At 45.1% G+C, this 72,089-nt stretch overlaps 1 long non-coding RNA gene and 3 pseudogenes across 1 annotated transcript, besides 5 other annotated features; 1 reads left to right on the top strand and 3 right to left on the bottom strand.

Annotated features, from left to right (window-relative positions):
- ARSDP1 (arylsulfatase D pseudogene 1) lies at positions 11,789-37,526 on the bottom strand (annotated as a pseudogene).
- LOC107987343 (uncharacterized) lies at positions 27,851-36,785 on the top strand. Its single transcript, XR_001756060.1, has 3 exons — positions 27,851-29,746; positions 32,704-32,830; positions 35,393-36,785. It is a non-coding gene; the product is annotated as an uncharacterized LOC107987343 (long non-coding RNA).
- On the bottom strand, positions 43,871-59,492 carry ARSLP1 (arylsulfatase L pseudogene 1; annotated as a pseudogene).
- On the bottom strand, positions 68,306-69,986 carry FAM8A4P (family with sequence similarity 8 member A4, pseudogene; annotated as a pseudogene).
- Positions 70,092-71,799: a meiotic recombination region, noted in NCBI's record as "meiotic double-strand break mapped by DNA meiotic recombinase 1 chromatin immunoprecipitation followed by single-stranded DNA enrichment and sequencing in the germ cells of some male individuals with PRDM9 A/A and PRDM9 A/B genotypes". NCBI's record gives the evidence for it as "EXISTENCE:chromatin immunoprecipitation-seq evidence [ECO:0000229][PMID:25395542]".
- Positions 70,092-72,089: part of a biological region, named in NCBI's record as "AZFa HERV15yq1 recombination region", that runs on past the window's edge. NCBI's record gives its function as "recombination_partner: LOC108004538".
- Positions 70,118-70,594: a mobile genetic element, noted in NCBI's record as "direction; forward".
- Positions 70,281-71,970: a non allelic homologous recombination region, noted in NCBI's record as "sub-region ID2 (identical sequence 2), recombines with sub-region ID2' (identical sequence 2') within the AZFa HERV15yq2 recombination region". NCBI's record gives the evidence for it as "EXISTENCE:DNA dot blot assay evidence [ECO:0005522][PMID:1634226]" and "EXISTENCE:nucleotide sequencing assay evidence [ECO:0000219][PMID:11030762, PMID:11001932]".
- Positions 70,595-72,089: part of a mobile genetic element, noted in NCBI's record as "direction; forward", that runs on past the window's edge.

Raw genomic sequence — 72,089 nt, 5'->3', positions numbered from 1 at the left:
ACTGCAATTACCAACCTAATATCACTGAATAGTTTTTTTCTTTAACAAAGGTTTTGCTGCTGGACGAACGAACGAGGGCTGACTGCTTGTTCTTGGGGTTCAATAATGAGGTGCAGACAGATTGGGGAGAAGGGAATTTATTTCTCCAACGGGTTACAGGGAGAAGGTCAGATTAACTCACGAGGTCAACTCAAAGTGACAAGTTTTTTCCAGGGTTTCTATGCATTTTTAAGCTCTATGCCTACGTGTAGGATTGCACCTACAAGCGGGAGTATTTCATTCAGTCCCTATATAATCTTTAACTAGGGTCTGGGGTCTACGAAGCTTTCTCTAGACCCTTGGAAAGTTTCTTAATCCTCTGTAAGCCCTGGTATGAGGTGTATGTGTAAGAATGCTTTTATTATTTGATCCGACTTTAGGGTCTGAGGAAACTCACGCAGGGCCTTCATAGGTTTGTTTTGGCATTTTGGCCCTCCTTCCCCAGCACCACTTTCTCCAGTTCTTTAATGTTTAATTTACGCATTCATCAGAATTATAATAAAGCATTAGGGGAAAAACTGGTTGCTCTGCCTGCTAATGGAAACCTGGCCTGCCACAGTTAGACTCAAAGGGAACCTAACTCTCAAGGAGCCATAATCCCAGCACTTTGGGAGGCCGAAGTGGAGGATTGCTTGTGCCAAGAGTTCGAGACCAGCCTGGGAAACATAGGGAAACCCTATCTCTATACATAAAAAAAAAATTAGTTGGGCATGGTGGCATGTGCCTGTTGCCTCAGCTACTCTGGAGGTTAAGTCTGGAGGATCGCTTAAGCCTGGGAGTTGGAGGCTGCAGTGAGCTGTGATTGTACCACAGCACTCCAGCCTGGGCAACAGAGCGAAACCCTGTCTCCAAAAACAAAACAAAACAAAATAAAAAACAAAAACAAAAACAAAGAGCCATACAAGAAAGTTTTAAAGAATGTATTTTTTTAAAGCCCCAGTGAGGTTTTCTGCAGAAATCCTGGGTGCTTATAAGCCAGCCAGAACCTCTACCTTTAAAGCATATCTGTTCATGTCATAGGTCTTAACAGGTGTGGAGGAAAGTTGAGATTTTTAAATTTAAAAAAAAAGTAAAAAAGAAGATGAACACTTCTGAATCTTCTTTTTTTTCTTTTGAGCATGTTCTCCGGGTGGGGAATGTGCTGTGGTTTCTGAAAACAAAGAAGAAAACATGTCATTCTTGTATTCCAGGTTTTCACGATGGCCTGGGGGAGTGTGATGTTTCTTTTTTTTTTATGTTAATGGATAGCATGAAGGTAATATTTGCCCAAATAATGGGATGGGGTGACGTGGAGGCCAAGGACAGAGGGTGAGGTATTCAACCTGGAGATGACCTTTAACCTCAAGGCTTTCTTCCCTTTAAGACATTTGACTGTTTGTTTTTGTTTTTGTCTTTTTTTGAGACGAAGTCTCTTTATTGTCGCCCAGGCGGAAGTGGCACGATCTTGGCTCACTGCAACCTCCGCCTCCCAGTTCAAGCGAGTCTCCTGTCTCTGCCTCCCAAGTAGCTGGGATTACAGGTGCGCACCACCACACCCAGGTAATTTTTGTATTTTTAGTAGAGATGGGGTTTCACCATGTTGGCTAGGCTGGTCTTGAACTCCTGGCCTCAAGCAATCCACCCGCTTTGGCCTCCCAAAGTGCTGGGATTACAGGCCTGAGCCACTGTGGCTGGCCAAACATTTGCTTTTTTAACAATAATTTATTGTTTTTATTTTTTTTAGATGGAGTCTTGCTCTGTCACCCAGGCTGGAGTGCAGTGGTGCCATCTCAGCTTACTGCAACCTCCATCTCTCAGGTTCAAGCAATTCTCCCACTTCAGCCTCCTGAGTAGCTAGGATTACAGGCACCCACCATCACGTTCAGCTAATTTTTGTACTTTTAGCAGAGATGGGGTTTCACCATGTTGGTCACTGTGGAATTCCTGACCTCAAGTGATCCACCCACCTCAGTCTCCCAAAGTGCTGGGATTACAGGTGTGAGCCACTGTGCCCAGCCAATTGTATATTTCAAAACAACTAGAGGAGTATATTTAGAAATGTTCCCAACACAAAGAAATGATAAATATTTGAGGTAATGGATAGCCCAGTTACCCAGATTTGATGACTACATATTGTATGTTTGTATCAAAAATATCACACCAATCCCATAGATATGTGCAACTCTGATGTATCCATAAAAGTTAAAAGTTTTAAAAATTGCAAGGCACAGTGGCTCAAACCTGTAATCCCAGCACTTTAGGAGGCCAAGTGGGAGGACTGCTTGAAGCCAGGAGTTTAAGGCCAGCCTGGGCAACGTAGTGAGACCCTATCTCTACGAAAAATACAAAAATTAGCTGGGATGTGGGGGCAGGGGGTCCCAGCTGTGCAGTAGGTTCGGACTATACTTCCATCATCAAAGTGACACAGGGTAAGAGGTGAGGATGAAACACACGAGAATTGACTTAGAAAACATATTGGTCAAATCTTAGCTATTCGAGGAATGTAGGAAGAAAAGCTGCCTTCTCTCTGCATGTCTGAAGGTTCCCAACACTGTCTCTTTGCCCAAGGGGCAAACTTTCCATCTGGGCATCTTCTGTGCATCTGAGGATCATTTGCCAATTATAGGCAATGATAGTACGTGTTTCACTGCAGAGTGAGATAAAGTCATTTAATATGACAATAAAGCAATGCATCAAAAACCTCAGTCAACTCAGTAAGCATTTTCTTTTCCTGCTAACCAACCTAATTCTGGTTTCATACAGGGCAGCCAGGTCCCCACCTAAAAGACTGCACTTCTCAACCTCCAGTTGTTTCTATGGATAATGGTTGCAAGCAGAAATTGGGTTGGGGCTTTCAGATAATCCCCCGTCGTAGGGACTGCTTCAAGAGAAAGGGATGCCCTTTGGTTCTTTCTCCTTCCTGCTGCCTGGAGTGTCTGGCACTGTGGCAGCCATGCTGACATAATGAGGCCAACTCTCTGCCATGCTAAGAGTGGCAGAGCTGGGAATTGAAAAGAGCCTGCTAGCCTTGGGTTGTTTACCCTTGATTGGTTCACTACTTGGAAGAGAACACACCCTTCTCTTGTTCTTAATTCTTTAAGTAATTTTTTTTTAAGGCAGGGTCTTACTCTGCCCCCCAGCCTGGAGTGCAGTAGTGCAATCATAGTTCACTGCAGTTTCAACCTCCCAGGCTCAAATAATCCTCCCACTTCGGCCTCCTAAGTAGCTGAGACTACAGCTGTGCACCACGACATCTAGCTAATTATTTGTTTTTTTGTAGAGATGAGATCTCACTGTGTTGCTCAGGCTGGGTAGGTGTCTAACTCCTAGGTTCAAGTGGTCCTCCCACCTTGGCCTCCCAAAGTGCTGGGATTACAGGTGTAAGTCACCGTGCCTGGCTTTGTTTAAGGCATTTGTTTCCCCCAGCATCTGTTACCAGCAGCCTGAAGCCATTTCTATAACAATATCAGGAAGACACATGGACAGAGACCCTAATGTATGAAAAACGCATCAATTCTTTGAGATCAATGAGTCCTCATAAACAGAGACTGAGAGGCTCTAACTTTCCTCTGCTATGTGAGAGTAGGAACAGACACTCCTCCCTGTCCTTTTGTAAGGCTGTTATGTCATCTAGGTGATGAAATTGCAACAATGCTTTAAGACGGAGGGGTGAAAACATCCGGCATTGGCACAATGACGAACCCTGAGATTTAGAAGAGGAAGAAGAGGCATCAGTGGGTGCCTACTGGGACAGTCTTATTTCACAAATCAGGAAAGGGAAACCCTACATGGGCGCAGTGGCTTGTGCCTGTAATCCCAGCACTTTGGGAGGCTGAGGCAGGTGGATGACTTGAGGTCAGGAGTGCGAGACCAGCCTGGGCAACATGGTGAAACCCTGTATCTACTAAAACTACAAAAATTCACTAGGTATGGTGGGGGGTGCCTGGTACCTGTAATCCTGGGTACTCAGGAAGCTGAGACAGGAAAATCGCTTGAACTTGGTTGGCAGAGATTGCAGTGAGCAGAGATTGCACCATTGCATTCCAGCCTGGGGGACAGAGTGACACTCTGTCTCAAAAAAAAAGAAAATGGGGACTCACTGTCAGTCCAGGGCATGTTCCTTGCAAAAAGGGAAGCTGAAGATAGAACCAAGCTTGGAGAATTTTGTTTGCAACGCAGTCAGGCTCTCCTGGATCCTCTCTCACAGTCTTGGCATTCGGGGTGCCATCCCCATCCTTGGGCATGAGCAGAACGGGAAATGTCTGCAGCACGGCTGCAGCCACAGCTTCCACAAGATGTTGCTTGTGGAAAACTGCTGGGGCACAGGACTCAGGGTCTGCCAATGCTTCGACACTGCGGCACCTACCCTTGCTATCATGGCGTGGTACAGGTGCTTGGAGTCAGGGGTCAGGGGCTGTGCCTCAGAGTGGTCCGTGGAGAGGTCAAAGAGCAAAGGGGGTCTGTGATGGGTCATGCCCTCCCTGGAGCATGGGCAGATGCCTCAGCTGTAGCAGGCCCCTGCTCCCATGGGGTGGAACTGTGGGATCACGTAATGAACCTTCCAGATGCTTCCACCTGGCTGCAGACAAGAAGGGAGTCAGGGTGGCAGAAATCCATGCAGGTGTGAACACAGGATGCAGATGTCAGCACTGTGAAATCAGCATGAACCTCCCTGTTCAATGAAAAGGAGGGCGGGCACGAGGCAGTTCACACAATCACAGCCTTCAGCTTGTCAAGTCAGAGCGTGTGTGTGTGCGTGCGTGCACCCGTGTGTGTCCGTTTGTGTCTCTGCATCGCATGCCCCAGGCAAAGGGACTCATTGCAGAGTGCTCACTGTGGCTGCTTTCAGAAATCAGAATCATAGAGGTTCCTTAATTCTTCCCCTTTCCTCCGTGTTGAAACTGTTCAGCGTTGATCTACTACCTTTCTATACAGAAACAACCAAGATATTTTAAACGGCACAATTGGGTACTTACCTATCTATCACTAGCTATTTATCTATCAATCCATCCATTTATCTTACCTATCGATCTCATCTATCGATCATCTATTTATCTATGAATGATCTCTTTACCTATCAATCATCTGTCTCTTGTTTACCTATCCATCACCTATCTACTGTTTATCTCTACTTATTTATCAATCAATGTATCTTATCCATCATCCATCCATTCATCTATCATCTACTTACCTATCTAGCTATCTATTTATCAATTATCTATCTATGCTGTGTCTCCCTATTATCTGTCTAGCCTCTATGGTCTATCTCTGACTACCTATTTATCCATCAATTTATCTTATCTATCATCTATCTCTATCATCTGTCTACCCACCTGTCTATCTGTCAATCTATCGTCTATCTTCTATTTATCCTCTATCATCTATCTGTATCTGTCCATCAATTTATCTTATCTATATCTCTATCATCTATCTACCTACTTGTCTATTTATCATCTATCTCCTCTCTTCTATCATCTATATGTATCTAACTATTTATCTATGTATCCATCAGCTTACACATGTACCTATCTAATCATCTGTCTACCTCTATCTGTCTGCTAATCATGTGTGCTCAGGGTCTTCAGTTGGATTAATTATGGATAATAAAGGCAATAAGAAGAGGGCATGGTGTGGACTCAGCACATTTCTTTCCTTAGAAACATGGCCAGGCTGAGCACGGTGGCTCACGCCTGTAATCCCAACACTTTAGGAAGCTGAGGTTGGTGGATGACTTGAGGTCAGGAGTTTGAGACCACCCTGGCCAAAGTGGTGAAACCCATCTTTACTAAAAATACAAAAATTAGCCAGGCGTGGTGGTGGGCACCTGTAATCCCAGCTCCTTGGGAGGCTTAGGTAGGAGAATTGCTTGAACCCAGGAGGCAGAGGTTGCAGTGAGCTGAGACCACTGACTGCACTCCAGCCTTTGCAACACAGCAAGACTCTGTCTCCCCCAACCCCCCCCCCCAAAAAAAAAAGAAACACAGCCAAATACCAGTCGTCACCCTCTCTGAGATAACAGACTGACTCTTCTTAGCTTGAAAGAAAGGGATCTGCTCTGTGATGGTGAATTTTATCTGCCAGCTTAGCTGGGCCACAGTACCCAGATATTTGGTCAAACACTAGATGTTGCTGTAAAGGTATTTTTAGATGAGATTGAGATTTAAGTCAGCAGATTGGAGTGCAGCAGATTGCCCTCCATAATGTGGTGGGCCTCATTTAATCAGTTGACTGTCTTGAGGAAACAAGAATGACCCAAAAGGAAGAAGGAAATCTGGATTCAGATGACAGTGTAGAAATTCTGCATAAGTCCCTCAGCCTTCAGGCTCAACACTGCAACATCAGCTCCTGCCAGAATTTCTACACTGCTGGCCTGCCCTGCAGATTTCAGTGCTGTCAGCCTGAAACCTACGTGAGATGATTCATTAAAATTTGTCTCTGTTTCTTTCTCTCTCTGTGTACCTACTTACCTACCTATCTATAAGTCCATTGATCTACAGACTCTTATCTATTTATCATCCATCTACCTACATACCTGTCATCTATCTACCTATCTACCATCTATTCTATCCATCTATCATCTATTTATCGATCAACTTATCTATCACCTGTCTATCATCTATCTATTATCTAACTATATGGTCATCTGTCTTTTTCAAACAGCCCACCAGATATCTCTATCTACTTTTCATCCATCATCCATGAAAGATCTATCCATCTATTCATCCATCCATGAACTGCTTCTACTTTTCATCTATCTATATTATCTATCTATCCATCATCTGTCTTATCTATCTATCCATCCATCATGTAACTTATCATTTATCTTATCTATATATCTATCCATCCATTGTGTATCTTTATCTATCTCTCTATCATCTATCTATCCATTATTCTCTCTCTATATATATCCATTATCCTCTCTCTCTCTCTTTTTCTCTCTCCCCCTCCTCTCGTCTATCTATAATCTACTCATTGGTTTATCTATCTGTATTTCTATAGCTGTCTGTCCATCCATCCATCCATCCATCCATCCATCCATCCATCCATCCACACATCCACACATCTTATTGGCTGTTTCTCTGGACAACCCTGGCTGTGGACAGTGTGTACTTACTGTCCTTCAGTTGCCAGTGTGCTGTGTGGAGATGCTACCCACAGTAATGAAACAGGAACTCATGTGCTAAGCATGCCTCAGCTCCCTGCAGCAAGGGCACCAAGCTGCGGTTGTCGATCACCCTGATTCCGTGAAGAGAACACAGAGCAGAGTCAGACCACAGGTTCCCAGGCAGCCTTTTGCACCTGGGAACACATGTTCCAGAATGCAAGCCTTCCCAGCAAATGGAGCAGAGATGGGCTGTCTCTCCAGCTACTGTTAAGATTGCAGGTTGCTGAGCAGGATACATGTGGTTATTTCAAGACATGGTGTCTCTTAAGTGTTGGGGTCATTTATTATGCAGCACTGCATAAGCAGAGTGCACATGCACACACACACACACACACACACACACACACACACCCCAACACACAGCACTGTCACTGTGGATGTTAACACAAAGCCTTCAAATTCCAGCTGGACAGCCCACATTTCCAGGTTGAATTTTCTTAATTTTTTTTTTTGAGTCAGAGTCTTGCTATGTTGCCCAGGCTGCAGTGCAGTGGCACAATCTCAGCTCATTGCAACCTCTGCCCCCTGGTCAAGTGATTCTTGTACCTCATCCTCCTGAGTAGTTGGGACTACAGGCACAAGCCATGACACCCAGCTAATTTTTGTATTTTTTGTAGAGATGGGGTTTCACCACATGGCCAGGCTGCTTTCAAACTCCTGACCAAAGGTGATCAGCACATCTCAGCCTCCCAAAGTGCCAGGATTATCGGCATGAGCCATTGCACCTGACCTGTTCTTACTTTTTAATCATAATAGACCCCAGGACACATGGTCACATGGGTAAAGGAGATGGTGGTGCATGCCTGTAATCCCAGCTACTTGGGAGGCTGATACACGAGAATCGCTTGGGAGGCAGAGGTTGCAGTGACCCGATATCGTGCCATTGCACACCAGCCTGGGCAACAGTGTGAGACTCCATCGCAAAAAAACCCCAAAAAAACAACCAAAAAAAAACCTTATTTATGTAACCAAATACCACCTACCTGTTCCCCAAAATCCTACTGAAAATTAAAAAAAAATAAAAACTAAGAACAATTTAAAAAAAATAGGGAACACGCAGCCTTATTGCCACGTACCTGTCCTGGGGCACCTTGCCGCCTGCCAGCTGGACCACAGGAGGGAACACGTCCATCAGGCTCGTGGGCTCTCCAATCACTCAGCCAGCCAGGAGCACCCTGGGCCAGTGGAAAATCCCGGGCACATGGATCCCATCTTCCCATCCTCCTATGCCCTTCCCACCTGTAAGTAAAAGGCATCATTAGGATTTTGCCGGAAACTGCCCAGTCTATACATATACCTGGATGTATTTGTGCATAGGTATATGAATATGCACAGCCATCTGCACACACACATGCACACTGGGGCAGCCTCAGCTTCCCAAAAACAGCCACAGCAACATTTCCAGAATCGTGCTACTACCTGGGCTCTTGAATATCGGTGGGTCACTGTGGCTGATTCAACTGTTCTTGTAAATCTATGCTACCTTTACTTAGAATAAAAGAATGTATTAAAATATTCATTACATTTAATAATTTAAAAATGCTTGTTAAATACCAATAATTTTAAAAATATTTATCAAATATGCATCAATATTGATGCATTTAAAATATTAAAATAGTAATGCATTTATTAAATATTTAAAAATTAAGAATATAATAAATTTTAATTTTATCTGAATTATTTATTTATACCTCTCTCTCTTCTATTAAAGTGTAAACCCTTTAAAGGAAGGGGATGTGACTTTTTATCTGCCTGTCCTGCTCATCTAGGTAGAACTTGTACTACAGTAGCTGTTCAATACATTCTTTTTGAAATGAGCAAAGTCATTTTCAGTTTGACTTGTTCTGGGACCCTCAGTGGTGGGAGCTATTTGGTCAAATGCATATGTGTCCCCAGTGTCCAGAGCTCACCTTTGTAAATTCTGTTCCATCCCCCTAACTCCTGTGTCCATCTCTTGCCTCTAAATGTCCTCCATGGTCAGAGGTGAAATACGTGAATGTTGAGTTTCTTAAATCATTGTCTTCGATGGCATTAAGAATCTTACCTTTACAGAAAATGGAAAGTTTCAGGACCAAGAAAACAAAGCAGCGTCCGCTAGTTCAATACACTTCTTCCTTTCTGCGTGAGACACCTCTTGCTAGGAAGTCATAAGAAGAGACCACAGTTACTCGGAGGCCATGGTTACGATGTGATCCCAAAGGGTAAGACATAGCTAATCACTGTGATACCACAGGACTGTTTACAATGCAAAGCAACAATAAAATTTGAAGCCCCCTAATCAACTGATGGACTCTCACTTCAGCCAAGGCCATTCCAAAGTCAACCTGAAAAACAAGGTCAGGCCAGGCATGGCGGCTCACACCTGTGAGCCAACACTTTGGGAGCCTGAGGTGAGCGGATTACCTGAGGCCAGGAGTTCAAGACCAGCCTGGCCATTATGGTGAAACCTCATCTCTACCAAAAACACAAAAATTAGGTGTGGGGGTGCATGCCTATAATCTCAGCTACTTGGGAGGCTGAGGCAGGAGAATCGCTTGAACCCAGGAGGCAGAGGTTGCATTGAGGTGAGATTGTACCACTTCACTCCAGCCTGGGCAACAGAGTAAGACTGTTTCAGAAAAAAACCCAAAAGAGGGCCAGGTGCAGTGGCTCATGCCTGTAATCCCAGCACTTTGGGAGGCTGAGGCAGGCAGATCACAAGGTCAGGATATCGAGACCATCTTGACTAACACTGTGAAGCCCTGTCTCTACTAAAAACACAAAATATTAGCCAGGCATGGTGGCAGGCAACTGTAGTCCCAGCTACTCAGGAGGCTGAGGCAGGAGAATGGTGTGAATCCAGGAGGCGGAGCTTGCAGTGAGCTGAGATAGCACTGCGCTGCACTCCAGCATGGGTGACAGACCAAGACTCCCTCTAAAAAACAAGCAAAAAGAAGAAGAAAAAAGAAACAAAAAACAAAAACTAGGTCAGGCTGTGATGGAAAGTGGCGGGGGCGGGGGGTGGGGCGGTGGTGGACATGCGTCATGATACCCTCCCTTTGGAATTCAGGTGCAACTGACCAGCATTCACATTAAAACAGAGGCCTTATGACTGAGAGGTCAGGCATGGTGGCTCATGCCTATCATCCCAGCACTTTGGGAGGCCGAGGCAGTAAGATTGATTGAGCTCAGGACTTCAAGAACAGCCTGGGCAACATGGCAAAACATGCAAAACATACAAAATTAGCCAGATGTGGTGGCACATGCTTGTATGTAGTCCCAGCTACTCGGGAGGCTAAAGTGGGAGGATCGCCTGAGACTGGGAGGGCAAGGCTGCAATGAGTCAAGATCGTACCACTGCAATCCAGCCTAGGCAACAGACTGAGACCCTGTTTAAAAAAAAAAAAAAAGAGTGGTAGAACAGACTCTTTAAGTCTGATAAGAAACATTTACCATGTATTCCCTCTGAAGCCTGCTACCTGGAGTCTTCTTTGGCATCATGAAACCTTGGCCTCCACAACCCCTTATCATAACCCAGACATTCCCTTCTATTGATTCTCAGATAATAACTCTTTCAACTACCTGCCAATCAGAAAATCTGTAAATCCGCCTTTGACCTGGAAGTCCCCCTTTCAGTGGTCTTGCCTTTCTGCACTGAACCAAGGTACATCTTACACATATTGATTGATGCCGTATGTCTCCCTAAATGTATAAAGCTGAGCTGCACGCCGACCACCTTGAGTACATGTTCTCAGGACCTCCTGAGGGCTGTGTCATGGGTCACTGGTCACTGATATTTGGCTCAGAATAAATCTCTCCAAATATTTTACGGAGTTTGACTCTTTTGGTCGACCCCAGGATACCACCAATACAAAACAGAATGAACACACAATGCCAAGAGGTTGCCAGCGGGCATGCTTTTGTAAACATAGTGCCGTGTGTGTGTGTGTGTGTGTGTGTGTGTGTGACATAATAAAGATGCTGGGGAGAGGGAAATGGTGAGACTCAGTGATGACAGAATCCTGTCTATGTAGGAGGAAGCAGGGCTCTAAGTAGCATCTATGGGCATTGGCATTTGGAGTTTGATGGCTCAGCAGTGCAGAGGATGCCCTGCAAACCATGCAATTGCTTTATCCCTGGAGGCCACTGGTCATTGAAAGCACTGACATAAAGTCAAAACGATATAAGCCACATGGTCATCTGTAGCTCCGAAAATGCAGACTTTGAAGACTGCTATAAACTGAAAAGTATCTGAGGCAGGTCTCAATCTCAAGGTTTTATCATGCAGATGAAGCCTCCAGGTAACAGGCTTCAGAGAAAACAGATTGTAAATGTTACTTATCAGAGTTAAGGTCTGTGTGGATGTTCGTGCTGGAGGGGTAGAATGAGGCATGCCCAACTCCTCTTCCCATCATGGCATGAGCCAGACTCTCAGGTTAAGTTTTAGGGTGCCCTGGCAAAGGCGGGAATCCATTCAGATGGTTGTGGGGGGCCTTTAAATTTATTTTTGGTTTACACTATGAACCAATCCCACCCTATCACTATGCTTGTCTCAGGAGATATGTTCAGATTCTGCAAGGATTTTAATATCTACACTCTCTTAAGACCTGCAGCCTCGTTGGTCCTCTCCAGGGTTTCTTCAAGGCCATAGACGGAAGGTGACATCTCTGCATTGTCCTGAACTTTATTGCTTTAGTTTCTGTAACTTCTAATGAGGATGTTAAGTCATTGGCTGTGTAGAAGGTTGATAATATGGTTTGGATGTGTTTCCCCGCCCAAATCTCATGTGGAATTGTCATCCTCAGTGTTGGTGGTGGGGCCTGGGGGGGTGACTGAATGATGGGGGCAGAGTTCTCATGAATGGTTGAGCACCATCTCCCCTTGGTGCTGCAGAGTGAGTAGCTTCTCTCGAGATCTGGTTGTTTAAAAGTGTGCGGCTCCTCCCCTCCTCTCTTGGTCCTGCTCCTGCTTGAGACTCCTGCTCCCTTCACCTTCCACCATGAACAAAAGCTCCCCAAGGTCTCCCCAGAAGCAGACACCGCCATGCTTCCTGTGCAGCCTGCAGAACTATGAGCCAATCCAACCTCTTTTCTTTATAAATTACCCAATCTGTTATTTCTTTGCAAGAATGGACTAATACAGTTGATTTTATGCAGAATTAGACTAAGTAATTGGAAATACTGAAGGAGCAAATAAATGATATGAGAGAAGTTTTTCTTCCTATTATTCATTTTTTATTTCTTTTTATTTTGGAGACAGGGTCTTGATATGTTGCCCAGGCTGGAGTTCAATGGTGCAATAATTATAGCTCATTGCAGCCTCAACCTCCTGGGCTCAAATGATCTTCCCACCTCAGCCTCCGGAGTAGCTGGGACCACAGGTGCACACCACCATGCCTGTCCAATTTTTAAAATTTTTTGTAGAGATGCGGGGGCTCTCACTATGTTGCCCAGGCTGGTCTTGAACTCCTGGCCTCAAGCCATCTCCCTACATCAGCCTCCCAAAATGCTGGGATTAAAGCCATGAGCCACTTTGCCCCACCTGAAAATGTAGACTTCTAAGAATGTGAACTAATCCCACTCTAACACTATGCTTGTCTCAGGAGACACATTCAGATTCTGCAAGAATTTTTATGTCTGTGCTCTTTTAAGAATCTGCAGCCTCACCGGTCCTCTCCATGGTTTCCTGAAGGCCATAGAAGGAAGACAGCGTCTCTGCATTGTCCTGAACATTAACTTTATTGCTTCACTTTCGGTAGCTTCTGATGATGACATGAAGTCACTGGCTGTGTAGAAGGTTGATTTTGTGCAGAATTAGACCAAGTAATTGGAAATACTGAAGGAGCAAATAAATATGATATGGGAGTGTGTTCTGCCCCCATTCTTTGTACTATTATATTATTGTTGAAGAGGCAGGGTCTCACTCTGTTGCCCAGCCTGGAGTACAGCAGTGCAATCTCAGTTCACTGCAGCCTTGACTTCCCAGGCTGAAGCGATCCTCCTGCCTCAGCCTCCTGAGTAGCTGCCACTACAGGCATGTGCCACCATAGCTGGCTAAGCATTTATTTTTGTAGAGATGGGGTCTCACTATGTTGTGCAAGCTGGTTTTGAATTCCTGACCTCAAGCGATCTGTCTACCTGGGCCTCCAAAAGTGCTAAGAGTAACTCTTATTATTTTTATTTTAATTTTTTGTTTGTTTTTTTGAGATGGAGTCTTGATCTGTCACCCAGGCTAGAGTGCAGTGGCACAATCTCAGCTCACTGCAACCACTGCCTCCCATATTTGAGCGATTCTCATATGTCAACCTCCCAAGTAGCTGGGAATACAGTTGTGTACCACCACACTGGGTTAATTTTTATGTTTGTAGTAGAGACAGGGTTTCACCATGTTGCCCAGGCTGGTCTTGAACTCCTGACCTCAGGTGATCCACCTGCCTCAGCCTCCCAAAGTGCTGGGATTACAGGCATGAGCCACCACCGTTATTCTTTATTGCAAGCTGGTTCATATTCAGATGGCCAGTCTGTATGTTCAATGCTGAGGCCGAGGGTGGAGTGAGGCTCCGTGGTACCTTGACTTACCTATGAGCTAGTCCATCTCCTCCACATTATCCCCGTATAAGTCATGATGACTTTTCCCCAGGAATGCACTCGTGGTCACAAGGGGAATGTGCACATGCAGCAAAGAAAGGAAGAGGAGAAATGGCCCATGCTTGTGTCTGAAAGAAGAAAACCTCTTTGAGAATACACAGAACACACAGTACATCAAAGGGACCCCTGCACCCATATGTTCACTCCAGCACTATTCACAAGAGCCAAGGCAGGGGATCACCTTCTGAGGCCATCAGTGGGTGAACACAGAAAGAATAGATGGTGGGCCAGACGCGGTGGCTCATGCCTGTAATCCCAACACTTTGGGAGGCTGAGGTGGGAGGATCACCTGAGGCCAGGAATTCAAGACAGGCCTGGGCAACACGGTGAAATGCTGCCTCTACCAAAAATAGAAAAATTAGCTGGGCATGGTGGTTCGAGCCTGTGGTCCCAGCTACTCGGGAGGCTGAGGTGGGAGGATGGCTTGAGCCCAGGAGGTGGAGCTTGCAGTCAGCCCTGATCACTCCACTGCACTCCAGCATGGATGACAGAGCCAGACCCTGCTCAAAAAAAAAAAAATATATATATATATATATATTTTTTTATATATATACACACTACTATATATATTTTATATACACATATTATTTATATATATATGTGTGTATATATATATACTGTGTATGTCCACAGTGGAATACCATTCAGCCATAATAAAGACTGGAGGCTGGGCACGGTGGCTCAAGCCTGTAATCCCAGTACTTTTGGAGGCCAAGCCTTGCAGATCAGTTGAGGTCAGGAGTTCAAGACCAGCCTGGAGAATATGGTGAAATGGGGAAACCCCGTCTCTAGTAAAAATAAAAAAATTAACAGGGTGTGGTGGCAGGCGCCTATAATCCTAGCCACTCAAGAGGCAGAGGCACAAGAATTGCTTGAGCCTGGGAGACAGGTTGCGGGGAGCCGTGATCATGCCACTGCTCTCCAGCATGTGTGACAGAACCAACCCTGTCTCAGAAAAAAAGGGAATATCTGGTGTATGTACATGATGGAATACTATTCAGCCATCAAAAAGAATGAAATCCTGTCATTTGCAGCAATACAGATGAAACAGGAGGTCACTATGTTAACTAAAATAAGCCAGGCACAGAATGACCAATACTGCATGTTGTTACTCACATGTGGGAGCTAAGAAAAACTGATCACATGAAGATAGAGAATAGAATGATAGAGACCAGAGGCTGGGAAGGATGAAGGACAAAGAGAAGTGGTTTAAACAGTACAAACATACAGTAAGCTTAAAGGAATACATTCAATGTCTGGTAGCAGAGTAGAGTGACCAAAGCTAGCAAAATGTATTGTACTCAGGAGATGGACACTGTAAGTATGCTGACTTGCTCGCTATTCAGTGTATACACGTAACAAAATTTCACACATACCCCATACATTTGTACAAATTAAAAAGTAAGGGCCAGGCACGGTGGCTCACACTTACAATCCCAGCACTTTGGAAGGCAGAGGTGGGAAGATGGCTTGAGCCCAAGAATTCAAGACCAGCTTGGGCCATATAGTGAGACCTTGTCTCAAAAAAAAAAAAAAATAAAAATGAGACATTAGAAAAAGGCCAGGCACAGTGGCTCACGTCTGTAATCCTAGCCCTTTGGGAGGCCAAGATGGAAGGATTGTTTGAGCCCAGGAGTTTGAGAGCAGCCTGTGCAACATAGTGAGACCTCATCTCTACAAAGAATGCAAAAAAAAAAAAAAAAGTTTAAAGAAATGTCAATAAAAATGTACAGAATCCAATGGCGTGTATGTCAATGCTATTGAAGCCATCACATGACATCCACTTCGAGACTCTCATATGGGGAACCCAGCCACATGAAAAGGTTGGCTTCTGCAAAGCTGTCTCTTCCGAGGGTTGGTGTCTGAGATCCCAAAGATTATAAGGAGACTCTCAGATGCTCTGAGCAGTTACTGCCTCTTTTTTTTAATTAAACTTTATTTTTATTTTTTTAGGGACAGAGTCTCACTCTGTCACCCACGCTGAAGCACAGTGGTGTGATCATTGCTTACTGCAGCCTCAACATCTGAGGCTGAAGCGAACCTCCCACCTTAGCCTCCTGAGTAGCTGGCATTTCAGGCACACACCACCATGCCCGGCTAATGATTTTATTTATTGTAGAACCAGTCTTCTTACGTTGCCCAAGCTAGTCTAAAGCACCTGGGGTAAAAGATCCTCCCATCTTGACCTCCCAAAGTGCTGGGATTGAGAGGTGACAGTGTGCTGGCAGTCCTCACAGCCCTCGCTCGCTCTCGGCGTCTCCTCTGCCTGGGCTCCCACTTTGGCGGCACTTGAGGAGCCCTTCAGCCCACCGCGGCACTGTGGGAGCCCCTTTCCGGGCTGGCCAAGGCCGGAGCCGGCTCCCTCAGCCTGCAGGGAGGTGTGTCGGGAGAGGCTCAGCGCTTGCGGGCCAGCTAGAGTTATGGGTGGGCATGGGCTTGGCGGGCCCGCACTCGGAGCAGCCGGCCGGCCCTGCCCGCCCGGGCAGTGAGGGGCTTAGCACCCGGGCCAGCGGCTGCGGAGGGTGTACTGGGTCCCCCAGCAGTGCCAGCCAACCGGTGCTGCGCTTGATTTCTCACCGGGCCTTAGCTGCCTTCCCCCGGCGCAGGGCTTGGGACCTGCAGCCCGCCATTCCTGAGCCTTCCACCCCCTCCATGGGCTCCTGTGCCGCCCGAGCCTCCCTGATGAGCGCCGCCCCCTGCTCCACCTAGCCCAGTCCCATCGACCACCCAAGGGCTGAGGAGTGCACGCGGACCGCCTGGCACTGGCAGGCATCTCCACCTGCAGCCCCTGTGCAAGATCCACTGGCTGAAGCCAGCTGGGCTCCTGAGTCTGGTAGGGAGGTGGAGAACCTTTATGCCTAGCTCAGGAATTGTAAATACACCAGTCTGAACTCTGTATCTAGCTCAAGGTTTGTAAATACACCAATCAGCACCCTGTGTCTAGGTTAGGGTTTGTGAATGCACCAATCCACACTCTGTATCTAGCTACTCTGGTGGGGCCTTGGAGAACCTTTGTGTCAACACTCTGTATCTAGCTAATCTGGTGGGGAGGTGGAGAACCTTTGTATCTAGCTCAGGGATTGTAAACGCACCAATCAGCGCCCTGTGAAAACAGACCACTGGACTCTACCCATCAGCAGGATGTGGGTGGGGCCAAATAAGAGAATAAAAGCAGGCTGCCCCAGCCAGCAGTGGCAACCCGCTAGGGTCCGCTTCCATGCTGTGGAAGCTTTGTTCTTTCACTCTTTGCAATAAATCTTGCTACTGCTCAATCTTTGGGTCCACACTGCTTTTATGAGCTATAACACTCACAGCAAAGGTCTGCCGCTTCACTCCTGAGCCCAGCGAGACCACGAGACCACCGGGAGGAACGAACAACTCCAGACGCGCCACCTTAAGAGCTGTAACATTCACCGCGAAGGTCTGCAGCTTCACTCCTGAGCCAGGAAGACCACGGACCCACCAGAAGGAAGAAACTCCAAACACATCCGAACATCAGAAGGGACAGACTCCAGACGCGCTGCCTTAAGAGCTGTAACACTCAGCGTGAGGGTGGGCGGCTTCATTCTTGAAGTCAGTGAGACCAAGAACCCACCAATTCCGGACACAGGATGACAGGCATGAGCCATCGCGTCCGGCCCCATCTCCTCTTTAAGATGTGATGGTTGCTTACCTTTCAATATAGGAAACATCTTCCTTTAGCATAAGACTCGCTGTTTTCTCCAGAACCATGGGTTGCTCCGTGACGTCATGGTTTCTCATCAGGATACAGTTCCAGCGTCGCACAAACCCAAAGGAGGAGTACCAAGAGATAAAACACAAGAAGCCCATGCCGGTGACTGCTCTCGCGGAGACAGAGATGAAACTGCAGGTCTGGCCAGCAGCCAGGGTGAGAATCCCCAGGGCCAGGAACTGGGTGTAACCCCAGAGCTGCGCCCTCAGGGCGGCGTCCACTTCAGGGGGCCTGCCTGGGTCACAGTCGTTTGTGAGCGTGAAGGGCTTGTCGTAGAAATAGTCAAATCCGTGGTTCTGGGGGTGGTGGCAGTGATCCCCGCGGAATGCACAATTCACACCCTGGTGCCATTTTCCTAAAAGAAACGCAGACGTTCAACGGAGACCCGCTTTGAAGCAGCCCTTTCTGCTGCAAAGAACCTCCGAATCATTCCGCCTCGGCAGGAAAAGAAAAGTCTGCGAAGAGCAAAACTGGAAATGGAAAGGCAATGAATGGATTGGATACCGGTGTTTAAATGAACACATTCTTTTTTATTTTTATTTTTGAGACGGAGTGTCGCTCTGTCGCCCAGGCTGGAGTGCAGTGGCGCCGATCTGGGTTCACTGCAAACTCCGCCTCCCGGGTTCGTGCCATTCTCCTGCCTCGGCGTCCAGGGTAGCTGGGACTGCAGGCGCCTGCCACCACGCCTGGCTAATTTTTTGTATTTTTAGTAGAAACGGGGTGTTAGTCAGGATGGTCTCGATCTCCTGACTTTATGATCCGCCCGCCTCTGCCTGCCAAAGTGCTGGGATTACAGGCATGAGCCACCGCGCCCGGCCTAAATGAATGCATTCTGATCCGTGAAAGACTAATGAATGTATCCATGTCAGAACCCTTGGCAAGTGATTAAAGGTTTAAGACTTTTGGCGGGGAGCCGTGGCTCACGCCTGTAATCCCAGAACTTTGGGAGGCCGAGATGGGAGGACACGGAGTCAGGAGATCGAGACCATCCTGGCTAACACGGTGAAACCCCGTCTCTTCTTAATACAATAAAATTAGCTGGGCGTGGTGGCGGGCGCCTGTGGTCCCAGCTACTCAGGAGGCTGAAGCAGGAGAACAGCGTGAACCCGGGAGGCGGAGCTTACAGTGAGCCGGAGATCGTGCCACTGCTTTCCAGCCTGGGCGACAGAGAGAGACTCCACAAAAAAAAAAAAAAAAAAAAAAAATAGCAATAATAAATAAATAAATAAATAAAAGTTTTAACACTTTCCAGAATGTTGCTCTTACAGTCTTGCAACCCTAGACCATTCTATTAAATAATTTACAAAATATCATTTACATATATATGTAATACATGTATTTATATTATAGGATATATATTACCGATAATATAGATTTTATATATAACCTATAATATAGATTTTATATATAACCTATAATATAGATTTTATATATAACCTATAATATAGATTTTATATATAACCTATAATATAGGTTATATATATAACCTATAATGTAGGTTTTATATGTAATATATTACCTATAATATAGGTTTTATATGTAATATATAACCTATATAACTATAAATATAATGTGATAAATATAAATATTTAAAATGTTATAGTTACATACCTTTCAATATAGGAGTTGCATACCTTTCAAAATATTTATATTTATATATAATGCAAATATAGGTTATATATCATATACATTACAAATATATAGTTACATATTATATGTTATAGCATATTATATATTATACTGAAAAAAGAAAACCTTTATAATGTAAGAATACACAATACATCAAAGGGACCCTATATATAAATTTATATATATAAATAAATACAAATATATATTCTATATAACCTATATGAATACAGGTTATATATAATATATATAACCTATGTATATAAAAATATTAATATTTATATATACAAATATATTAATATAAATAAAATGTATTAATTTTTAAATATACATTCATAACATATAGATATATATATCTGTATAAATATTAATATTTATATATACATAGGTAATCTATAAATATATATAACCTATATATACAGGTAAATAGTTTTTTTTTTTTTTGAGATGGAGTCATGCTGTGTCACTCAGGCTGGAGTTCAGTGGCACAATCTTGGCTCACTGCAACCTCTGCCTCCCAGTTAAGGCAATTCTCCTACCTCAGCCTCCTGAGTAACTGGGATTACAGGCATGCACCACCGTCTCCGGCTAATTTTTTGTATTTTTAGTAGAGATGAGGTTTCTCCATGTTGGTCAGGCTGGTCTTGAACTCCTGACCTCAGGTGATCTGCCTGCCTCAGCCTCCCAAAATGCTGGGATTACAGGTGTGAGCCACCACGCCTCACCACAGGTAAATATCTTTAAGTAACAGATATATTACCTAAAATTTGTAAGTATACATTACCTATATATTTTATATGTCATATATAATATATACTTACATATTTTATAAGGTAATATATATTATATGTTATATATGAGTAATACATAATAGTTGTATATAAGTAAATATAAGTATTATAAGTTATATATAAGTATTAAAGTAAAAATAAAGTATATAAATATATATTTAAGTGTATAAAAAATAAAGTATATATTATATATTATATTTTATATGTATATAAATATATATGTTACTTAAAAGGTAACCAGTTACTAATGATAGTTGACTCCTGAATAATTCTGAAATGTAGTAGCAGAAACTGGCTCTCTCCACCAACTTGTAATCAAAATGCCCTTATACAATTTTTCCTAAGGCAATAACTGTTAGAACAATATCGTAGAGCTAGAATGTGGGGAAGCCCACACCTCAAATTTCAGGAGAATGTCTGAGAACTGGGGTGTCCATGCAACCCTTCTGTCCATCTCACATCCAGACCACCTGCCAACTCAAATTCAGGTACAGAAATAGATGGGAAAGGTTTCAGGGCCTTATTTGCCCCACTTGAAACTAGAGGAGATAAGGCCAGGCATGGTGGCTCTTGCCTGTAATCCTAGCACTTTTGGAGGCCAAGGTGGGAGGATGGCGTGAGTCCAGGAGTTTGAGTCCAGCCTGGGCAAGATGGCAAAACCCTGTCTCTACTAAAAATACAAGAATTAGCCAGGCATGATGGCAGGCACCTGTGGTCCCAGCTACTCAGGAGGCTGAGGTGGGAGGATTGCTTGAGCCTGGGAGGTAGAGGTTTCAGTGAGCCAAGACTGTGACACTGCACTCCAACTCCAGCCTGGGACACCCAGTAAGTAAGACCCTGTCTCCAAAAACAAACAAACAAACAAAACAGTGGAGGAGTTCAAGCTGGTTTCTCCCTACTTCCTCCTGACCATTCCTCACAAACTGTCCTCAGAATCCCTAAAAATGTATCTTTTTCTCAAACCCAGACACACTCCTATTCCCCCTTCTTACATTTAGGGGAAAAAATATGCTTGGATATAGTGAGGAGTGTCTCTGGAACATGAAGAACAGGCTTTCACCAAAACAGACTGAGTATGTGTACCACAAAATGAAGACTCTTAGAAGAAATGCAAATGTTTACCAAGATGCATGCAATCTTGGTAAACAAAAGTAAATCCACTAAAATAGTTAACAAAAGAAAGAAAAATTGGCTGAGTGCAGTGGCTGACACCTGTAATCTCATCAGTTTTGGAGGCTAAGGTGGAAGGCTCTCTTGGGGCCAGGAGTTCAAAACTAGCCTGGGCAACATAGCAAGACCCCCACCTCTACAAAAACAAGAAATAAAATTAGCTGGGCATGGTGGCGCATGCCTGTGGTCCCAGCTAGTTAGGAAGCTGAGGTGAGAGGATCGCCTGAGCCCAGAAGTTTGAGGCTGCAGTGAGCTGTGATTTTGCCACTACATTCCTGCCTGGGTGAGAGAGCAAGAACCTGTCTCTAAAAAAAATAAAATAAAGAATAAATCCACCCTCAGAGTAGGAGATACACAGACTTCTACAGTATAAAGCACTGGCCCTGTAACCCCAGCACTTTGGGAGGCCGAGGTGGGTGGATCACTTGAGGTCAGGAGTTCGAGACCAGTCTGGCCAACATGCTGAAACCCTGGCTCTACTAAAAATGCAAAAAAATTAGCTGGGCATGGTGGCACATGTCTGTGGTCCCAGCTACTCAGGAGGCTGAAGCAAGAGAATCGCTTGAACCCAGGAGGTGGAGGCTGCAGTGAGTTGCAATCGTGCCACTGCACTCCAGTGTAGGGGACAGAGCAAGACTCCATCTCAAAAAAATAAAAATAAATAATAAATAAAAGAAGAAAAAACTTTAAAAAAATTCAAAATAAAAATAAAGTGGCAGGAAACTTGAAAAGGAGGAACAATGGTTGTCCTCCTTTAGAAAACCACAGCTTTGGACAAGTTGGGGTGTTGCGGCTCCTGTGAATGGGACAGTGGCTTTGAGTGTGAGAAAAGCACAGAGAGGAACTGGGGACCCTGCACAGAAATCCCACCACCAGGTTGGGGCGGGTGGCCTCACCACTGCGCTCCCACGTTCTCATGTGTATGACGGGGACAGCACCTCTAAACCCACAGGCTGTGTAAGGAATGAAGGAGGTAACCAGCAGACTGCCTGGTGCTTGGCGGCATAAACCAACATCTCCCTCCTTTCCTCTCCGTGCAGAAAGGAGTTTAAGGGGCAGGCCTGAGCTAGTGCCCCTTAGGAAGGCCGGCTTGTAAGATTCCCCATGGCTGGTGTTTGAGATCTGGATTTCCAGTGGAGAATTCACATTATTAAAATAGTAAGCTGACTGCCTAAGCTATATGCAAAAGCAATGTGGTTCATGCTGTCAGGCCTCTGAGCCCAAGCTAAGCCATCATATCCCCTGTGACCTGCATGTATACATCCAGATGGCCTGAAGTAACTGAAGAACCACAAAAGAAGTGAAAATGGCCTGTTCCTGCCTTAACTGATGACATTACCTTGTGAAATTCCTTCTCCTGGCTTATCCTGGCTCAAACGCTCTCCCACTGAGCACCTTGTGACCCTCCCGGCTGCCCCTGCTGCCTGCCAGGAAACAACCTTCTTTGACTGTAATTTTCCACTACCTACTCAAATCTTATAAAATGGCCCCATCCCCATCTCCCTTCGCTGACTCTCTTTTTGGACTCAGCCTGCCTGCACCCAGGTGAAATAAACAGCTTTATTGCTCACACAAAGCCTGTTTGGTGGTCCCTTCACAAGGACATGAGTGAAACATGCTAAACATCTCCTTTGGCTCTGGGAGTCTGGAATTCGGGTTGGTGCCAGGCAGTGAGTGCCTGCAGGACCAGCCCCCAACAGAAACCCCTGGGCGCTGAATCTCCCCGGAGCTTCCCTAATAGACAGCATTCCATGCGTGTTGTTAAAACTCATTTCTGGAGGAATTGGTGCATCCTATGTGATCCCACTGTGGGAGGATTCTTGGGAGCTTGTGTCTGGTCTGTCCTGGGCTTCATCCATGTAATTCCCTTCACTGATTTTGCCTTACCTCCTTTGACTGTCATAAATCACCCATGAGCACAACTGTATGCCAAGTCCTCCTAGCAACTTCCTGAACTTAAGGGTGGTCTCGGAGACCCTTGACATGCTGTCTCTGATACAGGGTGGTCCTGGAAACCCCTGACATGCTCTTATAAAGGGTGGTCTTTGAGACTTTTGACATGCTGTCTCTTTTAAATGGTGCTCTTGGAGACCCCTGACATGGTATCTGTTATAAAGAAGGTGTTGTGCCCCTGCTGGGGCTTGTTGTCTAAAGGAAGGCAGTGTTTGTTAACTCTGGGGGTTTTGAGATGATGAGTGAACATGTAGAGAAAGATAATGTCTGAAGAAGGTCATGATAAATGGGGACAAGCTGAAGACTGATAGGTCTAGAGAAGAAAAGAGGGCAATCTCCTAGGATTTGGAATTTAAAAAGAAAAAAACTCAAAAAAACTGGGAACAATCCAATAGGTATGAGACGGACCAGGCACCAACTTCTTTTTTTTTTTTTTTTGAGACGGAGTCTCGCTTTGTCGCCCAGGCTGGAGTGCAGTGGCACAATCTCGGCTCCCTGCAAGCTCTTCCTCCTGGGTTCATGCCATTCTCCTGCCTCAGCCTCCTGAGTACCTGGGACTACAGGCACCCACCACCGTGGCTGGCTAATTTTTTGCCTTTTTTTTAGTAGAGACGGGGTTTCACTGTGTTAGCCAGGATGGTCTCAATATCCTGCCCTCATGATCTGCCCGCCGCAGCCTTCCACAGTGCTGGGATTACAGGCATGAGCCACCGCACCTGGCCCCCTGGGCACCAACTTCTGATTCAGAGGAGACAGGATTGTTTTCCTTTGAGGGAAAACAGGATTATTTTTATTATTTTATTATTATTATTTTTTTGAGACAGAGTCTTGCTCTGTTGCCTAGACTGGAGTGCAGTGGTGCGATCTCAGCTCCCTGAAACCTCTGTCTCCCGGGTTCAAGTGATTCTTCTGCCTCAGCCTCCTGAGTAGATGGGATTACAGGTGTGCGCCACCACGCACAGCTAATTTTTGTATTTTTAGTAGAGACAGGGTTTCACCATGTTGGTCACGCTGATCTTGAACTCCTGACCTCGTGATCTGCCCACCTCATCTTCCCAAAGTGCTGGGATTACGGGCATGAGCCACTGCACCCAGACTGGGATCTTTTTTATCATGAATCTTCTCAACCACCATATAATATAAGGCTCCCACATATCCACACTTATGAGGCCAGTTGCATAGTCGCGGTGCTGCAAGATTCTTGCAAAAGTGGTTTCGTTCTCAGGGAGCCACCTGAGCCTGCATTCCACTGAAGGGCCCAGTATCCATTGCTGGCGTCCATGCCTGTGGGGCAGGGAAGAGAGTAAGAATTTACTTTCCCTTCTCTAGAGGAGGACTTCTCAACTATGGGGATTTGGTGTCTGAGATCTGGATTTGCGCAGCCGAGCCAAGCTGCTGTTATCTATCATCCATCTATCATGTATGGAGCTATCACTTATCTACCCATCTATCATCTGTCATCTATCTACCTACCTACCTACCTACCTACCTACCTACCTATCATACTATTCTCAAAATAATAAGCATGGCCAATGTCTGAAGATGTTTGTGGTGTCACAACTCAGAAAGAGTGGGGTGTGGTGCTACTCATATCAGGTGTGTGGAGCCCACGTATGCTGTTCAAGACCCTACATACAGTGCACAGAACGGCCTCACCATAGAGAATTTTCTAGCCCCAAATGTCCATCATGCCAAAACAGAGACACCCTACCTTAGGATGACAGACTCTATGTGATCTCTCATATGCTATCTATCTGTTTACCTATCACCTATCTATCCCAATATGTATCCATCATCTATCATCTATATCTATCCATCTATGTATCTCTTATATATCATTATCATTACTCATCTAGCTATCAATCAGCTATCATTATCATCTATCACTTCTCTATCATCTATCATTATAATCACCTGTTATCTAGCTGTCTAGCTATCAATCACCTATCATGTCATTATCAATCATCTATCATTATGTATCATCATCATCTAGATATTTATCTATCAATTATCCATCATCTACCATTATCATCCATCTAGCATGTATCTAGCTATCAATTATCTATCTATCTGTCTGTCTATCTGTCTATCTATCTATCTCACAATGCTTCTCAACTTGGGGAAACTTTGCTCTCTCTAAGACACACTTGGTCTTGTGATCAGTCATACTGGCTCCAGAATAAACCTCTTTAAAATATTCAACAGACCTTGGCTTTTCTGTTCACATCCTAATGATCACAACTTTTATGTGTATGCACACAATACAATATTCCTTACATAAATATAGGGAAGAGGATGAATTGCAGATAATCTTTGTACCATTGCCCCTATATCTTCACCATCAGTACTCAACTGTTACAGATGATAGAATGAGTGCACACAGATGTGCCCATTCTTCCATCATCTCCATGACACCAACCTGACCTGAAAGAATGTCTCCCCATGAGGAATGCAGCTCGGCTTGGGGTGCAGAGCAGGGTGGCCGCCAGGTGCTGAGTGAGCCTCACACCTTCCTCTGCAAGCTGGTCAATATTTGGCATTCTGAGCAAAGCACACAAATGTCATTGCTGGAAGGGAGACATGCATTTGGCTTAAGCAGATCCCTGCTCTGAAAGGCACAGGAATAGACTGTGAAGACTTCACTGGATTTCAGAATTAGTTGCATTATGGCCTCCTGTAGAGGCAGATTGACCGCTATCCTAAGTTTGGTGTTGATGTTGAGATGGGTGACGTCACACACACACACACACACCCACACACACACCAACACACACACACAGAGTACATGAGACAACTTATGACAAACATTATGAGGCTTTCTAGGGAGAGCAGTGCAGACCTTCCAAGCTCATGTGAAATAAGGAAGCAAAGAAAGGAGATTTATGTTTTTAATTGCTGTGAGGGTGTGGGGATTGGATGAGAGTTCCCATGCAAGGGTGGGGGCGTTTATGGTCTGAATCTGCCATCAGCACCAAAGTAGACATTCCCTGTGCTTTCTTATCTGCTTGTCCAGATGGGGAACACAGAGAGAAGAGGCCTAAAAGCTTTCAGCATCAGATATCAAAAAACAGTGAGGGCCGGGCATGGTGACTCATGCCAATAATCTCAACACTCTGGGAGGCCTAGGCGGGCAGATCACTTGAGGTCAGGAGTTCAAGACCAGCCTAGCCAACATGGTAAAACCCCGTCTCTACTAAAAAAAAAATACAAAAATTAGTCAGGCAAGATGGTGCACACCTGTAATCCCAGCTACCCGGAAGGCTGAGACAGGAGAATAGCTTGAGCCCAGGAGGCGGGGGTTGCAGTGAGCCGAGATCGCACCAGTGCTCTCCAGGCTTGGTGAAAGAACAAAGTGAGACCCTGTCTCAAAAAAGAAAAAAAAGGAAGCCAAAAGAGGTATCCACATAGAATGGAATCTGTGGAATTCTCATAGATTCAGCCACTGCAAGGCGTGAGGCACGGTACTGACACTTGCTGCCACAGGGAGGAACCCTGAAAACACTGGTCTGTGAAAGCATCCTGACATAAAAGACCACAGGTTATATAATTGCATTTGTATGAAATGTCCCTAACAGGGGAGTCTATAGAGATGGAAAGTACATTAGTGGCTGCCAGACACGGAGGGTTAGGGTGCTGAGAGGTGGAGGAGTGTTAGCTGGGGCTGCCATAACAAAGTCCTACATACCTGGCCGCTTCAACACCAGATATTGGTCGGGCACAGTGGCTCATGAGTGTCATCCCAGCACTTTGGGGGGCCAAGGCCAAGGTGGGTGGATCACTTGAGGCCAGGAGTTCGAGACCAGCCTTGGCAACATAGTGAAAACCTGCCTCTACAAAAAATACAAGGATGTGGTGGCATGTGTTTGCAGTCTCAGCTACTCATGAGGCTGAGGTGGGAGGATTGCTTGAGACGAGGAGAGGGAGGTTGCAGTGAGCTGTGATCATGCCACTGCATTCCAGCCAACAGAGTGAGACCCTCTCTCAAAAAAACAAAACAAAATAAAACAGAAAAACAAACCCAGTAGACATTTATTCTCTCACATTTCTGGGAGCTGGAAGTCTGAGATCAAGCATGGGCAGGGCTGGTTCCTCCTGAGGCCACCATCCTGGGCTCGTAGACACCATCTTCTCCCTGTGTCCTCAGGTGGTCATTGCTCTATGTGTGTCTGTGTCCTTATCTCCTCTTCTTATGAGGACCCTAGTCCTATTGGATCAGGGCCCACCCTAGTGACCTCATTTTACCTGAATCACGTCTCTAAAGACTCAGTCTCCAAATAGAGTCACAGTCTGAGGTCCTGGGGGTCAGGACTTCGATGTAGGTGTTTAGGGGACACAGATTCGCTCCTCGCTGGAGGTGATGGCTAAGGGGATGCAGAGTTTCTTTGGGGGTATGCAAATGCTCTAACATGGTTTGTGGTGACAGATGCACAGCTCCATGAATAGAATAAAAGTCCCTGAACTGTACACTGTAAACAGATGAACTGCATGTTCTGTGAATTACAACCAGGCTTGCTCAGGGTGTTCGAAAGGGGATCCCTGGACAAGGGGCAGATTGATTGATTGATTGATTTAGAGACAGGGTCTTGCTCTGTGGCCCAGGCTAGAATGCAGTGGCGCAACCTCAGCTCACCATAACCTCCACCTCCCGGGCTCAAGCCATCCTCCACTCTCAGCTTCCTGAGTAGCTGGGACTACAGGCATGCACCACCATGCTTGGCAAATTTTTTGTGTATTTCATAGAGACAGGGTTTTGCCATGTTGCCCAGGCTGGTCTCAAACACCTGGGCTCAAGTGATCCACCTTCCTTGGCCTCCCAAGGTGCTGGGATGACATGCGGGAGCCACCCTCCCAGCCCCCACAGGGCAGACTGCTGCAGGTGCTGCATTGTCCTCTACAAAGAAGGGAGGCCCTGCTCTGCGGCAACTGCTCCTGAGGTTGGCATCTTTTAAAAAGCAGATGCAGCCTGCATTCTGAGGCAGTCCTTCTAAAAGCCCACCAAATGAATAAGGAGGTTTCTCACCTTTTCTCCTGTTGCAGAAAGCATGTGAGCACCACTCAAGCGCTCTGCTGGTAAGGCTGGCATAGAGGCTACTACTCTGTGTTTGCACATGCCACTGCAGTGGGCTGAATGGGGGTCTGCAAACCGATCTGTCCATGTGCTGACTCCACAAACCTGTGCGTGAGACCTTATTAGTTAGGTACCCTGAGATGGGATCATCCTGGTTTAGAGAGGGCCCTAGATGCAATGACCAGTGTCCTTCTGAGAGACAGAGGAGGAGACACAGACACAGGGGAGAAGGCCACGTGGGGACGGAGGCACAAACTGGAGTGATGTGGCCACAAAGCCAGAGATGCCTGGAGCCCCCAGGAGCTGGGAGAGTCAGGAAGGGTCCTCCCCTACAGCCTCTCAGGGAGCTCTGTTGGTGTCTTAATCTCCTCTTTTAGTAATCCATATCAGATTAGGGCTCACCCTAAGGACCTCAGTTTAACTTAATTACCTCTTCAAAGACCCCATCTCTGAATACGGTCACACCCTGAAGTACTGGTGGTTAGGGCTTCAACCTACAAATTTGGAGGAGGCCAGAATTCAGCCCACAACAGACGTTGTTTGCAAATGTAATCAACAGAAGATGAGATCTTTACAGTGGGCAGGCCTTGCTGCAATGGCCGGTGTCCTTATAGGATGAGGAGATTAGGACACAGACACAGAGGAGAAGGCCCCGTGGAGATGGAGGCAGAGACTGTAGTGATGCGGCCACAAGCTCAGGGACACCTGGAGCCCCCAGGAGCTGGGAAAGTCCGGAAGGATCCTCCCATAGGGCCCCCCGAGGGAGCCCGGCCCTGCCCACACCTGGATTTAAGATTTCTGGTCTCCAGACCTGGGAGAACAAATTTCTGTTGTTTTAAGCTACCCATTTTGTGGTAGTAATACATTCACCCCCTCACCGCAGTTCTGCAGCGTTTAAAAGGGCCTTTTTACCTGTTGGTAGTTTTTTGTTGAGTTCTGAGGCCCTAAGGAGTTTCCTAATTTCTCCAGGCAGATTTTAAATGCACTATTCCTTCAAACTCACATCACATCATCACCAATAGCAACAACCAACTGTACCTCAGTGTATTGTTCCCATAGCAACCGAGATCCCCAATGCCTAGATCATCCGCCATGATCAGTAGGATATTTGGTTTAAAGGCATTTGCAGTTTTAGGTTCACACGTCTTCAGAAGCAAGCATAAAAACAGTAGCACCGGCAAAGATTCCCTGGAGAGAAAAGCAAAACACAGAAATGACTATCTACAATTTGGCACAGGAAGTAGGCATTTCAAGGCGGCTTGCTGGGAAGGTGAAGGTCTTCCGACCTTCTTAACTAAATTAAGACATTCATCTTTATGGGAGGTTATTATCTTGGCCTGAATTCCTGCACTTGTGTCCCCAGACCAAACGAGGGTCAGACTGCTATTTCCTGTGACTCAATAGCGAGATGCAGATGTCTGATACCCTAACTTGTATTAACTTTATTGACTCTCTCTTAGCTGAAAAAGCTGGATGGATTCCATTTGGCTCCTTCATTTGCAAGACATTAAGGGCTCGTTACCCACCCCCTTCCTCAAGGACTTAACTTGTGCAAGCTGACACTTAGCACATCAAAGAGTGCAATTAACTGATAAGGTAAGGTGGCAAGCTATGTCCACAGTTCCCAGGAATTCACCTGGGTGATAGTACCCTAAGGCCCCGCTTTTGTGTCTGGCAGATAGCACCCAGAGCCCCCGCACCTATCACCTTGTGATGAGTTTAAAGCCCCTGCACCTGGAACTGTTTGTTTTCCTGTAACCATGTGTCTTTTCAACTTTTTTGCCTGTTTTACTTCTGTAAGATTGCTTCAGCTCAATTCCCCCTCCCCTCTCTAAACCACAGTATAAAAGAAAATCTAGCCCCTTCTTCAGGGCTGAGGGAATTTCGAGCATTAGCCATCTCTCAGTCGCCAGCTAATAAAGGTCTCTTTAATTAGTCTCAAAGTGTGGCGTTTCTCTATAACTCACTTGGTTACAATATTTGGAGACCCCAGCGAGATATTTGCCACCAGGTGAGAGCTGGACTCATTCCAGCCTCCCCCATACGGTGGACTTATAGGGGAGGCACCACCTGAAGATGTCCCAGGGCCCCATAAGACTCCGTCTTCCGGAGGAGAACGGATCGACCACTGGAGTGTGCCCACAAAATTCAACTTCTGAGTCCTCAGTTTCTGGTCTCAGGAATGTAAGTCAGCTCTGACTCTGGTTTGGTGAGAGGGAAGTGGCCCTGATAAGGGTGTCTCTCTCTTTGACTCTGCCCCCATTCCAGGACACTGGAGGACAGAGCCTTGGTTTTCTGTTAGGCACCTTTGGTTCTGGTTTGGTGAGCGGGAACTGTCCCTGATGAGGGCATTTCTCTTTGACTCTGTCCATATTCCAGGATGTTGGAGGACAGAGTCCTGGTTTCTGGCAGGCCGGCCTCTCCATTAAGACTAGTCTCTCAGTCTCTCCCCCTCTTTTTTTTTCTCTCTCCCCCTCCCCCTTTTTCTATCTCTTCTCTTTCTCTCGTTCAGGTCTCCCGGAGACCTCTGTTTAGAACGGGAATAAGAAAAATTGTTATAAACTCTGTGTGAATGTGTGCATGAATGTGGAATTCAAAGGCTTGCCCTTGAATCTCCAGTTTGTAGCTCCACAGCGAAAGCTATGGAGTTCAAGTGGGCCCTCACCTGCAGTTCCGTGGTGACCTCATAAGGCTTAAGGCAGCATCGGGCATAGCTGGATCTGAGCCAGGGGTTTATACCGGCCTGCAAATGCTAAGAGGAGCGTAAGTCCCCTCAGGGGGAGTGGCCAGGCGGGCATCTGACTGATCCCATCACGGGACCCCCTCCCCTTTGTCTGTCTATAAAAACTTCCATAATTGTTTATATACCCTAGGGTCTATTGCCTGATTTGTGTTTATTGCCTGTTTTGTGTCTATTGTTGTGTTTGGTGTTTATTGTCCCGTTTAGTGTTTGTCTAAGTTTCATATGTCAGGTCATCAATATTGCCCAAGACGACTGGGTAAGGACTTCTTCAAAGTCCTGAGTACAGATTTTCTAACACAGGAGGTCTCAGGTGTGTGTCTTCAGGTTGCTGGGCCCAGGGGCCAGGCATGCTTCCACCAGTACACAAAAGAAACAGCCTCCTTCCCCTCTGGCAGGGGCTCCTGACCCACAGGCAAAGAGTAGGAGGTGACAGTGCCGGACCCCCTCCCCAAGGGGACCCCTCAGGTGCCCGGCTCCTACGCCTTCAGGCATCAAAGCCGCCAACTTCCCCGAGCCCCAGTGCTTCCACACCCAGCTCAGAATGCAGGCACCCAGCCTGCTATGGTAGCCTTGGCCCTGGGCCAGGCTTCTAAGCTAGGCTTGCAGCGCCTGATGGGGCCTGGAGGTGGGGCCGGGGACCGCAGAGTCATCCTGGCAAACCAGCACTGCCCAGCATGGCTCCTCTCAGCCTGAAAGGATCTGAGTGGCCCCTTTTCTCCTCATCCCCATCCCTTGCCCTGCACATCTCGTTTTCCTGTGTCACAGCAAGTCCAGCACCTCCAAGACTTAGCTCTGCTCTCCCTCCTCAAACCCTTAAAAGAAAAGGCTGAGTTTGAACTATTTGCCTTTCAGTCGTGGAGACACCAAAGATATTTAGGCTGTAAGTCAAAAGGCAGAGGGAAATCATGTAGGTCCCACCAGCCTCGGACCCACCTCTTGTCTTCTCCCTAAATCTCAAAGCTTAAAAGGACAGAACTCATGTAGCAGGAAGCACTGGCAATAGCTGTTTTCCTGCTTCTTTTAGCCATATTATTTCTGTTCTTCTGATGCTACAACCCCCCAGGTCATGAATTTCTCTGTCAGTGCTGGGTTTATTATCTCTGCTCAAACCTTGTTAAACTGCCCCAGAATAGGATACTCTTCTTCCCGGCCTCATAAAGATTTGAGCCCTCTCCAATGTATGTTACAAAAATTTTCTCTAGGCTTCTCAGAGGATTATGGGGTCTGCCTTAAAAAAGGCAAACTCTGGACACTCTGTGAAGCAGAATGGCCAAATTTTGGAGCTGGGTGGCCCCCAGAAGGGTCACTGAAGCTCGCAGTTGTTCAGGCTGTGTGGCGGGTTGTTGCTGGAACTCCTGGTCACCCAGATCAGTTTCCATACATTGATCAGTGGCTGAGTTTGGTCAGGAGCCCTCCTCCATGGCTCCGCTAATGCATCATTCATAATTCTACCTCTAAGTTCCTTTTGAGCCAGACCTCACTTTTGCCTCAACCCTCAGCTGGCTCGGCTCCTCCTATTCTGCTTCCTTCTGAAGAAGAAGAGAATCTTCTTCACCCAGTTCCACCAGCTTATAACCCTCTTGCTCCTTTAGAATCTTCCCTTGTCTCCTCGAGGATGTCCCCTGTGGGCTGTCCGCCTGTTGCCTCTAGATTGCGGCCATGGCAGGAGGAGGTAGCCCTCCTCCTCCCACTGAGAGAGGCACAAGTCCCTTTGGGTGATGAGCACTTAGCTCCATTCTTAGTTTATGTCCCCTTTTCTACTTCTGAGCTGTATAATGGGAAAGATTATAAACCCCCCTTTTCTGAAAAGCCCCAGGTCTTGACCTCACTGATGGAGTCCATGCTCTGGACCCATTGGCCCACCTGGGATGACTGTCAGCAGCTCCTTTTGACCCTTTTCAACGCTGAAGAGAAGGAACAGATCCAAAGAGAGGCCAGTAAGTATTTCCTCACATCAGCCAATAGGCCAGAAGTGGAAGCTAGAGGCCTCCTTAAGGAAGTTTTTCCTTCTACCCGGCCTAATTAGGACCCAAACTCCTCAGGTGGGAAGAGATCTTTAGACGATTTTCACCGGTATCTCCTTGTGGGTATCAAGTGAGCCGCTTGGAAACCCGTAAACTTGTCTAAGATGACTGAAGTTGTCTAGGGGCCTGATGAGTCACTGTGAACGTTTTAGAATGCCTCCAGGAGGCCTATCAGACTTACACCCTTTCTGACCCGGAGTCTCCTGAAAATAGCTGTGCTCTTAATTTAGCATTTGTGGTTCAGGCAGCCCCTAATATTAAAAGAAACCTACAAAAACTGGAAGGATTTGCTGGGATGAATATCAGTCAACTTTTAGAAATAGCCCAAAAAGTTTTTGACAATCAAGAGTTTAAAAAGCAAAAACAGGCAGCTGAGGCAGCTGACAAGGCTGCTGACAAAGCATCAGAAAGACAAGCGAAAATCTTAGTGGCGGCCATCCAGGAAGCCAGAAAGGAAAGGCCCCCATCACAGAACACTAGCCAGGGGGCCCTGGGTCCATGCTAGAAAAGCCAGAAAAGTGACCAGGGTTCCCTTCAAAGAAAAACCAATGTGCTTATTGCAAGCAGATAGGAAACTGGAAAAAGGAATGCCCATTAAGACCAGAGGAAAAACCAGAAGACAAAAAAGTCCTCACCCTCCCTGCTGCGGAGGACTCTGATGATTGATGGGACCAGGGCTCCTTTACACTTGGCCCTCGGGAGCCCATGGTGACCGCCATAGTAGGGCGCCAGCCTGTACACTTCCTAATTGACACCAGGGCGGAACACTCAGTACTGCAGATGCCCCTAGGCAGTGTCTGTAATAGGAAAGTGGTTGTACAGGGAGCTACTGGAGTTATTCAGGAATATCCTGTCACCCAGTCATAAGAGGTGAGTTTGGGACAGAAAAGAGCAACTCACTCATTCCTCTTGGTCCCAGAGTGTCCTTTTCCCCTCCTAGGATGAGACCTGTTCCACAAGCTGTAGGCATCTATTTCCTTCTCGGCCCAACAAGCTCACCTCATGTTAGGGGACACAATGCCCCCTATTGCTCAGCTCCTGTTAACCACCCCTCTGTCAGAAGAATATCTGTTAGTTTCACCTCCAAAACCACCAGAAAATAAAACTAATCCTCTCCTACTGGAATTACAGACTCTCTTTCCTTGAGTCTGGGCTGAGCCAATCCCCCCAGGACGGGCTAAGCACCATCCACCAGTGGTAGTAGAACTCCTGGCCACCACCTTGCCAGTCCAGGTGAAGCAATAGTCTGTGAGTCAGCAGGCTAGGGAGAGAATCAACCCCCATATTCAGCAACTGTTACAAACTGGCATACTCACACCATTGCCAGTCCATCTGGAATACTCCATTTTTTCCGGTCCAAAAACCCAGAACAAATGATTACTGGCCTGTACAGGACTTAACGGAAGTTAACAGACAGATAGTCACTGTCCACCCAACTGTCCCTAACCCTTATACTTTACTCAGACTGCTTCCACCAGAACACACAATTTGCACTGTCCTTGACTTAAAAGATGCTTTCTTTGCTATTCCTCTGGCCCCCAAAAGCCAACCTATCTTTGCTTTTGAATGGACAGATCCTGGCTCAGGAAACACCACCCAATTGACCTGGACTCAGTTACCTCAAGGTTTTAAAAATTCCCCCACCCTTTTTAAGGAAGCCCTTCAACAGGATCTTATACCATTTCAAGCCAGAACCCTAATTGTACTCTTCTTCAGTACACAGATGACCTTTTATTAGGTACTGAAACTACTGACAGTTGCCTGCAACACACTAAGGACCTATTTTACCTCCTTCAGGAACTCAGGTATCAAGTCTCAGCCAAAAATCCCAGCTTTGTCTTCCCAGAGTCTCCTACCTAGGGTATGAGATAAACAGAGGAAAAAGGGCACTTATCAGTGCTTGTAAGGAAGCCATCCCACAAATCCCCACTCCCACCAAGAGACAGGTACGTGAATTTCTGGGGGCCATAAGATACTGTCGCCTGTGGATATTAAGGTCCGCAGAGATTGCCAAGCCCCTGTACACTGCTACTGGAAGGAATGGCCCACTAGTATGGACTGACACCAAAGAATAGGCTTTCAAAAACCTGAAAAAGGCATTAACTGAGGCCCCCACTCTAGCCCTCCCTAATATCTCAAAACCATTTCACCTTTTATTCACGAAAGCCAGGGAGTTGCTAAGGGGGTGCTCACTCAGACTTTAGGACCCTGGAGATGCCCAGTAGCCTATTTGTCTAAGAGACTGGACCCTGTGGCCGCTGGATGGCCAACTTGTCTGTGAGCCGTAGTGGCCACAGCAAGCCTAGTCCAGGAGGCTAATAAATTGACTCTGGGCCAAAACTTCACCCTCATGGCTCCTCACGCCATAGAGATTTTGCTACCAAGTGCTTCTGGCAAATGGATGTCAAATGCTCGCATCCTGCAGTATCAGAGTTTACTGTTAGATCAGCCTCTTTTGACTTTCTCTTCCATAAGGTGTTTAAATCCAGCTGCTTTCCTCCCTGATCCAAACTTCACTACACCTGTCCGTGACTGCCAGGAACTGTTAGAAACTACAGAAACTGGCTGAACTGATCTCCAAGATATGCCCCTATAAACATATACCATGTTTATAGATGGTAGCAGCTTCCTCGAACAGGGAGTACAAAAGATTGGTGCAGCCTTTACTACGGAGACAGATGTGCTGTGGTCCCAGGTGTTGCCAGCAGGTACCTCGGCACAGAAGGCTGAATTGATCGCCCTCACTCAGGCTGTCTGATGGGTTAAGGACAAATGTATTAATATTTATACTGACAGCAGGTATGCTTTTGCTACTGTACATGTACATGGAGCCGTCTATCAAGAATGCGGGCTACTTACTTCAGCAGGAAAGATTGTCAAAAACAAAGAAGAAATTTTAGCCCTGCTTGAAGCAGGTGGCTGTAATTCACTGCAAAGGACATCAAAAGGAAGACTTGGCCATTGCCCATGGGAACCAAAGAGCAGATTCTGTAACTCGAAAGGCAGCATGGCTCCCTGTCATGCCTTTAACCCTGCTGTCCGCTGTGTCCTTTCCGCAACCTAACTTGGCAGCCCCAGAAAAAAAAAGAAACAAGCTTCAGATCTTCAGGCCAATTAAAATCAGGAAGGTTGGTGGATTCTTCCTGATTCCAGAATCTTCATACCCCGAGCTCTCAAGGAAACTTTAATCAGTCGTCTTCATTCTACCACCCATTTAAGAGGAGTAAAACTGGCCCAGCTCCTAAGGAGCCATTTCAAGATCCCTTCGCCTTCAGAACTCTGCAAACCAAGCAGCTCTCTGGTGTATGGCTTGTGCTCAAGTAAATGCCAAGCAAGGTCCTAAACCCATCTCAGGGCACTGCCTCCGGGGAAACTCGCCAGGAAAAAGGTAGGAAATTGACTTTACAGAAATAAAACCACACTGGACTAAGTAGAAATACCTTTTGGTACTAGCAGATACATTTTCTGGATGGACTGAGGCATTTGCCCCCAAAAACGAGACTGCCACCACAGTAGCTAGGTTTTTACTCGATGAAATCATCCTTTGACATAGGCTGCCTGCTGCCATAAGGTCTGATAATAGACCAGCCTTCACCTTGTCCATACCTCAGTCAGTCAGTAAGAACTCAGAGCTCTGCACAGGTAGAATGCATAAACCACACCCTAAAAATACTTTTACAAAGTTAATCTTAAAGACTGGTGAAGATTAGGTAAGGCTCCTTCTTTAGTCCTTCTTAAAGTAAGATGAACTTCCTACCAGGCTAGGTTTTCACCTTTTAAAATCATATATAAGAGGGTTCCGCCGATCTTGCCTAAGCTAAAAGATACCCATTTAGCAGAAATCTCACAAGCTAATTTATTACATTACCTACAGTCTCTCCAAAAGGTGCAAGATATCATCCAGCCACTTGGACTGAGAGCTCATCCCAATCCAGTTCCTGATCAGATGGGGCCCTGCCACTCGTTCCAGCCAGGTGACCTGGTGTTCGTTAAAAAGTTCCAGAAAGAAGGACTCCTGCTTAGAAAAGACCTCATACTGTCATCCTTACCACCCCAATGGCTCTAAAAGTAGAAAGGAATGCTTACATTCATGACACCCCCTAGTACAAAGCATGTTTAACTGTAATCTATGACTAACTACCCTAATTACTGGATTGGCAGAACCCTTTTTCTCCTTCTCTTGTTTAGTCTTCCAACCATTATATATTAAAATTAGTTTCTTAAATTTGTAAAACAACGCATAGCTTCTGTCAAACTTAGGTATCTTAAAACCCAATGTAACTAACCCCCTTGTTATAACCGAGGAATCCCCTCAGTCGCCTCCTATCCCTGGGCTCTGATGTCTGGCGTCTTTCCCAGGCACAGAAGCCGCCTCCAGCTACATTCTGGGGACTACAGGGCGCCGGATATAACCACGCCCTTTACAGGGACCCTTCGTGCTCGCGACCCCCTCCCCAGGCCCTCACCCCAAGCCTTAGTGTGGGCCACATCCCAGGGTCCCTGGCACCTGGCGGCGGGCGGGTGCGTCCACTCAAGCTGGCTGATCGCATGGCCCATCGCTGGCCCAGAGCGAGGGACCTTTGCGCACTCTGCGCAGGGCTCTGCTAGTGCCAAGGTGATCTCTCTCAGCTATGGGATCTAGGGTGTACGCCTGCCCCTCCTTCATCCGCCTCATGTCCTGGCTCTCGGGACCTCAGGGATCTCCAGGACCTGGGCGTGGAAGCAGGTTTCCCAGGTCGTCACTCAGAGAGGCCGATGCTAAGGAGGAGCTGATTAAACCCAGTTGTGATTGACCCAGAGCTGCGGCTCCCGCCTAGGATCCCAGCAATTTGGGAGGCCAAGAGGAGTAGGTCACCTGAGGTCAGGAGTTCCAGACCAGCTTGGCCAACATGGTGAAATCCTGTCTCTACTAAAAATACAAAAATTAGCCAGGCGTGGTAGCTCACGTGTGTAGTCCCAGCTATTGGTGAGGCTAAGGCAGGAGAATTGCTTGAATCTGGGAGGTGGAGTTTGCGCCACTGCACTCCAGCCTGGGCTACAGAGTGACACTCTGTCTCAAAGAATAAAATAAATAAATAAACAAATAAACAAACCCAGTTAGGTTTGAGCACACGGAGTCTCTTTTCTTTTTGTTGGGAAGGGTCTTATGACCTGCCCAGAGCAATCAAGCTGCAATTTCAGTTTCTCAAAACTTGGTGTTTGAAATGTCTGTTCCAGATGCTGGACTTGTACTCTAAGTTTGGGATGGGGAATGCTAGATGGACTCTTTTTTTTTTCCTTTTATTACCATTATTATTATTTTAAGATAGGGTCTCACTCTGTGGCCCAGGCTGGAGTGCAGTGGTGCGATCCCAGCTCAGTGCAGCCTCCACCTCCACCTGGGTTGAAGCGATTCTCCTGCATTAGCCTCCCGAGTAGCTGGGACTACAGGTGGCCACCACCAAGCCTGGCTAATTCCAACTGCTATTTTTATCTTTATTCCTTCCATCAGACTGATGTTGAAATTACTCCTTTTGATTAACCACTGTGCCCTGGACCCCTCCCCGTCTTTTCTGTGACTCATCCTTTTGTTTTTGAGTGATGCAGTTTTGCTCATTACCCTCTCATGTAATTCTTTTCTTTTCTTTTTTTTTTTTTTGTAGGTAGAGAAAGACAGATTTATTACAGTAATTAGGAAAACGCCAGGATAGCAGGGAGGTAACTTGCATTTTTTTTAAAATAGTATTTATTGATCATTCTTGGGTGTTTCTTGGAGAGGGGAATTTGGCAGGGTCATAGGACAATAGTGGAGGGAAGGTCAGCAGATAAACATGTGAACAAGGGTCTCTGGTTTTCCTAGGCAGAGGACCCTGCGGCCTTCCGCAGTGTTTGTGTCCCTGGGTACTTGAGATTAGGGAGTGGTGATGACTCTTCACGAGCATGCTGCCTTCAAGCATCTGTTTAACAAAGCACATCTTGCACCGCCCTTAATCCATTTAACCCTGAGTGGACACAGCACATGTTTCAGAGAGCACGGGGTTGGGGGTAAGGTTATAGATTAACAGCATCCCAAGGCAGAAGAATTTTTCTTAGTACAGAACAAAATGGAGTCTCCCATGTCTACCTCTTTCCACACAGACACAGTAACAATCTGATCTTTCTTTCTTTTCCCCACATTTCCCCCTTTTCTATTCGACAAAACTGCCATTGTCATCATGGCCCGTTTTCAATGAGCTGTTGGGTACACCTCCCAGACGGGGTGGTGGCCGGGCAGAGGGGCTCCTCACTTCCCAGACGGGGTGGCCGGGTAGAGGCACCCCCCACCTCCCGGATGGGGCGGTGGCCGGGTGGAGGCTGCCCCCCACCTCCCTCCTGGACAGGGCGGCTGGTGGGGCGGGGGCTGCCCCCCACCTCCCTCCCGGATGGAGCGGCTGTCATGTAATTCTTTTCTTTGTATCTTTGGGTCCCCCTTTTTTTGTTTGTATGTTTTGTTTTTAACTCTTTTGACCTCTAGAAAGATCAAGGCTGAGAGTTGAGGCTGCAGTGAACCTTTTTGTCTTTAACTCTCTTGAACCCTAGTCACTGATTTTCTCAAGCCCCTTCATTTCGTACCTCATCCCCTCACATCCCCTCACAATGCAAGATCTGCTCAAAGTATAAATCCATATTTTGTAGGAAATCCTAGCTTACAAAACAATATCACATCTCTACCTCCAGCCCAGGTGACCCATTTTCCCTCAAAGGGGGTTGCTTAGGTCCTCTTGCACTGTTCAGGGGCAAAATAATTCCATAGTCTTCAAGATAACAGTACTTTTTTCTTCTAAGGCTCTGGCTGTCAAGGGTGAGGCTATCACCACCTCTTAAGGAAGTGGAACTACCGGTGTGCATCACCACCCCTGACCCATTTTTATTAATTTATTTTTTCTGTAGAGACTAGGTCCCACTATGTTGCCTAAGCTGGTCTCAAACTCTTGGCCTCAAGGAGTCCTCCTGCTTTGGCCTCCCAAAGTACTGGATTACAAGTGAGCCACTGTGCCTGACCATCCAGAAGACTCTATATTAAGTGTATAGGTAGGAGGTAAATCCAGGTCCTCCTCACCATTATTATGCCTCCAACAGTTATGCCTTTTTTTTCCCCCTTTGTAACTAGTTCTCTATGCTTACCAAATAGAGTCAGTAAGGCCAGGGAGGTGGGGTAGAAGTTTGTGTTGAAAACATAGAATCAGAAGTCCCTCCTTAAATTCACTGAGTTAGGATTTTCATATATGAGAGAGCTGCCCCACACTCCCCTGGCATGGGATAATGGGGCTGCTTGTTCAAGACAATACAGTCAGGAGCCCCCGACTCCCTCAATTGATTGAATTGGAATCTCCCAAAATGGTGCTGGGAATTCTATTTAGAAAAAAGACCATTAACTTTTAATTGGCAAATTAGGATCATTTACATTTATTATGCTCCATTGCCTAGTCTGAAGTGCAGTGGTGCAATGTTGGCTCACAGCAACCTCCGCCTCCCAAGTTCAAGCGATTCTTCTGCCTCAGCCTCCTAAGTAGCTGGGACTACAGGCACACATCACCACACCTAGCTAATTTTTTTATTTTTAGTAGAGACAGAGTTTCACCATATTGGCCAGGCTGGTATTGATCTCCTGACCTCAGGTGATCCATCCGCCTCGGCCTCCCAAAGTGCAGGGATTATAGGCGTGAGCCACCATGTCCAGACAGAGCTAGTCCTTGAGCACTGTTTATTGCTTCTCTCTTTGCCCTGTTACTCTGAAAGAGCTTTTATCAGACTAGGCATGGTGGCTTACACCTGTAATCCCAGCACTTTGGGAGACTGAAGGGGAAGGATTGCTTAAAAGCAGGAGTTTGAGAACAGCCTGGGCAACACAGAGAGACCCTATTTCTACAAAAAAAAAAAAAAAAAAAGCCGAATATGGTGGTGTGCCAGTAGTCCCAGCTACTTGAGAGGCTGAAGTGGGAGAGTCACATGAGCACAGGAATTTGAGGTTGCAGTGAGCTGTGATTGTACCACTGCACTCCAGACTGGGTGACAGAGCAAGACCCTGTCTCTAAAATAAAAATTTAAAAAATAACTTTTTTATCCTTGAGGGCTTTGCAACTGGGATTTCTTGCTGAGCCATTATCACACAGATGGAGAAGGCCAGGAAAAGGCCTGGAAGGAGCGGGCAGGAGACAGCCCATAAGCAGTTCTGCAGGGAGGTTTAGCAGGGGTGGAGTGGAGATTTGATCCTTGGAAGAAATCCTGTACTGCTGGGAGTTGAGATTCCTGAGAACTAGAGATCCTGAGAACTAGAGAGAAAAGAGCCTTGGGTGCACTTAGGTAAATTATATAAACACACTGAGCTGTCTTGGGTGCCCAGGATTTGGAAATGGGGCCTGGGGGCAGTAGAAGCTGGTGTACCAGAAGTCATATTTGGGGGAGGTTGTGGGAATGGAAAGGGTGGGTAAGCCCTGACCCTGAGGGTCTCACATGACTTTCAGCACATGGAGCCTCCATTGGGGACTTTGGCTTCAAAGCCATCAAGGTCAAGAGTGTGGACAAGTGTGGACACAGATGTGACTCTCCCCAGTGGATGCTGAAGATCTTAAAGGCGACTCTATGGGCCAGGAACATCTGGCACAGCTGACCCAAAGTGCTGGTCTTGTTCCATAAGCCATGGCTATGGGGAAAGCCTTAGGGGTTAACTGGTTCCTCCTGCCATCCCTCCCTCCCTCTCTCCCTTCCTTTTTCTTTTTGCTTCTTTCCTTTCCTTCTTCCTTTCTTTTTAGAGACAAGATCTCACCCTGTCACCCAGACTAGAGTGTAGTGGCACAATCATAGTTCAGTGCAGCCTTGAACACATTCGGAGGCCAGAGACTCAAGTGATCCTCCCACCTCAGCCTCCCAAGTAGGTGGGACTATAGGCACGTGTCACCTCACCTAATTATTTAAATGTTATGTGGAGGCAAGGTCTCGCTATGTCACCCCAGCTGGTCTGAAACTCCTGGCCTCAAGCCATCTTAGTGCCCTAAAGTGCTGGGACTACAGATGTGAGTCATCGCACCTGGCCTACTATTTCTTTCTTGACCCAAGAGAATTGGCTGGAGATGGATTTGACTTTTTTGGTCTCTGTGCACAGCCTGAATTCTTGGAGGCTGATGTGGATTGGATAATTTGAGGACATGTTCTTGAAGTGGTGACAAGGTGGGGCATTGCTTATCATATACCTAGGCTTGGAATAGTGGGAGGAGGGAACTGTTCTTGAATCTGGAGACAGAAAGAACTATTGGAAAGACCTCCTTACTCCCAGGAGAGAATATGTTGGGAACTGAATTGTGTTGCCCTCAAATTCACAGGAATAAGGTTTTTAGTCATCCTTTAAAATGAGGTCACAAGAGTGGGCCCTATTCCAATAGGAGTGGGGTCCTTATAAGAAGAGTAGATTAGGGCTGGGTGCAGTGACTCATGCCTGTAATCCCAGCAATTTGGGAGGCCAAGGCGGGAAGATTACTTGAGGTCAGGAGTTCCAGAGCAGCCTGGGCAACATGGCAAAAACCTGCCTCTACTAAATAATACAAAAATTAGTCGAGCATGGAGCAAGTAGCCTATTGTCTCAGCTCCTTGGGAGGCTGAGACAGGAGAATCACTTGAACCTGAGGCAGAGGTTGCAGTGAGCTGAGATTGCACCATTGCACTCCAGCCTGGACAACAGAGCAAGATTCCGTCTCAAAAAAAAAACCAAACAAACAAAAAACCAAGAATCGGAGACTAGGACGTAGATGGATGACTGTCTGAAGACAGGGGAAGAAGGCGGTAGCTGTGAACCAAAAAACAGGTTCTACCCAGACACAGATTCTGTCATGCCCGGGTGTTGGACATCCAGCCTCTAAAACTGCAATAAATAAATATTCTTGATGATACCCACTTTATGGTATTTTCATTCTAGCAGCCTAGACATATTAAGTAAGGCAAAGCCTGATTTTGCAATGACCTTGCAGTTCAGAGCTGGGGAGAACACTGCCTGTGCAGCACAGATTCCAAAGCCTGAATTTGCCCTAATTACCTGGGGCACTGGGGACTGAAAACAATTCCAATGGAAAGGACTGTACATCCTTGTGGTTGTAAACGATAAACAGACACTATAAATGAGCACCACAGACAAAGCCACATCAGTGCCAGTTTTTATCTTTGGAACCTATCTCCTGTTCATGTGCAAATCTGTAGGTCACAGAGACACCTTTGCTGGGACTTGTGCTGTTTTGGGCTACAGGGCGGCCTCTTCTGGACTGAGTTAGGATCCATTGACAGAATCCTCCCCTACTCCAGGAGATACTTTACCTCTCCAGTTTGGGTGTCTGAGTGATCATTCAACAGTGCATTATTAATGTTTGTTTATTTATTTTTTTTTTGGTGAGACATAGTCTTGTTCTGTCACCCATGCTGGAGTGCAGTGGTGTGATCTCAGCTCACTGCAACCTCTGCCTCCTGGCTTCCAGCAATTCTCCTGTCTCAGCCTCCTGAGTAGGTGGGATTACAGGTGTACGCCACCATGCCAGCCTTTTTTTTTTTTTTCTTTTTTTGATAGAGACGGAGTTTCACCATGTTGGCCAGGCTGGTCTTGAACTCCTGACCCCAAATGATCTGCCCGTCTCTGCATCCCAAAGTGTTGGGATTACAGGAGTAAGCCACTGCACCCGGCCAGTGTTTATTGTTCATTTCTACTTTTTCTCGCCTTTCTTTGTTTCTGTCAGGGAGAAACGATTCATCCTTATGCACATAGATGCCTTAACCTGACACTGAAGTTTGTTTCATTTTTTGTTTTCTTTCTTTTTTGAGACAGGGTCTTGCTGTGTTGCCCAGGCTGGGGTGCAGTGGTACAATCATAGCTCAGTGCAGCCTCCAACTCCTGTGCTCAAATGATCCTCCTGCCTTAGCCTCCTGAGAAGCTAGAACTACAGGCGTGTGCCACCATGCAGGCTAATTTTTTTTTTATTTTTGTTTTGTAGAGCTAGAGTTTCATCATGTTGCCCAGGTTGGTTTTGATCACGGGAGTGATCCTCCTGTGGTGGCCTCCTAAAGTGCTGGGATGACAGCCACTATGGCCAGCTGGTTTGTTTCAATTTGAGTGACAAATTTAGGAATCAGGGCTCCAGCTTTTCACTGCAGACATTTATTGTGGGTCATCTTCCCTAAGGCACTAGCAGAGGGGGAATGGGCCACAGCAGGGCTGCAGCCACGGTCTCCAGATATTGCCCAGCCTGTCCAGCTGCAGAGGAACTGGGCTGAGTGTCCGCTGGTGTTCCCGCATCACCTGCTGGACTCGTTCCATCACCTGATAGAACACGGGCTCTGAGGCTGGTGTGAGGATGTGGGTCTCAGAAGGGTCTCTTGAGAGGTCAAAGAGCAAAGGTAGATCGTGGTGGACTACTTTTTCCCCAAAGCACAGGCAGACCTTTCTTCCATAGCAGGCACCGGCTCCCTCTGGCTGGAACACAGGCGTCACAAAGTGGAGTTCCACATTGTTCCTCCTGGTGGAAAGATAATAATTACAGAGTTGGCATAGAGAAATAGGGTGCCTTGCTGGTGAATGGCATCTTCATAGGGCTAAAAGGTAATTTTTCTTTTTTTTGTGCAAGAGTCTTGGTCTGTCACCCAGGCTAGAGTGCAGTGGTGCAATCTTGGCTCATTGCAACCTCCATCTCCCAGGTTCAAGTGATTCTCCTGCCTCAGCCTCCTGAGTAGCTGGGATTACACGTGCCTGCCACCATGCTTGGCTAAATTTTTTTTTTATTTTTCATAGAGACGGGGTTTCCTTATGTTGGCCAAGCTGGTCTTAAACTCCTGACCTCATTATGTGCTCACCTTAGCCTCGCAAAGTGCTGGGATTACAGGCATGAGCCATTATGCCTGGCCTCCATTAAAAAAAAAAATTAAAATTAGCTCAGTGTGGTGTGTATGCCATAGTACTAGCTACTCAGGAAGCTGAGGTTGGAATTGCTTGAGTCCAGGGGGTCAAAGCTACAGTGAGCTATGATCATGCCACTGCACTCCATGCTAGGCAATAGAGTGAGACCCTGTCATTCATAGATAGATAGATACATAGACCAGATGGGCATGCACTCACACCCATAGTCCCAGCTACTCAGGAGGCTGAGGTAGGAGGATCACTTGAGCCCAGGAGATTGAGGCTGCAGTGAGCTGTGATTATGCCAGTGCACTGCAGCCTGAGGAACAGAGGAAGACCCTGTCATTCACAGATGATATAGATAGATAGATAACCACAGATAAATATCATTCATAGATAAGTAGATAGACATCATTCACAGATGATAGATGATAGATAGATAGATAGACAGACAGATAGATAGATAGATAGATAGATAGATAGATAGATAGACCGGATGGGCATGCACTCACGCCCATAGTCCCAGCTACTCAGGAGACTGAGGTAGGAGGATCACTTGAGACCAGGAAATTGAGGCTGCAGTGAGCTGTGATTATGCCAGTGCGCTGTATGCAGCCTGAGGAACAGGGGAAGACCCTGTCATTCACAGATGATAGATAGATTAGATAGATAGATAGGTAGATAGACCACAGATAAATATCATTCATAGATAAGTAGATAGACATCATTCACAGATGATAGATGATAGATAGATAGATAGATAGGGATGGATGGATAGACAGATGGACGGAAAGAGATATTCACAGATAAATAGAAAACTATCATTCATAGATACATGGAAGGATAGACAGATATTCATAGATAAATAGATAAATATAATTCATAGATGGATAGGGAGATGAATGAATGGATGGATTATAGATAGATAGATAGATAGATAGATAGATAGATAGATTAATTAGAGTGACTGATATGCAGTCACGCCTATAATCCAGCACTCAGGGAGTGTGAGGTAGGAGGACTGCCTGCATACAAGAGTTTCAGATAAGCCTGGGCAACACAGCAAGACCCCACATCTATTTAAAGTAAAACAAAACAAAACAAAACAAAACAGAAAATTGTGGCCAGGTGTAAGTGCTCCAAATTAAGTACAGTTGGTTCACATGATGGGTGATGGATAGTTAACAGTGGAGGTTCGTGTGAGTGCAGTTCAGGGGATTTGGTTTTCATCCCAGAAGCCTGCTTGAGAAGGTAATATTTGACTTAGGACATGCACATCAACAGTGAGCCAGCCATGTGGAGGTCCAGTCCTCTGAGTGCATTCCATGTGGTTGGAATTGTTCGTACAAAGGCCGTGAGGCAGCGACAAGACGAGCCTGTCCTCAGATCACTGGGCTCGGGACAGTTGGAGCTTGGACATTGCAGAGCTCTGGTTATCAGGAGTAAGGTTTCAGAGGTAGGGCAGGGCTGAAGTTTCAGAGGTAGGGCAGGGCTGGCTTCAGAAATAAGGTATTCCAAGCTCCCCACAGGAATTTGGACTTGCCATGAACTTCATGCAGTGGATCATTTTGGGGATGCACTCAGCAGGCACAATAGCCATGGGATGAGCAGTGGACTGGAGAAGGCCAATCAGAGCAGTATTGAGGACACACAGGCAGTAGAAAGGCACTCTCCATCTGTCGACCTCCAAAAAAAAAACATTATCCAATGACCAAGAGGAGACAGGTGAGTAATGCACAGTCATGGTGTCAAGGAACCCAGTTATCTGAGCTGTTGAGCAGAAACAATGGTAGGTCAGGCTGTGCTATTGATGAAAATGTTTTTAAAAACTTAAAAGGCAACATCTATAATATGTAATTTAAAAAATGAAAAATAGTGGAGGCCAAGGCAGGCAGATCACCTGAGGTCAGGAGTTTGAGACCAGCCTAGCTGACATGATGAAACCCTGTCTTTACTAAAAATATAAAAATTAGCCAGACACACCTATAATCCCAGCTACTAGTGAGGATGAGGCATGAGAATCATTTGAACCTGGGAGGCAAAGATTGAAGTGAGTGAAGATCATACCACTGCACTCCAGCCTGGGTGACAGAGGGAAACTCCATTTCAAGATTAAATAAGTAAATAAATACATAAATAACAAAAAATGGGCCAGATGTGGTGGTTCATGCCTGTAATCCCAATACTTTGGGAGGGCGCAGCAGGTGGATCACTTGAGCCCAGGAGGCAGAGGCTGCAGTGAGCTGAGATCATGCTACTGGACTCCAGCCTAGATGACACAGTGAGATGTCATCTCAATAAATAATAAAAATTTAAAAAATTAAAATAAACATAAAAGTAAATAAAAAACCAAAAATGTAGCAATAAAACAATTCCAGATTAGGCTACTAATTGAAAGAAGGTTGGGTGGGGTGGCTTATGTGTATAATCCCAGCACTTTGGGAGGCTGAGGGAGGAGGATTGATTGAGCCCAGGAGTTTGAGACCAACCTATGCAACATAGTGAGATACCACCTCTAGAAAAATGAAAAGAAATTAAAAAAAATAGAAGGAAAAAGTAGGTTCAGGGCATTCAAGTGGTTCAAGTTCAACTTATTATAAAAAATATACAAAATTAGCCTGGCGAGGGGATGCACGCCTGTAATCCTAGTTACTCAGGAGGCTGAGGCAGGAGAATCTCTTGAACAGGGGAGGCAGAGGTTGCAGTGAGCCAAGATTGAGCTGCTGCACTCCAGCCTGGGCAACAGAATGAGACTCTGTCTCAAAATTAAAAAAAAAGAAAGAAAAGGAAGAGAGACTAAGAAAAAAAAATCTATTGTAATGCCATCAAATAAAAGAGACTGTAAATGATATTTTTTTGGCCAGGCATGGTGGCTCATGTCTGCAATCCCAGCACTTTGGGAGGCCGAGGCAGGCAGGTCACCTGAGATCAGGAGTTTGAGACCCACCTGGCCAAGATGGTGAAACCCTGTCTCTACTAAAACTACAAAAAGTAGCCAGGCACAGTGGCAGGGGCCTGTAATCCCAGCTATTCAGGAGGCTGAGGCAGGACAATAACTTGAACCTGGGCGACAGAGGTTGCAGGGAGCCGAGATCATACCACTGCACTCCAGCCTGGGTGACAGAGTGAGAAGCTGTCTTTAAAAAAAAAAAAATTGCTTGCTGTGGTGGCAGGTGCCTATAATCCCAGCTACTTAGGTGGCTGAGGCAGAATAATTGCTTGAACCTGGGAGGCGGAGGTTGCAATGAGCTGAGATCACGCTACTGCACTCTAGCCTGGGTGACGGAGCAAGACTCTGTCTCAAAAAAAAAAAAAAAAAATTCACTGTTGATTCAGACACCTGGAGATATCTAGACAATTCTTTTGAGAAATCTTTAGCCAACTGAATCATAAGAGGATACAGATCTTATCAAACCTTGGAAAAAGACCAAAGAAAACCATGTCTGTCAAGCAAGTCCAGAAAAGATGAAAAACATCAAGACAAGACAAAGCTACAGAAACGGAAGCATAAAGGAAAAAAAGAGAATTTGATAAAGTCAAACAGGTAGAACTCTCTTGTCTGAACACAAAGATAGAAGCGGAAATCAATCATTTATAAAATTAAAGAATACAATTGTTAAGTAAATCCAAGAGCTGGATTTTTTTAAAATGACAGAGAATGACAGAAAGATCCTATAAAGCTCTGGTAAACATAGCCATACATATACAAGCAATTAAAAGACAATGAAGGCCACGAATGGTGTCTCAAGCCTGTAATCCCAGCACTTTGGGAGGCCAAGGTGGGCGGGAGGATCACTTCGCCTCGTCAGGAGTTCGAGACCAGCCACTGCACTATAGCCTGGGTGACAGAGTGAGACTGTCTCAAAAACTCAAAAATAAATAAATAAAACACAATGAAGTCCAGGTGCAGTGGCTCATGCCTGCAGTTCCAGCACTTTGGGAGGCTGAGACAAGAGGATTGCAGGAGCTCAGGAGTTCGATGCCAGCCTAGGCAATGTAGGGAGACCCCCATCTCTATGAAAAGTAAAAAGTTAGCTGGGCACGGTGGCATGCACCTGTAGTCCCAGCTACTTGGGAGGCTGAGGTGGGAGGACTGCTTGAGCCTGGAAGGCAGAGGTTGCAGTGAGCCAAGATGGAAACACTGCATTCCAGCCTGGGGGACAGAACAAGACTGTCTCAAAAAAAAAAAAAAAAGAAAGAACAAAAACAAACAAAAAAATAATGCAATTACTTAACAAGAGGACAAGTTCTTAATGAAATAAATACTTTTTTAAATATGAAGAATTAACTAAATAGAGAAATGTAGCATATTTCAGTGTGGACAGACCTAGTGTTTTAAAGGTAATGAACCATCAAATGCAGAGATGATTAATACTTCTGTGGCATTTTTTTTCTTTTTTAAACTTGCAAATGATTTCATAGCTCTTTTGAGAGGACATTGGAGTCAAAAGACCAAGAAAATTTAGGGAAGCAAAAAGTATTCAGTAAGCATGTGTTTGTTTATATTACAAAGTTATAATTGTTTACAAAGAAGATGAAATTGTGTTAAGGTCAGGTGGGTAAAACATTTGGAAGCACATCTAGATGCATAAAATGGACTACAAAAGGCTGGGCATAGTGGCTCACACCTATAATTTCAGCTTTTTGGGAGGTCAAGATGGGTGGATCGCTTGAGCCCAGGAGTTTGAGACCAGCCTGGGCAGCATACTGAGACCTTGTTTCAGTTTAATAAGAAAAACTGGAGGCCAGGCATGGTGGCTCAGGCCTGTAATCCCAACTCTTTGGGAGGCCAAAAGCAGGTGGGTCACTTGAGGCCAGGAGTTCGAGACCAGCCTGCCCAACGTGGTGAAACCCTCTCTTTACTAAAAATACAAGAAGTTAGCCAGGTGTGGTAGTGGGCACCTGTAATCTCAGCTACACAGGAGGCTGAGTCAGGAGAATCGCTTGAACCCAGGAGACTGCAGGTGCAGTGAGCCAAGATCACGCCACCGCACTCCAGCCTGAGAGACAAAGAAAGACTAGTGTCAAAAAAATTATTACAAAAAATAAGAAAAAAAGAGGATTAGAAAAGTCTTGAACACATGTGTGTGCAAGCATGTGTGTGTGCATGTGTATGCATGCACATACATGTGTGTGTGATGATAAAAGTTGCACTTCATACAGTGCAGGGAAAAAAAGAATGAAATACAGACCATACAAGGTGCTTAAACTACAGGTAACAACCCCCTTCCCATTGTTTTAAGACGATTGACAGGTGATCTCAGAAGGCATGTCACTGGAATGAGAAGGATACATATTGACAAAAACTAAATTTTAAAAGCTCCTGGAGAAAAACAGAAGTGTGGAGACATGGAGATGGAATCTGGAATGCAGCTCCATTCCCAGCCTGTTCTAGGGCATGGTGCTTTCCTGCAGAGAGGGACTCTTTCCCAAAGAGTGTTAGGAAGGGGCTCCCCTACTCACTGTCCCATTGATGCCGCCTGGCTGAGTGCAGAAACTTCTCACAGTAATGCATCAGGAATCGTGGTCTGAATGCTGGGCTGTCACCAGAAGCAAGGGCAGAAGGTCCTGGCTGTCAATCACAACGCAGGAAGGAACATGGCATGGCTCAGGGTTGGAACAGGGACTTTGGACATTTGTCCCTCCAGCATCCATCAGTCCCAGCCCCAGGTGCTGCACTCTCCTTATATTGTATCAGTGGAGGGAAAGTCTGGGTGTGAATGCAGATGGATGGAAGGCATGTGTGTGCGTTAGCACGCTTAGAAGAAGCATGCAGCAGCTACTCACGTTAGTCATCACCAAACATCACCTGTTTGTTTAAAAGTAATTAATTGGCCGGGTACGGTGGCTCACACCTGTAATCCCAGCACTTCTGGAGGTCAAGGTGGGTGGATCACCAGAGGTCAGGAGTTTGAGACCACCCTGGCCAACACGGTGAAACCCCATCTCAACTAAAAATACAAAAATTAGCCAGTTGTGGTGGCACATGGTTGTAATCCCAGCTACTAGGGAGGCTGAAGCAGGAGGATCCCTTGAACCCAGGAGGGCTGAACCCAGGAGGGTTGCAGTGAGCCTAGATTGCACCACTGCACTCCATCCTGGGTGACAGAGTGAGACTCGGTCTCAATAAAAAAAAGAAAAAGGAAAAAAAGCTGAAAGACCCAGGCCCTTATACAAAGGCTGGAATCTAACAAAAGCCCACCAAGAGTTTGGCCCAGTGCTCTCCTAGGCCTTGAAGCATGACAAGACAAGGAAGGAATTCTTAACTGGACCCATTTAGGATGAAGTTTTATTGGGGGTCTAAAGGAACTCCCCAAACCTCCATGCTTAGCAGAAGACAAGATAAGGGTAATCACCCCAGCACCTGGACCCATTTAGATTAAGTCAATTTACTGAGGCTCCAGAGGAAGGTCCTCAGGACTCAGACCTTAGTTACAGATGAAAGGAAATTGAATTACGTATGTATTTACATGAAAACACACTTACATGTGGACATACAGCTTAGAAGATATAGAAGCTCTGGAAAACTTTGTAATTTGGAGTTGGTCTAGTGATCATTTCCAGCCCTTCTCCCCCGTATCTGGTTACAGAAATAAAACTCCTTTCTTTCCTCTTTCATTTGCATCTCGTTATTGGGCCATGAGAATAAGCAGCCCGACCCTCGGTTTGGTCGGGGAACAATTTCAGGGATGCCTTACTGCAAAGCCAAGGTGACATTTTCATTTGCCACAAGTGTTGCTATGTCTGTGCAAAGCTGAATTGTTTCTTTGGGTTGTTCTGTACCTGTCCTGGGGCACCTCGCCGCCCACCAGCTGGACCACGGTGGGGAACACGTCCATCAGACTCGTGGGCTCGCCAATCACTCGGCTGGCTGGGAGCACCCCGGGCCAGCGGAAGATCCCAGGCATGCAGATCCCACCTTCCCATCCTCCCATGCCCTTCCCACCTGTGTTTGAACAGAAACAAAAGAAAGTGGTTAAAAACCAGAAATAAATGCTCAGCTTGGGTGATTTAACCTTTCTGCTTGTTTCACTTGTTTTAAGTTTCTCTCCCCCCGAGTATCTCAATTTCTCTCTCTCTCTTTCCCCCTCTCTCTCTTTCTCTCTGTTTTAGTGACATTAAAACATTCAATCTCATGTAGTTCCCCTTTAGAGGTTTGATTTTATATTTTTTATTAACCTTGTTGTTGGTTAGTGTGCATTGGTTTAAGTTGGGTCCTTCACTGCAAATGGCTCTTGTCCTTATAAGAGTCCTCATTCCATAGAGGAGAAGGCCATGTGGAGATGGAGTCAGAGACAGGAATGATGTGGCCACAAGCGCAGGGACGTCTGGAACCCCCAGGCACTGGGAGTGGCAGGAAGGATCCTCCCCTAGAGCCTCAAGAAGAAAGTGGATACAACTGCAATGTATTGAATGGTGACCCCAAAACATGTTCATGTCATGTCTCCCAGAGCCTATAAATTAGACTTTATTTGGAAATAGGGTTTTTGCAGATGTAATCAAGTTAAGGACCTTGAGATAATCCTGGATTAGGGTGGCCCTAAACGCAACGACAGATATCCTTCTAAGAGACAGAAGAAGAGACACAGACACAGAGGAGAAGGCCACGTGGAGACAGAAGCAGAGACTGGAGTGATGTGGCCACAAGCCCAGGGAAGTCTGCAACCCCCATGCGCTGGGAGCGGCAGGAAGAATCCTCCCCTAGAGGCTCAAGAAGAAAGTGGATACAACTGCAATGTATTGAATGGTGACCCCAAAACATGTTCATGTCATATCTCCCAGAGCCTATAAATGAGACTTTATTTGGAAATAGGGGGTTTGCAGACATAATCAAGTTAAGGACTTTGAGACAATCCTGGATTAGGGTAGCCCTAAATTCAATGACAGATGTCCTTCTAAGAGATAGAAGAGGAGACATGGACACAGAGGAGAAGGCCATATGGAGATGGAGGCAGAGACTGGAGTGATGTGGCCACAAGCCCAGGGATGCCTGGAGCCCCCGGTAACTGGGAGAGGCAGGAAGGAGCCTCCCCTAGAGCATCCAGAAAGAAGTGGATTCAATTGCAGTAGATTGCAGTGTAGTCCTCCTAAAAGATATATCCACATCCTGATTTCCAGATTATGTGAATGGGACCTTATTTTAAAAAAGGGGTCCTTGTAGATGCAATTAATATCTCAAGATCATCATGGAGAAGGATGGACTCTAAGTCTAATGACAGCATTCTAAGAGACAGAAGAGGAGACACAGACACAGAGGAGAAGGCCACATAGAGACAGAGGCAGAGACTGGAGTGATGTGGCCACAAGCTCAGGGACACCTGGGGCCCCCAGGAGTTGGCAGAGGCAGGGAGAAGCCTCCCCTAGATCTTCTGGAGGGAACATTTCCCTGAGAAACCTTGATCTGAAACTCTTGATCTCCAGGGCTGGGACAGGATAAATTCCTGTTGCTTAAAGCTCCCCCAGTTTATAATACTGACATTCTTCATGGCACAGAAAACCAGACTGGGTAAACAATATATTAACATCAATGGCAATGAGGTAAAGAAGGTTTCTGAGCAGTCAGGCTTTCGATGTGAAGTTGTTTTGGGAAGGCATTAGTGGATGTAGTTGGCATTTATATATCCCGTTTTACATATGTACTAGATTGGTGGATCCATCTACTTCAAAGCAAATATACATTGTAGGTATACTTGCCAACATTAGCCCAAAAAGACTCTTTCAAGGACTGAAAAATAAAGCTCTCTAAGCAGGGAGAAGACAAAATGTGTAAGCACAACAGTGTGAAGTCTTGTACATGGGGCAGCACATTTTAGAATCTTTGTGGTACACGAAATATTGGTGTGTTTGGAAACAATGGAATACAGGTTTGAATATAATGTGGCCAGCTAGGTGTCCACCCTTCTTCCTTTTTTTTTTTTTTTTTTTTTGGAGACAGAGTCTTACTCTGTCACCCAGGCGAGAGTGCAGTGGCACAATCTCAGCTCGCTGCAACCTTCACCTCCCAGGTTCAAGCAATTCTCCTGCCTCAGCCTCCTCAGCTGGGATTACAGATGTGGGCCATCATGCCTGGCTAATTTTTATATTTTTAGTAGAGATGAGGTTTCACCATGTGGGCCAGGCTGGACTCCTGACCTCAAGTGATCTGCCTGCCTCGGTCTCCCAAAGTGCTGGGATTACAGGTGAGAGCCACTGTGCCTGGCCTTATCCTTCTTGGATGCATTGTTTGAAGATAAAATTCAAACCTGAGTCCACACAATGGAATATATTCAGCCATGGAAAGGAATGAAACGTTTCTACAACACAGTTGAACCTCAGAAACATCATGCTAAGTAAAATAAACCATTCACAAAAAACCCCACATATTGCATGATTTCATTTACATAAATGTCTAGAGTAGGAAAATATATGATGATACAAAATAATTTTGTGGCCAGGTATGGTGGCTCATGCCTGGAATCCCAGCACTTTGGGAGGCCCAGCTGGGAGAACTGCTTGAGTTCAGGAGTTTCAGACCAGCCTGGGCAACATAACAAGACCCTATCTTTACAAAAAATAATTTAAAAAATTAAATAATAAACAAACCAAAAATAAGTTTTTGGGTGATGGATGTTAGCACAGGGGAAAAGGGAGTGACTGCTGTGAGTACAGGATTTTTTTGTGAGGTGATGAAATGTTCTGAAAATACACAGTGGTAGGCCACATGTGGTGGCTTAACGCCTGTCATCCCATTACCTTGGGAGGCCAAGGTAGGAGGATCACTTGAGGTGAGGAGTTCGCGACCAGCCTGGGCAACATGGCAAAATCCCCTCTCTACAAAAATACAAAAATAGCGCACCTGTAGTCTTAGCTATTTGTAGTCACTGAGGCTGGAGGATCACTTGAGCCCAGGAGGCAGAGGTTGCAGTGAGCCGAGACTGTACAACTCCATTCCAGCCTGGGAGACAGGGCCAGACTCTGTCTTAATAAAAATAAATAATAATAAAAAATTTTAAGAATGAAAATAAACAGTGATTGTAAAACAAAAATGAAATTCTGAGGTCCCTCAACCATCTGAATGGACTTCCTCCTTAGTCAGAGCTCTTTTTTTTTTTTTTTTTTGAGACAGAGTCTCGTATTGTTGCCCAGGCTAGAGTGCAATGGCACGATCTCAGCTCACTGCAACCTCCGCCTCCTGGGTTGACGTGATTCTCCTGCCTCAGCCTTTCGAGTAGCTGAGATTACAGGCACATACCAACACATTCGGCTAATTTTTTGTATTTTTAGTGGAGACGGGGTTTCACTATGTTGGCCAGAGGTCTCAAACTCCTGACCTCGTGATCCGCCTGCCTCGGCCTCCCAAAGTGCTGGGATTACAGGTGTGAGCCACTGTGCCCGGCCTAGTCAGAGCTCTTTTAAAATTTAACCTAAGAGACTGTTTCAGGCCATGATGGGAAGCAGGGGTTGAACATGCCTCATGATACCTCTCTGGTATTAACATCCACACAGACTTTAGGTCTGATAAGAAACATTGTCTACCTCTTCTCCTCTCTGAAGCCTAGTACCTGAAGGCTTCTTCTGCAAATAAGAACTTGGGCCTCCACAATCTTTATTTTATTTTATTTTATTTTGTTTTTTTTTGTGAGATGGAGTCTTGCTTTGTTGCCCAGGCTGGAGTACAGTGGCGACATCTCAGCTTACTGCAACCTCTGCCTCCTAGGTTCAAGCGATTCTCCTGCCTCGGCCCCCCGAGTAACTGGGCTTACAGGCACGCACCACCACATCCAGCTAATTTTTGTATTTTTGGTAGAGATGGGGTTTCACCATGTTGGCCAGGCTGGTCTCAAACTCCTGACCTCAAGGCCACCCGCCTTGGCCTCCCAAAGTGTTGGGATTATAGGCATGAGCCACTGTGCCTGGCCTCCACAATCCTTTATATTAAACTGAATATTTCTCTTCTTTCTTTCTTTTCTTTTTCTTTTCTTTTCTTTTCTTTTTTTTTTTTTTTGAGACAGAGTCTCTCTGTCGCACAGGCTGGAGTTCAGAGGCTCAATCTCGGTTCACTGCAAGCTCCGCCTCACAGGTTCATGCCATTCTCCTGCCTTAGCCTCCCCAGTAGCTGGGACTAGAAGCGCCCACCACCACAGCCAGCTATTTTTTTTTGTATTTTTAGTAGAGATGGGGTTTCACCGTGTTAGCCAGGATGGGCTCCATCTCCTGACCTCATGATCCACCCTCCTTGGCCTCCCAAAGTGCTGGGATGACAGGTGTGAGCCACCATGCCCCGCCAAAATCAGCCATTTCTTTCTATTGATCCCAGGTCTTTAGAGAAACCCAACCCCTCTGGCTTTGAGTTGTTCCAGCTTTCTGGACCAAACCAATGTCTTTCTTAAATGTATTTGATTGATGTCTCCTGCCTCCCTAAAATGTATAAAACCAGGCTGCACCCTGACCACCTTGGGCACATGTCTTCAGGACCTCCTGAGGGCTCTGTCATGGGCCATGGACACTCATATTTCCTATTTGGCTCAGAATAAATCTCTTCAAATGTTCTACAGAGTTCACTTCTTTTTGTTGACAGGACATAGGCATGCGTAGAAGAAAAAGAGATGGGAGCATACAGACTTGTTGGGTTTTGGCCTGTGAGTAACCAGGGCAGTGACCTGACCACTTTTAGAAGTGCCCAATGTACTTCTTACGTTATTGATCAATGTCTCATATCTTCCTAAAATGTATAAAATCAAGTTTTGCCCTGACCACCTTGGGTTCATGTCACCAGGACTTCCTGAGGCTGTGGAGCATCAGCTTCCACACATGCATGGAGCATGTGTCTGTCATGGCAGCATCCTCAATCTTGACAAAATAAACTTTCTAAATCAACTTAGAGCTGTCTCAGATTTTTCTGGGTTCACAGCTTTAATAACAAAGTGAAAAATGCTGATCACAGGTTGTGATAAAAGAAGACAAAGCCATATACACTATGTGATATGGATGATCTAGTGTATTTATGTGGACACAAACAGGAAAAAAAATCAAGTAAATAAATGGTCAAGAGATTTATTTATGGTGGCTAGGAAAGGAGATTTGGTGTCTTTTCTTCAGATGTCAGGTGATGTTCAAAAGAAATGCATTCTTGTGATGATTTAAAACAGATATTATGCTAAAAAGCATAATGAGTGTGTATTGATTTAGTACATATATAACTTTAATGAAAGCAAAAAAGGAGAGAGAGAAAAAGTCAGAAAAAGAAAGAGGCAGAGAGAAAGACAAAGGCAGACAGAAAGAGGGACAGAGAGATGGAAAGAGAGTGAGAAAGAGAGAAGAAAACCTTCCAAATAGTAATTATTTACAGCTCAAATAGAAGAAATACAAATATAAATATTTCTAGAAATACAAATAAGCTAGATGCCAAAAAGCATTGGATAAAATTCAATACCCCTTTCCTGATAAAAACTCTCAAAATCCTAGGTATAGAAAGAACATAGCCCAACACAACAAAAGCCACATGTGACAAAGCCACAGCTAGTATCATACTGAATAGGGAAAGCTCAACACCTTTCCTCTAAGATCTGGAATAAGACAGGGATGCCCATTTTCACCACTTTATCCAACAGAGTACTAGAAGTCCTAGCCAGAGAAATCAGGTAAGAGAAATATATGAAGGACATCTAAATTGGAAAGGAAGAAGTCAAGTTATCTTTGTAGATGATATGATCTTCCATTTAGGAAAAATACTAGGGACTCCTGAAAAAAAAAGCTTTTGGAATGGATGAACACATTCAGTAAAGTTGCAGGACAAAAAATCAACGTACAAAAAGCAGTATTTATCTTTCTACGCCAACGTCAAACATTCTAACGTAAGAATAAATTAGCTAAATTGATTAAATAAGACAAGAGGAGGTTGGACCCGGCAGCTCATGCCTGTAATTCCAGCACTTTGGGAGGCTGAGGTAGGTGGATCACTTGAGCCCAGGAGTTTGAGGCCTGTAGGGGCAACATATCGAGACCCGGTCTCAATTTAAAATAAAGAAAAAATAAAAAAATTACAGACAAGAGTACATAACACTGAATTGCTACATCTCCAATAATTTTCTGTCTGTTGAAGAGAAAAAGACCTCAGATGTCACCTGTGCTTTGTTTAGAAAACAGGAGGAAGGGATAAGGTGTATGCCTTGCTCATAGGTTTTTTTGTTTGTTTGTTTGTATGTTTTACCCTAGAGAGCACACACAATTCTAATATTATAAAAGTAATAGCAAAAGATACAACTACTTTTCACCAACCTAATAGCATCTTTACCGGGAAAGAGACTGATTTAAAATTGTACATGGAGAGAAAACCAAAGGAGCATTTTAATACCCTCAGCTTTGCTTTCTGACCTACAATGACACACTGCCAATGTTCAGAAAACAATAAATACAGGCAAAATACTGTACAAATAGATGTTAATTACATATCTTCCTAAAATGTATAAAATCGTATCTTCCTAAAATGTATAAAATCAAGTTTTGCCTTGACCACCTTGGGTTCATGTCATCAGGACTTCCTGAGGCTGTGGAGCATCAGCCTCCACACATGTATGGAGCATGTGTCTGTCATGGCAGCATCCTCAACCTTGACAAAATAGACTTTCTAAATCATCTTAGAGCTGTCTCAGATTTTAGAAAACCCAAAACCACCAGAAAATAGGGGAAGATGGTTTGCAGCAATGCTGCCCAGCAATAGTTTATCTCTGGGTGTAGAGCTTTAGGAAAATGTTCTTTTTCTAATTTTTCTTCTTCTTCTTTTTTTTTTTTTTTTTTCTGTTTTTAGATAGGGTCTTGCTGTGTCACCCAGGCTGGAGAGCAGTGATGCAATCATAGCTCATTGCAGCCTCAAATTCTTGGGCTCAAGCAATCCTCCCACCTCAGCCTCCTAAGTAGCTGAAACTATAGGCATATGCCACTATGCCTGGCTATTGTTTCTTGTTTGTTTATTTATTGTTTCTTGTATGTAGAGGTGGGATTTCCTCTCCTACTCAGGCTGGTCTCAAACTCATGGGCTTAAGCGATATACCCGCCTTGACCTCCCAAAGTGCTGGGATTACAGACCTGAGCCACGGTGCACGGCCTAATTTTTCTTTCTCCCACAATGATATGTATTTATAAGTAAAAAGATGAAATTTTTTTCATGAATCAAAAAGTTAAATAAATAAAGGGATGGTGATAAAAGCCTTGAATGAGTTTAATTTTGGAAACTGTGACATTGAGATGACCCAGAGCATTAGGCCTACCCAAGGCCTCTCCTGCAGATTAGAAAACAGATTCCCCTTCTCCAGGAAAGAGCTACATTCCTAGGCCCGTAAGAAAGTAGGTACTTTTCTGCTTTATAAAAACAATCTGGGCAATTATTCTGAGACAGAAAAGGGAATGGGAAACTCTTTGTTCACCACACTACCTTATGCCTGGGGATGGAGTCCCATTCAAGCACAAATGAACATTCACAGGACTCACCTCTGCTCCTCGGGCCCCTCCTGAATCCCCAATCAAAGGTTCTCTCCCAAAGGAAGCAAACGTGAAGGCAGAGAGCACTCGCACAAGGCTTTGAGCTGGGAATGATTGACTTCGAGTTTGTTTTTCCCAAGTCAGAAGATCAGAGAGAGTTAGGACAGACAGAGCAGACTCCCCCCACATCGCAGCATGGGGGAATCTCAAAGCCACGCCCACGTCTACCAAACCAGTGGTCAGTTTCCTTAGGTTTTTATTTTGTTTTATTTTTTGTAGAGACGGGGTTTTGCCATTTGGCCTAGGCTGGTCTCAAAGTCCTGAGCTCCAGTGATCTGCCCTCCTTGGCCTGCCGAAGTGCTGGGATTACAGGCGTGAGCCACCATATTCTGCCAGTGTCCTTAGGTTTTTAAGTGATTGCCTATGCTGTTAACACAGGCTGCTGGCTATAGTATGATCATATCCAGCCTGGCATGGTGGCTCATGCCTATAATCCCAGCGCTTTGGGAGGACGAGGCAGGAAGATTGCTTGAGGCCAGGAGTTTCAGAGCAGCCTGAGTAGCAAAGCGAGACATCATCTCTTCAAAAATAAAAAAATTAGGCTGCGCATTGTGGCTCATTCCTATAATCCTAGCACTTCAGGAGGTTGAGGCAAGAGGATTGCTTGAGCCCAGGACTTAGAGACCTGCCCGGGCATCATAGCAAGACCCTGTCTCTACAAATAATAAAACAATTAGCCAGGCATGGTGGCATGTTCCTTTAGTCCCAGCTACTCAGTAGGCTGAGGTGGGAGGATTGTTTGAGCTTGGGAGGTTGAAGCTGCAGTTTCACTACGGCCTGAGTGACAGAGCAAGACCCTGTCTCAAAAAAAATTGTTTTTAAAAGAAGATATCTGTTTAATGGTAAACGAAGTAAATAAGAAATAATAAAGATAAAAAGAAAAAAGAAAAACAATTTAAGTAAACAAAACAGCAACAACAAACAAAAAGGGTCGAGCGCGGTGGCTCACGCCTGTAATCCTAGCACTTTGGGAGGCCAAGGCAGGCGGATCACGAGGTCAGGTGATGGAGACCACGGTGAAACCCTGTCTCTACTAAAAATACAAAAAATTAGCCGGGTGTGGTGGCCGGCGCCTGTAGTCCCAGCTACTCGGGAGGCTGAGGCAGGAGAATGGCGTGAACCCGGGAGGCGGAGCTTGCAGAGAGCGGAGATCGTGGCACTGCTCTCCAGCCTGGGTGACCGAATGAGACTCCGTCTCAAAAAAAAGAAACAAAAAGAAAAAGGCGGGCGTGGTAGCTTGGCTCATGCCTGTAATTCTACCACTTTGGGAGGACGAGTTGGGTGGATCACTTGAGCCTAGGAGCTCCGGACCAGCCTGGCCAACATGGTAAAAAAAAAAACACAAAAATTAGCCAAGCGTGGTGTCGCATGCCTGTAATCCCAGCTGCTCGGTAGGCTCAGGCAGGAGGATTGCTTGAACCCAGGAGTGAGCAGTTGAAGTGAGGCAAGACGGCACCACTGCACTCCAGTCTGGGCAACAAAGCGAGACTCTGTGTCAATAATAATAATAATAATGATAAGATAAAAAATATAAATAAGCAAAAAAGAAAAAGATAAAAAAAGGATTATTTTCAAGCAATGCTTCATGTAAAAAAATAGAAAAGATGGGCTGAGTGCCATGCCTCACACCTGTAATCCCGGCACTTTGGGAGGCCAAGGTGGGCGGATCACCTGAGGTCAGGAGTTAAAAACCAGCCTGGCCAACATGGCAAAACCCTGTCTCTACTAAAAATACAAAAATTAGCTAGGTGTGGTGGCACATGCCTGTAATCCTAGCTAGTGGTGAGGCTGAGGTAGGAGAATCACGTGAACCCGGGAGGCAGAGGTTTCACTGAGCTGAGATTGTGCCACTGCACTCCAGCTTGGGTGACAGAGTGACTGCTTCCCAAAAAAAGAAAAGACCAAGACCAAGAGGGCAGGAAGCAGTTTCTGAGGCACTGCATGATCATTGTTGGGAAGTTACTCTATGGAAAGTAACCCTATGCAATGGTCCCTATTATTCAACCATCCATGACCTACAAGGACAGGGTTTCATAGAGTTCCACCTGCCGTCTCTTCACAACTTCATGTGCAGCCATATGCTGGGTCTGTGAAAAGTCACATAGCCTACCTTATGTGGGGGTGGAAACTACTCTACTTCTAGGATGAGGAGCTGAAACGCTGGCACACTCTGGACTGACTCATTTTTACAAGTAAACGGTTTTGATGGTGTGTCTCAAAATTAGTATTAGGAGGGACATCAGAAATGCTTCTTTTCCCTGCCACAGGTGTGTGCCTTAATGGTAATTGCTTTTACTTTGTGATTTTTGGCAACAAATCTTAAATCATTTCCTCACAGGGGGCCTAAAGGAATGTTTTCACTTATATTTTAAGTTATCTATTCATATTTATTATATATAATATAGTATAACTTTTTGTTTTTTTGAGATGGAGTCTCACCCTGTCATCCAGGCTGGAGTGAAGTGGTGCTATCTCAGCTCACTGTGACCTCCACCTCCCTGGTTTAAGCGATTCTCCTGCCTCAGCCTTTGGAGTAGCTGGGGTTACAGGTGTGTGCCACCACACCCGGCTAATTTTTGTATTTTTAGTAAATGTGGGGTTTCATTAAGTTGGCCAGGCTGGTCTCCAACTCCTGACCTCAGGTGATCCACCCACCTTGGCCTGTCAAAGTGCTGGGATTACAGGCGTGATCCACTGTGCCTAGCTGCATAATTTTTCATTATTAAAATATGCATGTTTTTCTTTGTAAAAATAAATAAAATAGATATAAAAACATGCTTTTAAACATATATGTACATATACCTAAATGTGTACATATATGTACACATACATATAAATACATGTTATAAATGCACATGTAAATATAAATGTATAACATATAAGCATATATACATATATGTACATGCTTATGTTCACACATGTGTAAATGTACATGTATATAATGTATGTACATGCATGTAGATAACATATAATACATATATCCATAACATGCACATGCATGTTTACACAACATATACACATACATATAAAACATGTGTATATATATACATAACATTAATATATGTACATTTTTAAATAAAAATGTTTATATGTGCATGTATAGTACACATATATATATAAAACATACATATATACATTATGTATATGTACATCATTTTTCAAGGAAAAGCATATTATGGGCTGCTTCTGACTTGCCTGGGGAACATGACTGGTTGTATTTGTTTTATCTGGCTGGTATATTGGTGTCTAAATAAACGACCCTCAGTCATTGTTAAAAAGTCATATGACGTACGGTTAGATATCAAGTCTGTGGCCTAACTCTGAAGTGATGTATTTCTCTATTTAGTGACACAATAAAAGCAGATTTTTCTTTTCCAAAGAACTCTGCACTTTAACCTTTAGAATGTTACACATTTTGCTCCAGATTGAGTTTTTGCTACTGAATAAAACTTTCTATTTTTTATTCTAAAGATACAAGATATCTTCAGAAAGTTACAAGAGGCTGGGCATGGTGGCTCACACTTGTAATCCAGCACTTTGGGAGGCTGAGATGGGAGGATCACTTGAGGCTAGGAGTTTGAGACCAGCCTGAGCAACATGGCAAGATCCTGTCTGAATTTAAAATAAAACAAAATGATAAAATATAGAATGCAATAAAATATAATACAATACAATAAAAAGAAAGATAAAAGAAGCAGATGAGGAAACACCCATGCGAGACTGACAAGGTAGCCTTTGATTCTCTTCCAGGGAGAAGGAATCACAACCTTCCATTCCTGCCCTGATCTCTAGCCCTGGGCAGTAAGCCTGTCTTCAGCGCTTTGCCTGGGCCCTGTTCCCAAACCCAATTTTGCTTTTCATCTCCAGTATCTCCTCAACGTTCACTGCATGTACCTTCAGCATCTCTAAGACAAGAATCTAGTGTGGATGCAATGCCTCCCATTTGGTACATCTTCCCTTGTTGATTTTTCTTACACATTACGTTTAGAAATCTCCCATGTAAAATATGTACTTGACATTTTCATTGATTATTATTATTATTTTGAAAGGAAATTGCTTATAAAACATTGACAGAAAAGATGCAGTTTGAAAAGACGCAGTTTGGCGCAAACGAGTGTTCTGTTGAGAATAAGCCGTGGAGCATCTCTGCAGGAGCAAAAGCTTGCCTGTAAGAAAAAGCCCAAGAAAGTCCAGTTACCTGACATGCAGTTCTGTCAGGGCCAGGCCAGCTGGATTTAGCAGGGAGGCTGCTCCTCAGAAGAAACGTCTTCTTCCAGCCAAAACAGACACGCACTGGCTGTTTTGGCAGCACTGAACGTCTGGGTCACACATGTGCACAGTTGATTCAGTCTGAAAAGCAAAAACAGGAATTCTGGAGAAACCAAGCTAGGTTATCCCAGGAACAGATCAGGCAAGTCCCCAAGGAATGTACTGCTGGCTCTCTGAGGCATCCATAAAAGACCCTCTGTAGGGGTGATCAGACCCAACATGAGGTCGTGGGGGTGACAAAGTCCAGCAGAGTCAAAGGAATGAGAAAAAGATAGTTGGAGAGAGAAAGTGGGACGAGGGGGCCATTGCAAGTGTGGAGGATGCGAAGGCCCTGAGCTCTGGGAGCCCACCCTATTTATTGCTGCTCAAACAAATAAACAGGTGGTGAGGATGTGGGGGTTGAAAGGAAACAGTGTACAAATGAATGAGAAACATATGGCTGCTTGAGATAATGGGAGTGCTAGAAGCAAGGAGCCAGCAAGTCTAGCAGAAATGCAAGCCCTGCCTCAGCTTCTCTCCCAACACTCAGCTTTTCTCCCAACATGCCCCCCTTCTCTTTTTCATAAAAACCACCACAGCTGTCATTATTATTAGCATAAGGTGGCCTTTTTTAAAATTAATTGAGCAAGGCAATTGCAGGCTGTGTAGCCCTTAATTGCCGGTTGGTGATCCAGCTTCATTTTTCTTAGACCTTATTCAAAATGGAGTTGCTCTGGTTTGAACGTTTCCTACATATCTCCCCTTTCCCTTTTACAAGAGAACCTTTAATGTTAGCGGTTTCAGGAGGATGAAGGTCCATCTTCTATAACTTCTTCTTGCTGAATAGGGGTGATGATACTCTTGCCTGCCTATTAGGGTCTCTTGTATTCACGGTAGAGAGGAGTTCAGTTAAAAAGCATTGATCAGTTAAGCATAGGTAAAACCCTGGCACTCCAGTAGTTTCTCAGCATGGCTTGGTGAACCTGGTCCGTGGTTGGGATCCATGGGTCCTTCCAGTCCCCTGTTCCATGGTTGTACACATCTTGAGGGCACCTACATGGTTTGTGTCTCCTGCAAAAACACAAGCATACTTTCACCCCCATGTTAGTAAATCTACTGAAACAGAAGCAAAAACTTTTGTGGCTGTAGCCAGGAGGCATGCCATTGTTGAAGCATTTGTAACTCAGCCTCTGCCTCTTTGGTTAATTACCATGGGATAAAACTTACCATTGATAATGAGAAGCAGGCCCCTTCTGGCAAAAAGCACAGAGAACACAAATTGAGGCTTAAAAGCAATCCTTAAACCTCTTCAATTTGCACTGTACAGGTGGATCCACTAGATGCTGTGATTCATGGTAGATCTTCAGACGTTTGGTGGGCACCCACACAGGTACCTGATTGTCACCTGGAGAGACAAAAGCAAATCCTCTTCCCCATAAAATTATCTTTCCTTTTCCCCAGCTCTTTGTATGTTCATCCCTCCACCATATATCTTGTCCAGCCTTTTTCTTATCCTTTTGTCCCATCAGGTGTTGTTCAGCTGCAGTCATGGGTTGATCTTTTTGTAAATTAAAAAAACTTAATGTTAATAAAGCTAAATGCAATTGCATATGTGGTGTCTTATATTCCTGGTCCCCTCCCTTTTGCTTTTGTATTTGAGTTGTTAAAGTACGATTAGCTCTTTCCAGTATTGCTTGTGCTTGTGAGTTATATGGAATACCCATAGTATTGAGAGGTGAAGCCAGCTGGGCTTCTGGGTTGGGTGGGGTCTTGAAGGACTTTTGTGTCTAGCTAAAGGATTGTAAATGCACCAATCAGCACTCTGTGTCTAGCTAAAGGATTGTAAATGTACCAATCAGCACTGAGTAAAATGGACCAATCAGCAGGATGTGGGTGGCGCCAAATAAGGGAATAAAACCTGGCCACCCAAGCCAGCAGTGGCAACCCGCTTGAGTCCCCTTCCATGCTGTGGAAGCTTTGTTCTTTTGCTCTTCACAATAAATCTTGCTGCTGCTTACTCTGTGGGTGTACATTACCTTTATGAGCTGTAACACTCACTGCAGGGGTCTGCGGCTTCATCCCTGAAGTCAGCGAGATCACAAACCCACCAGGAGGAACAAACAACTCTGGATGTGCCACCTTTAAGAGCTCTAACACTCACCGCGAAGGTCTGTAGCTTCACTCCTGAAGTCAGTGAGACCACGAACCCACTGGAAGGAAGAAACTCCAAACACATCAGACGAGATCGGGCACGTTTAGGGTGGTACGGCAGTAGACTCCAAACACATCTGAACATCTGAAAGAGCAAAATCTGGACATACCACTTTAAGAACTGTAACACACACCATGAGGGTCTGCAGCTTCATTCTTGAAGTCAGCGAGACCAAGAACCCACTGGAAGGAATAAATTCTGGACACTGTATGGGTAATGTTCTATTGTTGAAAAAATATAGCCATGGCTTTACAACAGTATCCTGGGCTGTTATCGGTTTTGATTTTTTCTGGGATTCCCATAACTGAAAAGTTAGATAAAAGGTGTCTTTTAACATGAGCTGTAGCTTCCCCTGTTTAACATGTGGCCCGATAAAATGTCAATAGGTATCTACTGAAACATGAACAAAGGACAGTTTTCCAAAAGCAGAAATATTTGTTACATCCATCTGCCAATGGAATTTGGAGATTAACCTCTTGGGTTAACTCCTGTTCCTTGATGTGGCTGATGCAGGACTTGGCAGGCAGAACAGTGTTGCACAATTTCTTTAGAACAGTAAAAGCAAATTTTTCATAATCTTGGGCAGCTAGAGGAATGGTAAAAAAAGCAATACTTTAGATCTATTACTGAGAGGCCACTATTTAGGCATCATTGTTGGGGAGGGCAGCCTGGTTGTGAGAGGTGAAACTGGCTGGGCTTCTAGGTTGGGTGGGGACCTGGAGAACTTTTCTGTCTAGCTAAAGGATTGTAAATGCACCAATCAGCACTCTGTGTCTAGCTAAAGGTTTGTAAACACACCAATCAGCACTCTGTAAAAATGCACCAGTCAGTGCTCCGTGTCTAGCTAAAGGTTTGTAAAAGCACCAATCAGCACTCTGTAAAATGAACTAATCAGCACTCTGTAAAATGGACCAATCAGCAGGATGTGGGCAGGGCCAAATAAGGGAATAAAAGCTGGCCTCCCAAGCCAGCAGTGGCAACCCGCTCGGGTCCCCCTCCACATTGTGGAAGCTTTGTTCTTTTGCTCTTCACAATAAATCTTGCTGCTTCTCATTCTTTGGGTCCACACTAGCTTTATGAGCTATAACACTCACTGCAGAGGATTACAGCCTCACTCCTGAAGTCAGCGAGACCACAACCCACCAGGAAGAATGAACAACTCCATATGCGCCACCTTTAAGAACTGTAACACTCACCATGAAGGTCTGCAACTTCACTCCTAAAGTCAGCAAGACCACGAACCCACTGGGAGGAATGAACAACTCTGGATGTGCCACCTTTAAGAACCCTTAACACTCACTGCGAAGGTCTGCAGCTTCACTCCTGAAGTCAGCAAGACCATGAACCCACCAGAAGGAAGAAACTCTGGACACATCTGAACATCTGAAGGAACAAACTCTGGACACACCATCTTTAAGAACTGTAACACTCACCGCAAGGGTCTGCAGCTTCATTCTTGAAGTTAGCAAAGCCAAGAACCCATTGGAAGGAACCAATTCTGGAGACAGTTGTAGCACAACCATGGGTTGAATCACAGGATTAACAGCCCTTAAATCTGTTAACATTTTCCATTTCCCTGATTTTTTTCTTAATGACAAATACAGGAGAATTCCAAGGGGAGAAAACAGGCTCTGTATGTCCCTTTTGCAATTGTTCCTGCACCTGTTCTTTTAAAGCCTCCAGTTTTTTCTGTCTCAGCGGCCATTGCTCCACCCAAACCTTGGCAGTTAGCCAAACAGGAATGGGAGTTGGAGGCTTAACGAAAAATGATACCACAATCTGGTCCAATCTGTTGGCCCTTTTAATTCTAAAGATTCTGATTGGCCAATTATCATTTTATAGTCCTTTTCCCAGGTGATATCCCATATTTTTCATCATTTGTCTACTATTATTACTCTACTGATCCATAGGAATAGAAATTTCAGCATCCCATTGTTGCAATAAGTCTCTACCTCATAAATTAACAGAAATAGATGTAATGATAGCCTGAATTGTCTCTTCCTGACCATCCAGCCCTTGACATGGTAAAATCAAGGAAAACTGAAAAATTTCTGAGGCAGCTTCTACTCTAACAATACTGATGGTTGCCTTTTGCTTAGGCCAGTGCCAGGGCCATTGATTTATAGCAATACTAGAGACATCAGCTCTAGTATGTACTAGTCCTTCAAAATATTTTCCCTGAATAGTTACTGTGCAAATAGGTCTTTTGTCAGACACTTGATTAATCCAATACACAGCTTTTCCTGCGGGTTAAGTATTACCAAAGCCTCCTGTTTTTTTCATTGTGCTGCTTCCTAGTTTCATGTAAGGTAACAGCAACAACTAAGCAATTCTTTCCCCTGGAGAGGCAGACCACAGATTTGAGGAACTAATAATTAATTGAATTTCTCTGGTATAGTGAGAGTCAATTAATCCCTTATGCACAGTAACACCTTTTAAATTTAGACTAGAACTTCCAAGAAATAAACTGACTGTTCCTGAGGGTAAGGGTCCGCTAACTTCTGTGGGGACCTTCTCTGGTGGCTCCCTAGGAAGTGTGAACTAAAAGGTGAGTTACATACATGTTTACAAAACACAATTGGACATTTTCCATTATTTTGAGATAAACCAAAATAAACTTTAAAGTTTCATTTGGAGATTTAAAAGCTGAAAATACTTTCAGCAAATTCTTAGATCTTAAGAAAGTATATATAGTCCATTGTCTATAAAATCATTTGCCTTTTTGATCTAAAAATTTTAATACTTGAATTTAATAGGTTTTTCTTCTGGAAAAGTTCTTTGGCATTCAAGTAAAATCGATATTTTCAGAGTAGTCACTTGCATCACACTGGAATGACTGCTTTAATTTCTAAATCATAAGTTAGTGTAACCCAGGGATACTGATGGCCTTGATACATAATTTAGTCTTGTTACTATACTGTGTGGTAATAAGGGCTTTGGGGGGCATCATCTGACCCCATTTCTTTTTACCACAATGGTTCCTGCTACAATGTCATAGGCTATTCAATTATGCGGAAAAAACAGCAGTGTGATGCAATCAGGGAAAAAAGAAGCTATACAAAAATTTTTGATCAAAGCTCATATAGCAGACATTGTAATGCTAACAGTTGAGGAAGGAATCACTAAAACCTGACTTGGTGCAATAAGCACTACTAATATATCACATGTCACAACTCGAAGCCCCAGCAGGAACTTCCCTGGGGTAGATCCACCTGCTCCCCAAATGCAAATTATCTCATAAAACAAACAAATAATCTGTATATAAGAGCCACAACCATTATTTTCTGCAAGTCTTCCATTGATCTGTCTTCATCTATTTCTTCCATTATATAATGCATAGCAAACTTAGAGATATCATTTATCCCACTGAGGTGCATAATGCTTAAGACAATTGTTGTTTTCACAAAGGAAAGAATAAAGAAATCCATCTTCTCTGTCATAAATCTGTGGCCCAAGGATGGAATAATGTATTCTCTGCCTGCCTGTCACCGAGGGTCACTTGGGCTTCTCAAAGGGGCTGTAGATCCTCCCTTCATCACTGGAGTGGCCTGGACTGATGGCTACACATGAGGAGCCCAGGGTCCCAGGCCTGCAACTGGAGCAGGGGTGCTGATGCCAGCAGCTGTCCCCAGGTCAGGCCCGGTACAGTAGACTGGAAGTAGAAGGGTTTATAATAGCCCATGTGCAGGGATGGTGGCACTGCCCGAAGGGAAGCTCTGTGGGAATGGTTGGGGCCTGCAGCAGGCAGGGAAGGTGGCTGGGCCACTGCACCAGGTGACATAGCTGCAGCAGAACTCCGACAGCCAGTCATGCACTTGCCAGGAGCACTCTTGGGTGCTCAGCTGCCCCCCTCTCTCCCACGGTGCCAGTGCCTTGGGCACTTCACAGCCTGCCTGCCCCTGCAGCCCTGCACCAGAGCTGGAGGCTGCCTCCCCACACTTCCTGATCTTGCTGGGCAGCTCTGATTTGTTGGTGGTGGCAACTGTGAGGCTGGGGGCTGTGGGCCAGCCCAGGGCCTGGGGTTCAGCCTGGGGTTGACACGGGGGCATGGGACAGTGGCAGCAGAAGGGCCTCTCAGGGAAGGGATGGGCTTGTGGTCCTCTCTGCCCTTGTCATGACTGGGAGAGCAGCCTCAGGCTTCCTTGGGCACCTCTGCCATTGTCACCTCAGAAGCACCCTCCATGGTATCTGTCACTGCTCCATCTTGATACGCCTTTTTAAAATCTCTTCCAATTCTCTCCCATTCATCCAACTCCATAGTCCCCTGTTCAGGAACCATGGGCAAAACTTCTTTACTGCACTAAAGAGTGATAATAAATTCTGAGTATTTGCAGCAGGATAATTAAGGAATCAGAGAGACCTAGGGGTTGAGGAGGAATTATTTAATTATTTAGGTGCACCGACCCAGTCAGATTAACACCGAAAGAACTGAGCTGTGAACAGAGTCAAGCTACCTTTTAAGCATTTTGTGGGGTTGGAGGAGATCTGTGCAGGGTGAGGCATATTACAGAAGAGAGAAACAAAGACAGTTATTCAATTGAGATATGCATTACATCAGTTCTTACTTTTCAAGAAACAACATGTTTTACGACTTGAGATTATCTGCCTAGTGACCTTGCAGCTGCACAGCTAGAGAAACAGGGTCTTCACAATACCTGGGAAAGGGAGAGATAAGGCTCACTAGCCACAGAAAAACAGGCAGTTAATTTTAAAGGACTCCAGCTCTTTCTCTTCCTCAGGGGGAACTGGGTTTTCTTATATACGACTGAGTTTTTGCTTACACGTTCTTTAATTTCTTTCAATTCCTCTTCCATTTCCCCCATTTGGTGCTTTTTAAAACAAAGATGTTAATAGAAAGCACCACTATTTGCCATCTCTTCCCGGAGCTGAGCTGTTTCTTTTATTGGCAGTGGCTGATATTTGGTTAATGCCGTCAATAGCATGGTAGTGTTTCGGGTTACTACTGCCTCTATAGTTGACAAATACTCCTAATATACAGGGGTAAAAGGCAAGGGAGGATGAGGCAGATGCCAAGAATAAACAAAAACCCACCAATGAGGGTTTTGAATCCCCCAAACATTGAGAACCATCCTCCAAACAAGGAATCCAGGGACCATCCAGACCAAGTCTGAACTGGAACATGGGCCAACTTGGACATTCTAGCTGTGGTTTCCATTAGAGCTTGGCCATTATCATCCATTTCTAGGCAACAACTGGTTAAATTAAATTTTCCACATACTCCTCCTTCTGAGGCTAAGAGGTAATCTAAAGCCAATCTATTCTGATATGTAGCATTTCTCATTTGTGTTGCTTGTGTTATCAATAAATCTAGTTTCCTTGACATTTCATTGGTTATTATTTCAAGGACTGCCTGCAACCTTATGATGCGGTTGAGCATATAGATTGGGGTGCGGTATTCCCATGACCCAACTTGCGCTCAGATAGCGGGCCCATACTATTTAATGATTCTTTCAGGAGGCCATTCATTATCCTTCCAGTCTCCTATGTCTGCATCCTTTTTGACATTTGTGTCTATTTTTGTCATTATGCTTTTTCTAGTTCTTTTATTTTCATCATAAACTGGATACCCTAAGAGTTCCCCTTGCTTTAGAGGAATTAAAAAGAGGGATGGCTTGATTGTTTCTAACACACATGCCCCTGTCCATTTAGCCAGCAGTTGCCGATATGCCCATGCTCCACAGACCCAATATAGGCCAGAGGGTGCTTTCCAAGCATTTGGAATCTTTAGCTGATGCCAAGAGTGGCTTAGGGTAGAGAATCAAGAGAAAGCATTTGGATCTGGTAACTAGGAGTCGTTCTGGGAGTTTCTCCGTAGAGTTTTGTTTTTACTCTCATCATAATACTGTTGCCCTAGGCTTATTGTTTTTCCCATTGCCTCTGTGAAAGCCTTTCCCCAACAGGCGATACAGTACTTTCCAATTATGGAGGTTTTTAACAACCAAACACTAGCTGAGGCTGTTGGTTCACTGGCAGGATTAGGCAAAGTGAATTTATGTTGTGGCATTAATTCCTTTGCCTCCCATTGCCGCTGGTCCCCCATATGAGTTCCTTCACTTACATAGCATGAGGAAATTCCTAAGCTGCCAGCTATGTTTTCAGCTAGTTGAGCAAATAAGTTTTTGGTTGATAGGGGAAGCTCAGGCACTGACTGATCAAAATGCTTACAGAATGACTTATGGACCCAGAATTGCAGGGTTGGACACATTTGAGTCCTTCTAGTCTTTTTGACAATTAGTAGTGGAACTCCAAGGCCTGCTCCTTGTCTATCAACTCATAATGCTGCTGTC

Source organism: Homo sapiens, chromosome Y (assembly GCF_000001405.40).
Source record: "Homo sapiens chromosome Y, GRCh38.p14 Primary Assembly".
Taxonomy (NCBI): Eukaryota; Metazoa; Chordata; class Mammalia; order Primates; family Hominidae; genus Homo; species Homo sapiens.
The sequence above is the reverse complement of the archived record's forward strand: the minus strand, read 5'-3'. Positions and strand labels throughout refer to the sequence as shown.